The 72,089-nt window shown below is 45.0% G+C and overlaps 1 protein-coding gene across 1 annotated transcript; it reads right to left on the bottom strand.

Annotated features, from left to right (window-relative positions):
- Nucleotides 1–27,557: 27,557 nt before the first annotated feature.
- Nucleotides 27,558–64,462, bottom strand: LOC147706762 (uncharacterized). Its single transcript, XM_086925578.1, has 5 exons — nucleotides 62,112–64,462; nucleotides 45,840–46,201; nucleotides 45,109–45,201; nucleotides 43,787–43,915; nucleotides 27,558–27,811 (listed from the first exon to the last, which is right to left on the bottom strand). The coding sequence occupies exons 1-5, from the start codon at nucleotides 62,177–62,179 to the stop codon at nucleotides 27,558–27,560; spliced, it is 906 nt and encodes a 301-aa protein (XP_086781704.1). The 5' UTR covers nucleotides 62,180–64,462.
- Between the last annotated feature and the right edge of the window lie 7,627 nt (nucleotides 64,463–72,089).

The raw sequence follows: 72,089 nt of genomic DNA, 5'->3' as shown, positions 1-72,089 counted from the left end.
TTCTTCAGTCGTTCAGACATATGTTTTCTCTAACACCCGGTCAGACCGATTGGTGCACCCATGAGGTTGACACTGGTGACAGCTTGCCCGTCAAGAGTAAAATCTACAGGCAGCCTGATCACGTTAGAGACTGCATCAAGAGTGAAGTGCAGAAAATGTTGGAGCTGGGAGTCATTGAACCCTCGGATAGCCCTTGGGCTAGTCCCGTAGTTCTAGTGCCGAAACCTCACACCCAGGGTGGTAAGAGAGAGATGAGGTTTTGCGTAGACTACAGGGGTCTCAATGCAGTCACTAAGACTGACGCCCACCCAATACCAAGGGCAGACGAGCTTATCGATAGATTGGCTTCGGCCAACTACTTAAGTACGTTTGACCTGACAGCTGGGTATTGGCAAATCAGGTTAGCTGAGGACGCCAAGCCTAAAACCGCATTTTCAACCCCTGGTGGGCATTATCAGTTCGTGGTGATGCCCTTTGGTCTGAAAAATGCACCTGCCACCTTCCAACGGTTGGTGAATCAAGTCCTTACTGGGCTGGATGACTTCTGTGCGGCGTATCTTGACGATATTGCTGTCTTTAGCTCCACCTGGGAGGATCACCTGGTCCACCTGCGGAAGACGTTAGAGGCACTGCAAGCAGCAGGTCTCACTATCAAGGCCACCAAGTGCCAGATAGGGCAGACACAGGTTGTATACCTGGGCCACCTTGTAGGCGGAGGTCAGGTTCAGCCACTGGAGAGCAAGATACAGTCAATCAGGGACTGGGCTCCTCCAACCACCCAGACTCAGGTTCGAGCTTTCTTGGGCCTGACTGGTTACTATAGGAAGTTTGTTAGGAACTATGGTTCAATTGTGACACCATTAAACGAGCTGACAAGTAAGAAAATGCCAAAAAAAGTTCAGTGGACAGCGAGCTGTCAAAAAGCATTCGATGACCTAAAGCAGGCCATGTGCACGGCGCCTATCCTCAAGAGTCCGGACTACTCCAAACCATTCATTGTCCAAACAGATGCTTCTGAGTTGGGTGTGGGAGCTGTTCTTTCTCAACTGAATTTTGATGGTCAAGACCAGCCCATTGCTTTTATAAGCAGAAGGCTGACCCCTAGAGAGAAGAATTGGTCAGCTATTGAGAGGGAGGCCTTTGCTGTGGTTTGGGCCCTGAAGAAGCTGAGGCCATACTTGTTTGGCACTCACTTCAAAATTCAGACCGACCATAAGCCCCTCTTGTGGCTAAATCAGATGAAGGGTGAAAACCCCAAACTGCTTAGGTGGTCCATTTCCCTACAGGGGATGGACTTTACAGTGGAACATAGACCTGGTACTGATCATGGCAATGCCGATGGGCTCTCCAGATATTTCCACTTAGAACAAGAAGACTCACCTGGTCAAGGTTAGCTTATTGTTCCGACGTTTGGGGGGGGGGTCATGTAGGAGAGTAGGGTCTGCAATCCTATGATCACCCAGATTTTTTGCTTTTGTTTCACTGGTTTACGACTTTCTCTGGCTGTGGGCCTGCTAATCAGACCCACAGCCTGGCTGTTCTCTTTCTAAATTACGATATGTACCCTAGGTGCATTTACCAATTGGTACTGGGCCACCTTATCAGACCCCGTAACGCAGGGCATAGGTGTACCCAGGGCCGCCAGGGGCTGCAGCATGTATTATGCCACCCCTGGCTGGCCTCCTAAATTTGACACAACTGGCTGCATGACAGCTGGGGCGAAGTCGTGTAATCACACTTTGCTTTAGGTATAGTAGCTCTATATCTAACCGTACAATGGACACCCGAGTTCCTATCAGTCACTCCTATGGCAGGCCTTAACAATCCTGAAGGCAGAGTGCGTGGGCTCGTGTGAGCTAGGTTCAGGCCCGAGCCGAGCCCGGTTGCAGCTTGCGGAATCAAGACCCAATAGCTGTTCCATGATAACGCGTACCATATCGGTAACTCCGGTGTCGCGCTATCAAGGCATGTCGAGTAAGGTGTCATACGAATCGGGGTGCTCCCCTCTCACCAATTCTGGCGATGAGGTTAGCATCCCACCCTTCTAGAGGGACACGACATGTACGTAACTGTGAACCCCGGTTAAAGTTAACTGAAGCCTCAGCTCCACAAAATGGATGCTGCCACCACAGACACGAGTCTGACCTCCTGCTGCTGGGAGTCCTTCCAGCGAGGAGCACTTGGACAAAGGGTTTCCTGTCGAGGGCGGTGTTCGCACCGTCCCAGACAGGGTTTGTGTATTCTGGGTAGGTAGGGCTTTGGCGAGAAGGTGACTGCGGAGTGGCACCCCGGTTCTCACTGCGCATCTGCCGGTTAGAACCAGTTCCAGGGGCGACAGCCCTGGCCTGGGGAAAGCCCGGCAGGGGAGAGGGGTGTAACTACCCCCGTTCCTGGTCCCACCCTTAGGGCAGGACCTAGTCATGTACCCACCCCTTTTTTTAGAATAAAGACCGGAGCGGGGACCCTTCCAAATTAGATCATCTTTGATTCAAGAACTACTTTCTACGAAAGGACATTCAAGACTCTTCTCAAGATTTCTCCCTTGTGACTAAGGAGTAGTCACCCTGCATCAGCGGGCACCAACTAAGAACTCTGCGGTTTGCTGTAAGTCCTTCCTCAAGGAATCCGACGGCCCAGCTCGACGAGAACCGGCTTCCCTGGCACCTCTGACCTCTACCCACGTCATCAGCTCAGCTGTGATCTGTGGGTGCGACGAGACCTCGAGGGACCGGCCATCATCAGAACCTGCACGCTCTTAAAAACCAGCACGACCATCGAGGTAACTCTCTGGTGAGTGCTCTGGGGTCCGAGAAGCCCCGACCCTGAGCCGCTCCAGCACCGAAGTGCAGTCTCCCAGCATCTCCACGATCTGCGTGGGGCCCTTCTGCTCGCTGCTCAGCCTGTTGTCCGGTCACTAGCCGCTGGCTTGTGCCCTTCTGTGACGACATCCGAGAATCATCACTGCTGGTCTGGTTGCTCCAGACTGGCCCTTGCTTCCATCTTTGCGAGAAGCACCCCGGACCCTCCTGGTCCACTCAAGACGCCATCTTAGGCCCACCACGTGGCCCTGAGATCTGCCAAGGCTTGTTGCCCCATCCTGGGCCCAGCGACGCCGACAGCATCATCCTTCGTGGGACAGCTCGCACCTCCACCGTGGTCGCCGACAACGCCTCCTGGTCCGTGAGACTGCAGAGCCTAGCGTCGCCCACTCACCTGGTCGAGGTGACGGCCAACCGGTGCCTTCCTGGTACCCTCTGACTACTGGCTAGTAGTACGAACTTGGTCCCCTCTGCTTTCAGGTTTCATCAATCTCCGATCCAGGCTTGGATCTCTACGAACTATTCAGCACTGGTCGCCGGCCAGCAACTCCTTTCTTCCGGCTCCTGGCTCGTCAGCGAAGACCCCGACGCCTGTAAGACTTGTGCAGCCGCAGCCCTCGTGGCTAGGTAACTCGGCATTTCGGTGCCTGCATAGCCTCCTTACTCTAGGGTCCCGAGTCCCTCGCTTCCGACTTGCCTTATCGGGTCCGCCCGAGACCTTAACCTTTCCGTGTCCTCGGACACTTGTTTTTATTGTGCACTTGAAGTATTTGCTAAAGAGATTTGGTTTGTGCTTAGTACCCTGTCCTCATAAAGAGTACAGGGCTGTTGTGATTCTTAATAAATACTGTTTATTTTCATAACACTTGTGTGGTGTCCTTTCACTGGGTGTTCAAGGGGTACATGTGTGGTAAACAGCTGGCTTAACGCGCCCTCTCGAGTCTTTAGCCTTAGACTGCTCGTATCCACGCTACTAGGATAGCTGGTCTATAGGTTGACTTACAACCAAACACCATAAGGGACGTTGGAACGATACATAGCGGTCGCTAGAATAGCGAACGTTGCATATCGGGCCAACTTCTCACACAGTCCTCTCTATGCCACTCGACTCTACAACACTCTACTCAACTCTTTGTCATTCCACTCTCCTAAACTACTCCACTCTATGCCACTTCACTCTATGTCAATCTACTCCGCTCTATGCCACTCCACTCTCCTAAACTACTCCACTCTATGCCACTCCACTCTATGTCAATCTACTCCGCTCTATGCCACTCCACTCTATGTCAATCTACTCCGCTCTATGCCATTCCACTCTATGTCAATCTACTCCGCTCTATGCCACTCCACTCTATGTCAATCTACTCCTCTCTATGCCACTCCACTCTATGTCAATCTACTCCGCTCTATGCCACTCCACTCTATGTCAATCTACTCCGCTCTATGCCATTCCACTCTATGTCAATCTACTCCGCTCTATGCCACTCCACTCTATGTCAATCTACTCCGCTCTATGCCACTCCACTCTATGTCAATCTACTCCGCTCTATGCCACTCCACTCTATGTCAATCTACTCCGCTCTATGCCACTCCACTCTATGTCAATCTACTCCGCTCTATGCCACTCCACTCTATGTCAATCTACTCCGCTCTATGCCACTCCACTCTATGTCAATCTACTCCGCTCTATGCCACTCCACTCTATGTCAATCTACTCCGCTCTATGCCACTCCACTCTATGTCAATCTACTCCGCTCTATGCCACTCCCTTCTATGTCAATCTACTCCGTTCTATGCCACTCCACTCTATGTCAATCTACTCCGCTCTATGCCATTCCACTCTATGTCAATCTACTCCGCTCTATGCCACTCCCTTCTATGTCAATCTACTCCGCTCTATGCCACTCCACTCTATGTCAATCTACTCCGCTCTATGCCACTCCACTCTATGTCAATCTACTCCGCTCTATGCCACTCCACTCTATGTCAATCTACTCCGCTCTATGCCACTCCACTCTATGTCAATCTACTCCGCTCTATGCCACTTTACAACACTCTATTCCACTCTACGCAACACCCTCTACGCTACTCCACTCTGTTCTACACCACTTCACAACACTCTGTCAGTCCACTCTACGAATCTACTCCACTCTGACACTCTGTTCCACTCAACGCCACTCAACTCTTCTCCACTCTATGCCCTTCCACTCTGCGACATTCTACTCCCTCCCGTGACACTCCACAAAAATCTACACCACTCCACTCCCCTCCACTCCACTATATGCCACCCCACCCCACTCCATGACTCTTCGCGCCACGCCATAACACTGAACTCTACTCCACTTTAGGCCACTCCATGTCACTCTCCTTTACCCCACTAACTTTTAACCATGCTGCATAGCAGCCACTCTGGTGTACAACATGGTTAAAACTTATTGGCAAAGCCAATAGCTCTTGCGTAGGTTATTCCTATTGGAATGCTTGTTTATAGTGTTACTGCATTTAAAAAATGCCCCACCCCCTCCAGCGGCCCCCGTATGGCCTTTCCTGCACTTTCCGATCCAAAACCTGTGGCAAGAACCCACCCCACATCTGACGTAGAGGCCTCTCAAGACTCAAGCTTTAAATTAAAAGGGGAGGTCACAATCCCGCCGGCATGTGTTTATTTCCCCGCCATTGTGTGGCTGCCCGCTCTATCTCTGAGAGGATTGCATTGTATTCACTCTGTGCGCACTTTCAAATATCCCGTAATCTCCTGCGCGGGCTGCGGGCTGCAAGGAGAGCGCGGCGGAGTCAAACGACGGGCCCGGCCTGTGCACACAACAGCTCCTGCGGGGGATAAAAAGATCAAAGGAGCACATCACACACTCCATAACAAAGAAAGATAAGCGGCGTTATTGTGCCTCCCGATACTTTTATGATATATTGCCTAATGTATTCACTCTTCTTTTTAAGTGCATAATTTGCGTGTTTCTTTCCTTTGTGTGCCAGCTTGTTTCTTCTTCTCTGGTGTCAGGAGGACGGTGTGTTTGAACTAAATTATGAAGCGCCATTATCGGATCTCTAGTCAGCGGAGCATGGCGCTGCATACTATTAAAAACCTTTTTATAAATATCTTCCCTGATTCGACACATTTCCCCACAGATGCCGAGCTGAGCGGCCCTTTCTTAGCCAGTCAACGAGATACCATTTAGCAAGCTTAATTTATTGGTCTGAAATAATTTGAGTGGGAAGGTTTTTTGTGGACATTTCACAAAATCAGGTTGTACGGCAAGCACACGTTGTGCTTGTCCCACGGCGTTGCATGAACTTTATTTTGTATCATTAATCAGAGATAAACTGGCAAGTCGTTTGTTCACGAGACACACTCCATGGTTGAGTTTTTCAGATATGCAGAAGTGGTGGCAGCAGTGGTCGAAGTGGGAAAGAAAAAGTAGGGGAACTGTGGGTGGAAAATCAGGGGGCGGGAATAACCGAATATTGAATCAGTGGGCGGAGTCAGGGGTGTGGCTAGAAATAGCAAAACATACCAATTTTTTGCACGTTTAGCATTTCACTGACCAGTTACAGTTTATAACGTTATTTATTTAAAACAATGGATAAACATGTTTATTTGAGGTTTAATTTAGGAAAAGCAAACACTCATAGGGAATACAGGTTTATGTAAAGCGTGTGAAATGTAAGCAGGAACAACATGTTACCTTAATCCTTTTACTCTCATTGTTCAGAAATCCATGATTATTTTTTGTCTTATAGGGACTCTTCAGGAGAATCTAGACTCACGGAAACCCACAAAGGCTCCCTCATATTCATGTCAGCCAGCTAGCCGCTCACTCATAATATAGCAAAAAGAACAACTGGTGGACAGAATGCAGAACAATGTCATACATTCACCCCAGTACAGAGATCTGGGCCTAAATCCATTGTTATTTTGCTCACCATGCCATTCCAGTTTGGATGCAGCCATATGCAAATCAGTTTTGATCCTGCACCCAATGGGAACAGTCCAGCCTGAACTGCCAGGCCAGGTCCTCCCTGGAATAGAAACAAGCATCCTAGACCGGTTTCGGGCTTTCAGCCCTCCTCAGCCAGGATAGCTTGACTTCAGTAGCATGAAGAGCACGGGACTCATGTCTGAGCATACCTGTCTCACTCGGGGTGACAATTGCAACAAGCACTGGCGTTGCCAATAGGTCTCGCAGTAGGAAAGTTGGAGCTATTGGTTTTGTAAATGGCATTTGATATTTATATATCGTTATTTGCATTGTCAATAACAATATACAAATATCAAATGTAATTTACAAAACCAATAGCTCTAACTTTCCAAATGCGAAACCTATTGGCAACGCCAGTGCTTGTTTCATCCAATGTCTACTCCTTCGGCAGTGAATCGTAGCCCTGGTGCACTTTGTGATGCATACACACTTCTACGGTCGGGCAGGCATAAGGCCATAGATTTACATGGGGTGGTGTAAAACTGGTGATATGGGGAGTCAAGAGACAGGGAAACCCCAGGCGCATAGAAGTCTGTGGCGTTGGCTTAGTCAATTGGAAAGTCAGCCTGACAAAACAGTAATCAAAGTTGCAGCAGTTGTGTGGCAGAACACCCGCATGGCTGCCCTCCTAAAGTCCTGGCTTGCTACTGAAGTGCCTTCTGTCACTTTGGACTTTGGGGTGCATCTGCAACCTTGTGGGTCATCGGATTTATTGGAACAAGCTTCCCCAGCCGCCTGCTACATTGTTACATGCAGTAACTGCCTGACCCAGAGTAGGAATCGTCACATAGATAAGAACCAGTTTTGACTTAAGTATAAAAACAAAAAAGCTAAAACGCCATATTGAATACGTTTGCCTTCAATGGTCTTGGAGGACGTATGAGAATGAATTTGCGTTCCAGCATTTATCTGTAAGACTAGGTTCAATGAGAATTTTTCTTTTGTAGGAAGTTGTTTTGCAAGACGGAAGCCTCGGGCCTCTCCCATTCAGTGAAGGTTTGAAAAGCAAACAGACAGCACATCCCAGTGTTGTGTCTGAATGAGCCCATGAAGTATGCGTGTAGTAAAGTGGTAGCGCGCCGGACATGTTGCATCAGGAACCCCTCAGCACAACCTACGGCATTTTGTTCTTCCCAGTCATGCTTGTGTCATAATGGCGCCCCTCCCTCTCTGCCTCACCACCTGAAAGCCCTGGGCGTTTCATTGTCAGTTTGAAGGAAGCCTTGCTCCACGTTCGCAATGCACTTTATTTATTGGCATGTGATACATATTTCACTTATGTCCCTACAAACTTGCACCTTTTTTATCTGTTACTTCCGGTCACCACAGGCTGTGTTTGCGGGGAGAGAGAGGGGAGGTGCTGGTGTGGGAGGGGGGAGGTGCTGGTGTGGGAGGAGTGCTGTTAGGGCAAGGCTGTGTTTGCGGGGAGAGAGAGGGGAGGTGCTGGTGTGGGAGGGGGGAGGTGCTGGTGTGGGAGGAGTGCTCCTAGGGCAAGGCTGTGTTTGCGGTGAGAGAGAGGGGAGGTGCTGGTGTGGGAGGGGGGAGTTGCTGGTGTGGGAGGAGTGCTGCTAGGGGAGGAGAAGCCTGATGCAGGATGGGGGCGGGAGAACCTGGGAATGCGAGAGGCTGGGCTTGCATGCGATGCGCGTGCATGTACACAGGAACTGCAAGAAAACCGCGGGGCTGAAAGCCCTTGGTTTGACTTGTGTTTTGCCGACATGAATTCTCGCTCCGCTCGATGCGCTTGCGCACATCGATAGGTCGCGAGACCTAAAAAGAACAATTGATGGACAGAATGCAGAACAATGTCACACATTCACCTCAGTACAGAGATCTAGGCCTAAATCCATTGTTTTTTTGCTCACCATGCCATTCCAGTTTGGACCCAGCCATATGCAAATCAGTCTTGATGCTGCGCCCAATGGGAACAGTCCAGCCCAAACTGCCAGGCCATATGTATTTAAGAGTCCTTTCATTCGGGAAGTGAACACAAAGCATTACCCACAGAACTATGCACAGAACATATTGCTCTTTGATATGCATGGTACACGTTCTTTGCAGCAGGCATATTACCCCATTGCGCTACCTTAGATGAGTAAAACAGCCACTAGACAAAACATGCTCCCATCTCTCTCCAGCAGGTACATTGATCACCAACGTTCACTGCTCCCGCCCCGTTCACTGCTCCTGCCCCGTCACTGCTCCTGCCCCGTCACTGCTCCTGCCCCGTTCACCGCTCCTGCCCCGTTCACCGCTCCTGCCCCGTTCACCGCTCCTGACCCATTCACCGCTCTATCTCATGCCCCGTCACCTCTCCTGCCCCATCACCGCTCCTGTCCGTCACCTCCCCAGTCCCATCACCTCTCCTGCCCTGTCATCTCTCCTGCTCCGTCACTTCTCCTGCCCCGCCACTTCTCCTGCCCGGTCACCTCTCCTCCCCAGTTACCTCTCCTGCCCAGTTACCTCTCCTGCCCAGTTACCTCTCCTACCCAGTCATCTCTTTTTCATGTTGCCTCTCCTGCTCTGTCACTGCTCCTGGCCCGTCACTTTTCCTGCCTTGTCACATTTCCTACCCCATCACTTCTCCTGTCCCATCACTTCTCCTGCCCCGTTCACTGCTCTTATCCGTTCACTGCCCCTATCAGTTCACTGCTCTTGCCGGTACCGCTCCTGCCCATTCCTTATCACCGCTTCTGCCCCTTCACTTCCACTGCCCCATCACCGCTCCTGCCCCTTCTCTTCCCCTGCCCCATCACTTCTCCTGTCCCATCACCTCTCCTTTCCTGTCACCTCTCCTGTCCCGCATCTGAAGCATATGTTCCCAAGTGCTGTGCAGCCTAAAAGCTGTCTGTTCCCATTCACAATATTTATTTTGCCTCACTGTAGCGAGGATGTTATATCTGGGGATTCTTTGGAAGATTAGGATTTCGGGCCTGCATACTGTGTGTCTGATATAATTGCACGTAGATCAGAGAATAGCGCGCAGCCCTACTGAGCTGCCCATAGACCAGAGAATAGCGCGCAGCCCTACTGAGCTGCCCATAGACCAGAGAATAGCGCGCAGCCCTACTGAGCTGCCCATAGACCAGAGAATAGCGCGCAGCCCTACTGAGCTGCCCATAGACCAGAGAATAGCGCGCAGCCCTACTGAGCTGCCCATAGGCTCTTGGAAGTACCACCTTGTTTACTTATGTTTGACTCAGTTATTTAGTTGGCAGTCAGCAGATCAGTGACTCAATGCATTCATCGCAAATATGCCTCGTCAGGGCGGCAGCATTCTCGGAGCCAGCTGTTCTTGAACAGGTCACTTTGGATATTGTACCAGAGTAGTTTCATTTTACAAGGAAACCCCAGGGCTCTGCTATTGGCGGAAAAGCGGACTTTGCCATTTCACTGTAACCTCCCTGCTGATGTGTAAAGTCTCCACTGATATGTAAACTCTCCGTGCACTAATGATATCTCTGTATATGTCACTGCTTTAGAAGCACAGAACAAAGCACAGTGTAGCTTCAGGGCTCTGCCACCCTTTAACCACACTCCCCGCTGGCCCAAGGGCTTCCTAGAAAGGCATCTCCCAGGCGCATTGTCATTCGACAGGAGATAATCGACCTCAATCAGAATGACAATTGGCCTGACCTCCGTCAGTGCGAGCTCAGGGAGGGGCTGCTGCAGCCTCTGGAGCTCAACAGAGAAGTGCGAACCGCCCCTGAAAGCTGAAAGGAAAAGTTTATGTTTGCCGTCCCGGGACGATATTTTGACAGAAAGAAGTAGGGGAACGGACTGAAATATTTTTTAGAAGTAGGGGCACGCCGTGCCCTTCCGTCCCCGCCCACTTCTACCACTGGATGGCAGCCACCTTGAAGAGAGAGCATGAGATAGCGGTCTAGGTAACTTGTTGACAGGAAGACATTCTGAAATGGCGATAGGCTCGGCTGGGACTCCTGTTGGCTGATTGGAAGGGCCGAGTGATGCAGCCAACCCCACAGCTATGGTATCTTGAAGGTAGCATGAGATAGCAGTCTATTTGACAGGATGACGAGTTGAGATGAGGATATTCTATGATAGTGATAGGCTCTGTTGGGATCCCCATTGGCTGATTGGAAGGACCCACAGCCAGGACCTCTGTGCCAGTTGCACCATATTCAGCGACCAAATCTAGACAGCTCATTATGAGTTGCCTGACCTCTGGCTCAGCCTCTTCTGATGGCCACTGAGAGGCTTCCCATGGGACTTTCATAGGTGACCCCAGGGCTCTGGATGTTATTGCTCCTAAGCCCGGTGTCAGATGGTGTCAGGTTGACGTGTTTCACTCTAGGTCTGTGCTCTGCTCACCAGAGCTGTCGTCCACAAGAATCACAACTGTGAACTGCGACAAAGCTTAGGTCGTGAAGGAGCACTCGCTCCTTCAAAGAAGACCTAATAACAATACTGGTAATGAAAAAGTAGGACATGCGGCTTGGTTTTATTAGGGGGCTCTCCTTTCTTTGAGAAGTTAAGATGTCCGCCTCATGCATTTGTTGCTAAAAGTAGGCCTACTCTGCCTCTGTGGGGAGTGGTTTCGAACGCATTCAAATGTAAAATGTCACCCTGGATCAGCTTCAAAAGCTAAGAAATCATTGCAGGCCTGCATCTAGGCTTGCTTAGGAAGCTGATTGGGCATCCATCCTCCCAGCCACCGAATGTAGACCATCAGAAACCTTGTAGAGTGACTGCCACCCTTGCTCATAATGCTTAATTTGAGCCAGTGGTGGCAGTTGGAGCCCCCTGACACTATTTTTCGAGACCAGGAATAATTTTCTTCGTCAGACTTTGATCCAAAACAAGAGAGAGAAAGGTAATGATGGGTGAAAGAAGAAAGATGAGACATACAGGAAAACAGTGACAAAGAGGAGAAAGCAGAAATGAAAAAAGAACCTGACAGCAGTTCGATAAAGAGGGAGGAAGTTTAGGGTGGTGGATGAAAGAGGCATGAAGTGAAATCAAGATTAGACCGTCTTGGTTGTCGCCAACCCTGGCATCCATCTACTGCTCCAGCAGGCTTCTGGGAAAAAGTCTTGGCCCAGGCACTTATTCGTTTACAAATTAAGCACTGCCAGTGAAAAATGTCCCTTGCAGCCCGATGCTACCCTGAGCAGCAGCAATTGCAAAAAGAACAAATGAAGGACGGAATGCTGAACAATGTCAAACTTTCACCCCAGTACAGAGGCCTATACCTAAATCCATTGTGTTTTTTTGCTCCCCACGCCATTCCAGTTTGCACCCAGTCATATGTAAATCAGTCTTGACCTGCTTCCCATGGGAACAGTCCAGCCCCAACTGCCAGACCAGTTCCTGCCTGGACCGGAAACAAGAATCCTAGGACTGGTTTCGGTGCATCGCCCCATATCAGCCAGGATAGATTGACTCTGGCGGAATGCTGAGAACCGGAGCAGATGCTGTTTGCTTCTATAGGACACCTGCCTATCTGCCCTGCCACTCAGAAGCCACTGCGAAGGCAACCAACAGAAAACAACACATAGTGGAATCAAGGGAAGAGCTGTTGTTAATGCATCAGGAGTAGGTGCACCTGGGTCTAGAGGTGTGAGAGGCCCACTACACCCCAAAAGGGCCTATGTTTTACTATCCAACTAAGGGGACCATTGTGTTGGCTAGTGTTAGGGTCCATGGTACAATTGCCATGATACTGAGTAGACACTATTACAGTCCATCACCGCCTCAAACCTCAGCAGCGAAATTGAAGATTGTGCCTACAGTGACTAATGCTCCCACTAAACCTTGGTGGGGGAGCACGGGGAGGTGCTTGGGGAAACGGGGGAGGGGACGTGGGAAATAATCATTTTAAAAAAGAACTTACCTGAAGCTCCAAACACCCCCTCAATGCTTCTCTACTACAGCCTCCTCGGTGCGGCTCTGCTCCCCTCCCCACCAATATCAATAACTGCTCTCATGCATGAGATAAGTTGGATTCTTGTGGGATGTATGGACACTCTCGGGTGGGCCACCTAAGGCCGTGGGGTGTGGAATCCAGGGATGTCTTTTGGCGTCAGGGTTTCTTTAACAGCTCTGGTCGCGGTCGGGGGGACCCATTAGGCTGCATCTACAGGTGTCAATTTAAAGCTTGAGGGAGGTTGGGGATCACCAGATCCCAAGTCAGGCTCGCTGGGGAGACCTCCTTGTGGTGTTAAGCCGCTCAAACTCAGGCCTCAGTGTTGGATGCAGAGTGGTGCAGAATCATTGAGTCGCCAAAGTCCGGATTATGGTCTTGGAGTCTTTGTTGAGCAAATCCAGCGCTTACATGAGACATTCTCTACGGTGAGTGCAGGGCAGGTCCTCCGGCTCTGGGGGACTGCTGGACATGCTGGTTTCTTTGCTGTCGGCAGGTTGAAGTCAGGACAGGCTGGTAGGGCTGGGGCCAAAGCAGTAAGTGTCCTCTTCTTCCTGGGTTAGCTTGGCTCTTTTGTCCTTCTTCTTTCTTCCCCGAATCTGAGGAGGCAAGGTTCATGGTTGCCCCTAAATACCAAATTTAGGGGTGTTAAAGGGGTGTGCAGGTTGGGACCAGTGGGTCCCATTAGTCCAATCCTTGGGGTGGGTACACCCCCTTCTATGACACCCTCCAGTGGGAGAGGGCATGAGCCTCTACCTAATTGGCTTAAAGATGGAGGGGACTGAGATGTGTGCTTCACCTCGCCTCCCCCACCTGAGGGATGGGGCTGGCAAAGGTGGGCACACCTTTCTTCAGAGCTTTGTTTTCCCACTGATTCTGATGCCCAAAGTGTGGGCCAGAACCGGTGGGAGTTAGTTGCTGGAGGCAGAACAATTTAGGGACAGCTTCCAAAAGTGGTAGGCCTTTGAAGCTTCTTCTTTGTATATCTGGGCCATCCTGAGGGAGGAGGCATGACACCTCTGCCCAGGATGGGCTTTGCTTCTGGACCCAGAGAGTGGAGGCTCTCTACCCAGGGGTCCAGAAACCTGTCTGGTGGCGGCAAATGGCGGGCAGCCATTCAGGAACCACACCAGGGCTGGTCGATGTTCATGGGGCATCTCTAAGATGCCCTCTGAGTACATTTTACATAAAATCCTACATTGACATCAGTGTCAAGATGGCGGCCGCTTAGTGGCCGGTGCAGAGTTGCGGTGTGGAAGCTGCTAGGTGAAAGCCCAATGGCGGTTTAAGCACACAGCAAGGAGCGGTTAAAATCTTGCTTTTAGCTGGTGGTCGTATGCGGTAATGCTGTCGGCTCTTACCGGGTGCGGATCGGCGAGATTGCTCCTGCGGGCCGTGGTGTGGACATTGGAGAGACTTGCTCCCGGTCGAGGACGCTACTCTGAAGGAGGAGGGCGGAGCTTGATGCGGAGCTGGCGGAGTCAGCGGAGTAAGGCGAAATCGGGCGCGGAGACCGCTGGTGCTCACAGTGCTCACAGCCGGCTTGGGAGACGCCCCTGATGACACGTGTGGGGGTAGTCAGCCCCAGCCCCAGTTTAACCAACAAAAGAAGAAGCAGTAAGGCGCCCCTAAGACCCGGCTGGGTACTGCTACGATTATCGACCTGCTCACAAAAGCGGGTAAGGAGAAAGGGTCTAAGGAGCTGGGAGTCGATAACATCTCTGAGATAGCCGGTGACTTGGACTTGGTTCCTGAGCCTGTGCCTGAAATAGCAAGTCTTGGGGAAGCTGAAAGCGGTTTGGAGGCAGTAAATTCGGACGCTGTGAGTAAGGGGAACCGGGAGTCCTTTATGAGCCCCCCAGTGGTGGAGCAGCTAATAGGAGGTTCACAGTCTTTGGCTCAGAGTGCTGGGGTGGTGGTCAGTGTTGAACTAACTGGCACAGTAGAACCTCCAGGAGCTGCACTGGATGAAGTAATAGATGGGGCAACTGGAGGAACCAGCATTGAAAAAGAGAGTGTCCCTAGTGAAGCCTTCTATTCTGTCCCAGACGGGGGGCAGAGTGGTCAGAAGACGATGAGCGTACCTCTTGTGTGGAATCAGAAAGTGACCCCGAGAATGATCAGCCGGCAACAGTCTTGAAATTCCAAAACGCTGCTGGGGGTCAAGCCCATGTGCGACGAGAGTTAAGTTGGGACCACTCTTCTGCTTTACCCCTGCAAGGCAGCCCTCTGATGGAACAGACACAATTGTCCCTGCTTGAGACGATACACCAAGAGATCTTAGCACACAGAGAAGAAACGCGCCAAGGCAGCCATAAATCACAGGCTGCTATGAGGAAAATGCAGGGAGTGGTACGGAAACTCTCCAGGGCCTGTGCTACCACGGGGGATAGAGTGTCAAACTTGGAGGAGAGGGTGGTGGCTACAGAAGTTGAGGTGGCAGGAGCGGTGGCTAAGGTGGACTCACAGCATTCCCAGGTTACAGACATACAATGGAAGCTGGAGGAGATGGAAAATAGGCTTCGAAGGAACAATCTGAGAGTCCTGGGAATTCCGGAGGGGATTGAGGGGTCTTACATCAGGACATATATCATTAAGCTCTTCCAGCAAGCCTTCCCCGAGCTGTCCGAATGGGACTGGCCAAACGAATTACAAAGAGTCCACCGTACCCCTTTTAAAGTACGAAGGAATGCTAAAGAAGGGGATAAGCCCAAGGCGGTGCTGATATTTCTTGGCAATTTTATTTTACGACAGGCAATCGCAGAGAGGGCAAGACCTGATGCCAGGAGAAACTGTGATGGGGTGTCGTTTTTTTTCTGCCCGGACTTTTCCCACGTGACTGTGGAAAGTCGCTGGCATCTAAGGGGGTTGATCAAACCCTTCCAGGACAGGAAACTCCAAGCGTATTTAATCATCCCAGCGCAGTTAAAAATAATGAATGAGGGGAAAACACTGTACATTTCTTCAGAAATCAAGGCCAAGGAGTATCTAGACAGTTTGGGTAAATAGGCTTATCTATGGGGCTTATCATTAGGGTAATAGCTGTTGCTTCTGAAGATGAAGGGAAAGGTGCTCCTTGTGCTTTGCTTTTAGTGTTTCGGTTTTCCCCTTTTTCGGTATTCTTGGGCTTAATTTAGGTTTAAGAGGTGTTCATTGCTGTCCTCACCGCAAATACTAGACGTCCGTCACATGCACAGTTCAGATCTGTGCGACATACAGGATGGTAGACATTAGAATCTGTACAATGAATGTGTGTGGACTGAATGACTGGAGGAAGAGACAAAGATGGGCATACTTTGTCAAATTTAATAAGATCGATGTGCTATGTCTCCAGGAGACCCACCTTCCTTGGTTAAAGCGGAATCTGTTGTGAATAAATGAGTTTGAGTTGGTCACCTGTTCATCTCAATCTTCTACAATTAGGGGGGTCACCATATTGGTTAGGGGATCTTAGGGAGGTGTGAAAAAGACGAAGGTAGATAGTTGTGGTAGATGGGCTATCGCAGAATTAGAAATGGGCTTTACTTTGTGCGCAGTGTATGGCTCAAATGGTGATGACCCAGAGATCTTCAATTATTTGGAAATCGAATTGGCTGGTTGGCTGGCACCGTTAATAGTATGCAGGGATTTAAATATCTCTGCAAACTAGGTCAATGGGGGATACTATGCTGGGCAGAAACCTAGGGTTTTCAGGGAGATAAAAGCCCTCATGGATTCACTCGGATTAGTGGATGACTGGTGGACTAAGGAGCCCCAAAACCCTGGATTTACTTATTTTTCAAACCCAGCTCAGAAATATTCCTAATTGGATTACCTGTTTATTTCCACTCCCGAAATTAATAGAGTTACTATATCTAGGATACAGATGGTACTTTCGGACCAAAACCCTCTAGTAATTACATATCAAAGAGGGGCCTGCGAAAGGGTAAGGTCCTCTTGGTCCTTCGAGAGGAGGCTATTGGAAGATACTAGATATGTAGCCCACATTAAGAGTTGGACGGATGACTTTTTTGCTGCCAACAGATATAGTTCATCTCGTAATGTAGTGTGGGAGTCCTTTAAAGCGGCTTTTAGAGGCGAAACAATCAGCTTCGCACGCAAGATGAGGAAAGAAGATAGGATTGAGGAAACACATTTATTGGAGAGGTTAGCAACCGTAGAAGAAGAGCACATTAAGGTTATCACTTCGGGTGGTGATGGTAGTAACAGTCATAATGTTTTATCGGCGATTAAGGCAGAACTTCAGAAATTGGTTACTCAAAAGGCGATAGGGGAATATCAGGCCACCAGAACTAAGAGGTATGAAACGGGAGAACATGCAGGTAGAGCCCTAGCCTTTCATTTAAGGCAAGAGAAGTCAAAAAATGTCATTTTCAAAAATAGTGGAGAGCGGTAGGGAGTTTACAGAGGCTAAAGAGATCCTAGCGGTGTTTAGAAACTTTTACCAGAAATTGTATGGTGGGGAGGTTATGGACGGGAGGCATGTGGATGACGTTACAGATATAGGACCACGCCTGGACAAGTCACTTCAGGAAGAGCTGGATAGGGATATTACGGAAATAGAGATCAAGGCCGCCTAACAGGAGTTAGCGTCAGGGAAGGCTGCCGGCCCCGACGGCATCCCATTGGAGGTGTATAACCGTATTGAACTAGAAATCACACCGCTACTATTAGATCTTTTTAATGGGATTGTTTGCACCGGGCTGATCCCGGATTCGTGGAGAGAAACCGATATTATTATATTCCACAAAAAAGGGAAGCCTAGTGAGACCCCGGGGCTTATCGACCAATGTCATTGATCAACGCCGATACGAAGTTGTATTCAAAGATCTGGGCTTTGAGGTTGGGCAGGATCATTGGCGGTCTCGTTTCCCCTTGGCAGCATGGGTTTGTCCCCGGGCGTGGCACTACGGATCATACTAGTAGGGCAATAGCCCTATTTGACGCCCATGCTGCCACGGGAGGGGAGATGGCCATGATCCTGCTCGACGCAGAGAAAGCTTTCGACCATGTGGTCTAGAGCTTTCTCTGGGGTATCTTGGCAGGAAGAGGGTTCAGGCAGAAAACCATCAGAGCACCTAGAGCCATGTATTCAGAGCCTATGGCCAGAGTCACAGTTATGGGTGAGAAATCTGACCTGGTTTCTATATAGAGGGGAACGCGTCAGGGGTGCCCGTGCTCCCCGATCCTTTTTTCTCTTTATATTGACCCCCTCATCCAGGCTATCTTGGATTGCCCTAGGTTAAGACCAGTTGTTTTCAATGGATTTGAAAATAAAATACTAGCGTACGCGGGTGATCTCGCGGTTTTCTCAACTGACCCCCAGCAGGCAATGGCGGTCCTGTTCGAGCTTACCAAACATTTTGGTGCTCGTTCTGGTTACCTATTAAACGAAGGAAAGACCCAGATTATTTGTACGAAAAATATAGTAAAAACCGATTCCAGATTTGTTGATGCAGCAATTTACTTAGGAGTGAAAATTAATGCCTCAGTAGATAAAATAGTTGAAGAGAATTATACACTGCTTATTAAATCCATTGAGACCGATCTGAGAAGGATGGAAGGGTTACACCTTTCATTGATAGGGAGGGTGAACGCAGTCAAGATGACAATGTTCCCTAAGCTGCTATATCTCTTTCGGGCTATACCGCTATTCCTGGAAGAGAAAATAATTACAAATTTAGAAACTGTCTTTATAAAGTTCATGCAATTTGGGAAAGTAAGGTGGTCAACAAATTTAATGTCACTTCCAAGAGAAAGGGGTGGGCTGACCATGCCTAATTTAAGATTGTACCATTGGACCTGTCTCTTGTCACAAATGTCGGTAATTTTTCAGACAGAGGCATGCGCTAATGATGTAAACCCTGAAGATCAGCAGCCCCCCTCTATATATGAGCTATTGTTAGGTAGGAAGGGTATACACCTGTTACAACGCATTTGTTACAACGCACTACCGTTACAACGCGACTTTTACAACGCATACCATTACAACGCATTGCGCTGGGGGGCGCTCTAGGATAGGGAATAAGTATAATTTACTATCCAACACCTTCCCTAGGGTCCACGGGGACTGGAGTTAGAATAGTAAATTATACTTACCACTATCCAGCACCTCAAAGCGCTATGCGTTGTAATGGTATGCGTTGTAATGGTCGCGTTGTAACAGTAGGTAGTTGTAATAGTATGCGTTGTAACATGGTACATCCGGTAGGAAGTCGCTGGGTTTAATGCTATGTGAAGTGGACCGCAGATTTGATAAGAAAGCCAGGTATAAGGTTGTGGACAGTATCTGGCGGGTGTGGAAGGCCTGTCAAAAGCAGTGTAACATTCCCAAGGTTAATCCATACCTACAGATTTACAACTCGAGTCTCTTCTCAGGGATGGGGGCCAATAGGACATTTAAAACTTGGAGGGGGATGGGTATTAAGACCCTGGGAGAAGTAATGAATGGAGACGCAGTTGTAAGCTTTTTGGCCCTACAAAATAGATTTGGAATCCCCTGTAATCATTGGTTTGTTTATGGACAACTGCTACGATCCCTGAAGGCACTTAGACCAAAACCGCCACCTCTGGATAATTGCCCGCTTTTGGAGGCACTGACTAAAGGATGTAAAAAAATTAAGACTCTTTATAACATACTTCTCTTAGAAATTCAAGATGATGTTGATAAGGTGGAAGTAGCCTGGTCTAGGAAACTGGGGAATCCAGAGGTAGATCTCGACCTGGCTTTACTATTGAATAAAAAGATCTTCAGAGCCTCAAATCTGCGGGCCCAGCACTACAAAACTGTGTTTAATCTGTACTACACTCCCGCTAAATTGTTTTCCTGGGGGGTGAGGGATGACGATACCTGTCCAAGGTGTGAGGCTGGGCAAGCAGATATATTGCATATGTTTTGTAATTATAGTCTCTTGACCCCCGTGAAGAATGAGATTGAGAAATTCTGGGAGGGGCTGCTAGGTAAAAAGATCGACCTATCCCCTACCCTGATGATTATGGGCATTGATTTTAATCAAAAATTGGGGAAAGAGGAAGAAGCCCTGGTTTTTATCTCTGTGGCCGTGCTCAGGATCTTAATCTCAGCAGGATGGAAGGATGTTGTGGCCCCGTCCTTTCAAATGTGGCTTTCTAGGTTTCTGGGAATCGTGTTTTTATGAACAAAAGGGGGTGAAGTCAAGAGATTTTAGAAGAAAAATCTGGGCCCCGGTTACTAATTGGAGGCAGACCAAGTTGTAATCGCCTGAGCTACAATTGTGTTTTATCTGTTTTTATCATCCTGTTTTAGAGGACTAGACAATATGTACTGTAGGATAAGATGTACTGTGCTATTTCTTATCTATGGATTCTATTTATGAACTGTTGCTGATGCCCAATACCTGTTTCTTTTTATGACTGGATTAATTCATAATTGCTTTTTCAATTTTTATGATGCACTGTAAAATCCCCCCCCCCAAAAAAAAAAATCAGTGTGTATTTAATGTGCTGAGAAGTTTGCTACAAAACCTCCCAGTTTTTAGTAAAACCATTATGGAGCTGTGGAGTTCATAATGACCAACTTCCAGACCATATACTCTATATGGCTCTACTACACCTACAATGTCTAAGAATGTACTTAGACACTGTAGGGGTACAGGGCTCATGCCACTGTACCCTCATCTGAGGGATAGTGCATCCTGCTAGAGGGGTGACTTACATAGGCCCCAGGCAGTGGGATGCAGGCATGGCACACAGTGATGTGTGCCATATTGACTCAATTTTTCTCTGCACCAAAACACGCGGCCTGTAATGGTAGGGTATGACAGGGTGTGGGTGTTAGGTATAGGGCCTCTAAGGGTGACACAAAATGTGCTGCAGTTCTCAGAGGCCATATCTGGTCATAGTGCCCTTAGTACCCATGGTACCTTTTAGAAGGGGGTTACCTGTGGCCAGAGATGTGCCAATTGTGAGTACAAAGGTACAGTTTTGGGAAAGAGCACAGACCCTGGGATCCTGATTGGCAGGAACTCAGGGCATATCAAGTCAGGTTGCATCAAATACCAGGCAAAAAGTTGGGTGTAACCATACAAAAAGGGGCACTTTCCTTCATAGTGAGCCTGTGCCTTTTCTCCCACCCGACTATGCAAGACAGCTGGGTTGGAGAAATTTAAGTGCGCATGTCAGTTTGGCCATCCTAAGATGGTCGACCAAACCGACATGCACACTTATAGTGCACTTACCACTCCTTCTCCTTGGGCCTGGCTGCTGGACACAGAGCATGGCCCTGCCCCTCCCTAGACTCAGCAGACTCGGCCTAACAAGTGACAATACAATGATAGTAAATGGTATTATTATCATTTTATTTTTCATTTGCTGCCTTTCAACAGTGGGGCGACACTCCTCCACCATAATGGAAGAGCAGCACCTGTGTGCCTGTCACCATTGCCAGACAGATGGCTAGGGAATGGGTGGCTCTAATAGATCCTTCACTAGGGAAGAACGATTTTAAAATGTCTTTTATGACTATGTCATGGTGCTCTTTCTCAAATGCAAGGGCTGTGACGACAGAGGTCGCAAGGAGGTAATGTACTGTGCACACATAACCAAATAGTTTTAAACAAAATGCACATGTAGTTTATGTAACAATTGACAGAGTCAGCACAATCAGTAAGGTGCATAAATTATGACCGGTGTGGTTTACAGCCTTTGCAGAGTGTATTACAAATGAATCAAGTGTAGAATTTGAAAACTAAGAAAGTGCATGGAGCATTTCTTCCTCGATTTCTCGCTGCATGACTTGAAATTATTCTTTTTGTAATGAGTGGCTAGCTAGTGTAAGCAGAGTAAATGGACCCCCTCACTAGGGTGACATCTCAGTCTGTCAGCTGTGACCTACACTCCTCAACCTCCTTTGACCGATCCTGCATCATCCATGTCAAAACTCACTACCTTACTCATACACACTATTTCCATTCCCTGCACTGCATGTTGGCAAGTCATAGCCATAACCCTAAAAAGCCTCTCCAAAGCCAGTGGATTAGTCCGTTGTAAGGTCAATGCTAACAAAGACATAACATGCAGGGACCTCACACTCACACTACTGCCCTCACATAGGCACATCCCTCACACTTCACTCACACAGATATATTCCTCACTCTGTACTCACACAGGCATGACTTTCAAACTGTAGACCACTTACAGGATTAACATTGTCTTGTCTGCACTCACAAAAGACAATGGTAATCCTGCATTCACACATTCACATCCCTCACAATACGCTCACAAAACATGGTTGCTATCCTGCACTCACACAAGCACACTGCTCACACAGAGGTACACCGCTCACTAGGAAGGAGGAGAATTTGGACAGATGGTGGCATACGAGACACAGGTTGAGTATCTGGTGCATCGGTCCACTAGTGTCATTCAAAGCTCTTGAAGTAAACTACATTGAAGCCCTAATGTCAACTGAGGTTATCCAATATCCCATAGGCTGCTCTTGGACCAGAGCTGCAAACAATTTGTTATTTGTGGACATTTGCGGGAAAGAGTTCTGGAATAAAATAAAAGTCCCAATTGCCGTAGTGCAAGCACATGCTAAAACAGAGGAAGAAGGAAATAAGGAAAACAAAAGAAAAGATATGCCAAGTAAATGTGGAGGGCATGCACTTCAATTTAAACTGTTAAAAGTAAAGCTCTACATTGTTCTGCCATTTTGGAAAACTAAACAATTATACAGTATGCAGAATACCATTCAAGATGGGGCAAGTTTTTGAAGTTTGCAGCAGAGATGCCTGATGCTCTGCTTAAGAAAGTTGTGATCCAGTACCAATGGCAGCAGAGCAGCTGGTAATCTGATTACTCAATTAGAACTTGTCTGTAGTTGTAGGTGGGCTGCAGGGGGATGAACTAAAGGAAATATCTCCTTAGGTCAGAATCTCTGGATGCATAGTAACACAGTGTAAGCAGATGGTTGTCTTCTAGGCACAGCTAAACATTGGCCACAAACCCATTAGATGAAGAGGACTGATCCACAGCCCAGTTGTATGTATGCTGTTCTGAATAACTGAATTAATATGTGAATGACGCTAAAGCCCATTTTCTCTAAGCAAGATTATGTATTATGTTGGAGAAAACATGAGGCTAGTGAGACAGCTAAAACAATCTTTTGATCAGGTCTAAAAGACACAGAAATAGATAAAGAGCAGGGAGCAGGTGTGCAGGGGGTTCTTGGCTCACACTCAAAAGGCATACATCACTGGTCAATGGCATCACAATCTTCCCTGATTCGACATGAAACAATTGTGTTACTGCAGGACCACTGCTAGTTTCGTTTAAAGAGATGGAACAAGTCTGGTACTGGATTGCAAGCTTCCTTCAAAGACATGGGACAAGTATGCTACTGCAGGACCAGTCAGTGCAAGCTTCCTTCAAAGATATGGAACACTGTAAGGCAACTGCAAGCTTCATTCAAAGATATGGAACACTGCAGGATCAGTGTAAACTTCATTGAAAGACATAGAACAAGTGTGGTATTGCAGGCCCGGCCAGTTCAAGCGTCCTTCAAATCCATGGTGCAATTGTCAATGTAGTCGCATCCTCCTGCTTCCACACACTACGCTTGCCCTGCTGAATCTTCAAATGGATCCCAGCCAACACCAGAAAGACCGTCACTCAGGTACTCATCACCAGATGTCCCAACTACGACAACGCCCTCTACGCCAGCAACTACAGCTAGCTCCTTAGAAGTCTCCAGACCAGACAGAATTCTGCAGCCAGACTTATCCTGGACCTACCCAAATAAACCCACATCATCCCTCAGAGGTGGCGACTCCTCCTCCTGTATCGCTGCCATGACCTAGAACGTCCTTCCCCTCCTGCTCCGTACAGCCCCCTCGCTGGCAGACTTCAGAAAGAGACTCAAGACCTGGCTCTTCAATGGAGACACAGCACTCAGATACCCTTAGGGTGACAGTGCTGCGCTCTCCAAATGCTGTTTTTTGATTGATTGATTGAAATTGCAAGGCCACTGCAAGCTAACTTCAAAGACCTGGAACAGGTGTGGCACTGGGCAGCATCACTTAACACCTTCCTTAGATACAGCGAACAAGCAGCCTTTCACATTTGGTACATATGTAATATTGCACTGAGGTGTATCAATGCCAACCCGACTCACAAGCACAGCAAGATTTCCGCACACAAACCAGCGAAACCACCAGGCAGGAGTACATGCTTCTCTCATACACACAGAACACATACCAATAAGTTCATAAACAATGCAAAATTCCTTCGCATGCACTGGACATGGACAGAATATACAGCAGCATTCCAAGCCTGTGTGTAAACACACACAATGTGCAGCAGTTGCCAGCTGTGTAAGGACTCCTCACACACTGCAGTTAAAAGATAGTCATCAGCAGTGCAAGCCAAGATATCCTCACATACAAAACAGGTATCACACTGGCAGCAGCCTCTAAGCTTATGTCAGGCAGATAATACCAAAAGTAAGGTATAGAGGTGGATGATCCACTAAAGGCTCAAGAAGCTCTGATTCAGTTTGAGGTCCTCTTGAGGCATCACGCCCAAAATGAGCTGAGCTTCCTTGTGACTTCTGCCTGCTATGCATGCTCTAACCTCGTTCACCAAGAATGAAAGACAAACCATTAAACTCTAATATCAGACTGAAGCGAGAAAGGGATGCCAATGAAGTGGCTGAATCACACAATGTGAGACCAGAAACCGGGGATCAATTCTGGCCACTGGAACAAACTGTGTTATCTTAGGCAATTATTTTATCAATCCTCCTGTTTCTTTTTTTTATTATTGCGTATGAGAAAAACTTGAAATACGTGAAGTTGTGTGCTGTACAAAAAGCACTTTTTTTTACTGTACTATAATGTTGCTCCATGTAAAATAAGAGTACAACCCACATATAGGGTGCACAAAGTAACTGTCTTGCATCTTAGGCATAGATGCATCAAGCGAATTTGCGATCGCAATAGCTGCGAAACAGCATTTGCGATTGCAAAATCTCCTTCCGCAATACTTGAAGTGGAAACGCAATATTTTGCGAATTCGCAAAACAAAGAATCGCTAAACCAATAGAAACCCCCACTGCGATTCCTTAATACCTGTTCGCCACATAATCTGCGAATCTTATTGCGATTTTGCAAACAAATCGCTATCGGCATGCATCTAAAATCGCAAATAGCCAAAACACAATTTTTCGCTCTTTAAGAGTCGCAATTTAAGGAGAAGCTAAACCAGGTGGTAACCATGAAGTCAAAGTGCCCAAAAAAATATATATATATGAAATCACAAACAGGTGTTGGCTAAATCAAACACACTTAAGGAGACTCATGAGGAGCATGAGGAAAGTCACAATGGCAGGTCTCTGCATTGTGGCAAGACGGCTGAGGCTCCAGGCTGCAAAGAGCGGTACAAAAGGGGGTGGTGATGGACGGAGCATCTGAATCAATCAAACACTCACACCCAGTCAAAAGATCTGGGTTTAATCCATCACCATTCTTTAGCCCACTCTGCCACCCCAGTTCAGACATGGCTATATGCAAATCAATCTGACCCTGTGCCTCATGGGAACAGTCCAGCCTGAACTGCCAAGCCATGTCTTCCCTGGACCGGAAACAAGCTTCCGAGGACCGGTTTCTGGCATTCCAGCCGTCTTCAGCCCGGCTTGCTTGAATCCAGTGGCAAAGTGAGCAAGGGACTCACGTCTGAGCATACCCTGCCACACTTGTGGTGGCCAAAAGCGGTACAAAAGGGGGTGGTGATGGACGGAGCATCTGAATCAATCAAACACTCACACCCAGTCAAAAGATCTGGGTTTAATCCATCACCGTTCTTTAGCCCACTCTGCCACCCCAGTTCAGACATGGCTATATGCAAATCAGTCTGACCCTGTGCCTCATGGGAACAGTCCAGCCCGAACTGCCAGGCTCCAGGCTGCAGCACAGAACAGACGCAGGATCCAGTAACGCATCTTCCGGCTGCGGATTACACTACTGGGCCAGACTGAAGATGAGATCTTCTCCAAATACAGGCTCAATGGGGCTAAGATCCTGAAGCTCATCAGAGACCTTTAGCCCCTGATGCAGTACTCAACACGGAGGACCAATGCCATGCCCACCCATGTCCAGGTCCTGTGCTGCCTGCACCTCCTGTCCTCCAGAAGCAGTTGCAGGGGGAGTATCCCAGAGTACACTTTCACGCTGCCTACAGAGTTTCCTGGACGCCATGCTGAGCCAGATCGAACACCACATCACCTTCCCAACAACCCAACAGGACTTAATGCAAACTAAACAGGACTTCTATCAAACCGCCCATTTCCCCCATGTAATTGGCTGCATTGACTGCACCCACATACACATCTGTCCACCTGCAGAGATCGAATACATGTACCGGAACCGCAAGTCATATTACTCCCTCAACATTCAGGTGGTCTGCAATTCGAAAACCATCATCACAGACATTGTGGCACAATACCCAGGGAGCACGCATGATTCATTTATCTTCAGGCACAGCGGCGTACACACCCGCTTGGTCAGGGGTGAATTTGGCGAGGGACATCTCCTAGGTAAGTACACATGCCCACATACAGTATGTTAAGACCATGTTGCCGCGCATAACAGGCACTGACCCTCTGCTCCTTCCTTCAGGTGACAGCGCCTACGCCCTCTGTGAATACCTCCTCACCCTATACCTCAACCCAGCAACACCACAGGAACAAAAGGTACAATGGTGCGCATATACACACCAGAAATGTGATAGAGTGAACATTTGGCATGTTAAAGAGTAGATTCCACATCCTCTACAAGACTGGCGGGGCCCTCAAATACCGGCCTGAGATCTGCTGCTGCATCGTTGCTGTGTGCTCCATGCTGCACAATATTGCCACCAAGCGGAGGATACCTGTTGAGGTGTCTGGTAGTGAGTCGGAGAGGGACGACCTGCCACCTGCACATGTGCATCATGCACACGGGAAGAATCCTGCTGAAGGTCACAGGCGCCGCACGTACATCACACAGAACTATTTCTAGTGCATCCATACCCCTCACACAACACTGCACTCATGCAAGCCACATCAATGATTGGCATGAGGAAGATTTGTGTTCGAAAAATAAAGATTTTGTTTAATTCACAAGCTCTCGATGTGCTTTCATCAGCAAAAAATTGGGGTACTGTTTTCAGACATCCAAGCTCATGTAACCTGAGCTGGCGTGCATGGTTACCTCACCACGGCACTGCCGGAAATGTAAAGTAACTAGCGCCTCCTGCCAGATGCACCCTGTCGCCTCTCACCCTCCACATTAGGCTGGTTATGTCACGATGCAGTGTTGGCCCGGGCACTGCGCCGCATTCCTGTTTGCACCGGCACAGACAGGCTGCTGAGGCTAGATGTCCCTTCGCTGGCATCATTCCCCCTCCTTGCATTGCTATGGTCTGCCGCCTGTTGGTGCTCCACAGCGTTGGTGACCTGCTCCAGGGTCCTTGCAACGTCAGCACAGCATTGGACTATCTGGATTTGCATGGCCAATGATCTCCATGAGAGCTGGGAAGTGGTGTTCCCAATCAGGTGATTGGAACGTGTGTAGGCTGACAGCCGTGTGAGCAGCTGCCTGTGGCGTCTGCGGGTGATGTCCTGCTGTGCTACCATCAGTTGGTTTCTCTCCTTCACCGGCGTGGTCAGTTCCTGCACACTCTCTGTGAGGAGACTAATGTTGCGTGCAGTTATATATAGCTGCATTGCTGCCATGTGCTCCGCCTGTTTACGGTGCACAGCAAGCATCTGAGCCTCAATGCCCAGGCCCACGTGGTGTGCGTGTTGCTCCATGTCTGCTGTGGTGGGCACGGAGCGCTGCTGCCTTAACCTGCTGCTGGCGTGGGCCCGCACACTTGCTGTGCGTCATGTCTGCCTCCTGGGTGGGGGTGGGTCTGCTCCACTGCCATACGTGCCGAGATGTGTGGTTGTACTCCACCTGTAGCTGCACGGGTGGCCCTGGGTCTCGGTGCAGGTGCTGGTGCAGGTGCAGGTGCAGGCTGGCTCTCCCTCTCCGTCTCTTCAGGTATCTCAGCAATGTGGAAAATCTCACTGTCAGACGTGTCAGCATCCGCAGCACCTGTGATGTGGATGAGTGCATGATTAATGATATGATTCAGGCACCTGGGATGTAGCAACATGCATGCAGGCTCGCTATTGCTTGATGTCTGCATTCCCTGACTGGCTTTAGGGGTCTGTGTTACTTTACTATTCTGGCTGTTTGTGGCTATTAGGGCACATTTACACACTACAGGTTCCACGCATTTGGGCGTTTGGGAAGAGCAGAGACTGGAATACTGTGGTTACAAATATGGATTGCACTGGTGGCATGGGCATTGTTAGGGTACGGGGTCGCAGTAGCATGGCTCTTACCTTGAGATTGGTGTGTGGCGCGGGAGGTGTCCAGTTGAGTAACGCCCACGCAGGCTTCAGGGTGGATGGTGTCCTCCACTAGGTCCTCCATGGGTGTGTTTGATGGACCGGTGCGTGACTCCCACCGCGTTCAATTTTGCCTTGATGCGCACCCATATGCGCCTCTTGGTAGCCTCGGGCACCTTCCGGGACAGCTTCCCGAACAGTTGGTCGTGGTCCCTGCTCGCTCCTTCTATCAGGTACTCAAGTTCTTTTTTCGCAAAATTTTATTTTGCGCTACCTGGGTTTTTCACTTGGGGCCATATGTATGAAGCAAATTTGCATTGGCAAAGGCCGAAATTCGCAGAATTTCGGCCTTTGCGAATGCGAATTAGCAAAATGATATGCATGAAGTAAAATTTGGTGCAAAATAAGGAATCTCAAAATTTGCGAGTCCTTATTTTGCAATTGCATTTAAGGAATCGCAAATTTTGCGATTCCTTAAATGCAATGTATGAAGCCAAAAAAAATTCCAAAATGCCCTTAAGGAATCGCAAATTACCACCAACTTCTAGTTGGTTGTAAGTTGAGATTCCCATGAAAAATGCACATTTCAGCATTTTTCAAAGTGCCATGTGACGCGCATACATGCCCTTAAGGCATGTATGTGCGCCACATGTGCGCCCATGCAAATTTCAGGGGTGCAACAGGGTGTCCTGTGGACATCCCTGCACCCTTGAAATTATTCTCAATTTGCGATTTTCAAATTGCGAATCGCAAAATTGAGAATACCTTTCCATTCATTCCTATGGGCCTCCTGGCCCATAGATATGAATGGGAAAGTATTCCTTAATTGCGATTCGCAATTTGCGAATCGCAATTCAAGGAATACCAAGAATTTGCTAAAAAAAGCGAACTTGTTCATACATACCAATTTGCGATTCTGAAATAGCGATTTCTTAAAAATCGCTATTTCAGAATCACAAATCGGTACCTTCATACATATGGCCCTTGGTCCTGCAGCTTCCTGGGACATTGAATTTTTTTTTTCAATTCTGTATTGGCACTGCAGGGTGTGTCTCTTGGAGCTCAGTGCTCTGCCTCCTCCTGTATCCAGCTCTGTGATCCAAATGATGCATGGAGCAGGCTACCCTGGTAGTGATGTCATCATTGTGCTCAAGATGCAACTTCACGTTTTTGCGATCTCGCAATCTGCAAGATCGCTATTTGCAAAATCATTAATTGCGGAATCGTAATTAGGGGGTTGGAAACAGCTGACTCTGTGACTTTGTAGGGATTTTCACGGATTCGCATTTGTCGATTGCGGGCGGTTGCGAATCGCAGATATTTCGCAATTTGGATGATGCATCCCATTCTGAGATTTCTAAATAGTGATTCGTTATTTTTCGCTATTTGGGATTCGCAGAATGGATGCTTGATGCATCTATATTTTAGTTCACTAATGATTTTGTCATCTGAGCGGGAAGGGTATGGAAATGAATGTTTCCAAATACATGTTTAAAAACAATCACTTAAAATCTATCAGCTTTGAACAACTGCCTCTCAGTGCAGTGGTATAATCTGATGTACTACGATCAGTGCCACTGAATTATGTGACAGGGGAGGGTCAAATTATGCAGCAGAGTTGAGTAAATATTGCGGCAAGAAAATGCAAATTATGCGGTTAATGAAGCACATTTTGTGATAGTATTACTTCATTACTTTGTCATTTCAACACTTGTTAACACCGTTTGGACATTGGTTGTACTGTATTTTAACACCCACATATAGCAAAAAGCAACCAATTAACTTGTTCAAACTACCTTCCACTGCACCATAACACGTGTCGCTGCGTTTTTAATAACTTTTAAAACGTTTGAGATAGAAACAAAATGTTTTTTTGTTAAAATCTGTAGATGATAGATTATTAGCAAATGCAGCTAATCTAGGATTACACAAAAATCGCTGCTGACGCACAATTGCATAATTCCAGTTTTTTTATATTAAATAAAAATGTTTGCACGAAATCCATGCTAAATATATTTCCATATCTCAGCTTGTGCTTTGGGATCTTAGAGCAAAGACAGACTCTTAACTCGGCTCCCCCTGTTAATTTGTTGGCTCATCCACCTCTGCTAGAGAACTGTTTATAACAGCTATTCAAATTCCCCATCTATCAGTACCTCACTCTGGGGAGCAACATCTTGTTTTCTGTGATTCTGAATGGTTTCAATGGGTCTCAGAAGGATAACTAATCCTACTTCTGGTTTTAATAAATACGAATTGTGCATTACTGACAGCAAGAAGCTGTTTGAAGTAACCTATACTATTTTTTGCATAAAATGAAACAAACAAACAACACTCAAATCATCAGTTCCAGCTCTATATCCTAATTAAGTATATGTTCCTTTACTAACTGCCATCATCTTCCCTCTACCCGTCAGGCTGAACGGAGTAATAACTGTGACAGTCTTGTCTTCAGAAGTCACCCAGCAACATGGGCATAACCTCTTCTATGACTTCTGCTGATGTCAGGCAGTCAGGGGCAGCTACAGAAGTGAGAGTGCACACTGCTCAGCCTAGCAGGCTATGGTGCTGGAACAATGAACACTTTCGGACTGGGATGCTTCCATCAATGTTACATCAAGGAACTCAGAGAGAGTCTGAAAATTCCAAGTCTCACACAAAGAACAGGTATCACCAATGAGCCACGCCCATTCAGCAGGACAGTGGTAAGGGTATTGGATGGAGCTGGTGTTGCATTTAGGATCACCCTGTCACAAATATATTACTACAGCATGGTTTGATAGGCATTGTCATTTACAGACAACACATTTTACTGATCAAACTATATAGGGGACAAACGATAATGTTTAGAAATTGCCTTTAATTGAATATTTGCCATTTGCGCATCACCAAGTAAAGTGTCTTGATTTGTTTTGTCTCCATCACACTTCAGAATTCGAAAAGCATGCTTCATTTGTGATTTTTTAATTTATCTGTTTTGGAATGTTTGTACAGTTAATTTATAGGTATTTAAATGTTCTTTATTTTATAAGAGAACACATTCTACAGACTTTCCTTTCACACCAGCAAGCTTTTCACATAGTTCTCTTTACAAAATCATCAGACTTAGTTGTAAGTGAGAGAAAAGTAAATATGTGTTAAAAGAAGACACAGAGGACTAGACTGACATTTGACCTCAGTCTCTGAAAGCACAGCAAGTGTGACAAGAGAAAACAACATTTAAAGTTGTCTTTAATGCTGGTTGCCCTCTAAGGGCTCAAGAAGCCGTTGTAATTGAGCCCCCGGTGCACTGCACAGGCTGCACTACGAGTAGCTATGCCCCTGTTTGTAATAAATTGCATAATATAGTCTTTGCTAGACTTGTACAAATAAAGCAAAAACATGGGATTCTTATTAAATTATCCACACATGCTGGCAAATATATGTTGAATTTCTGTGCAAGTCTTGTTCACGGTAGCTGTTGATGTCTATAATATTCAAACGACACCAGATCAGGCAGATGAAAGGTGTGATTTGTTTTGATAGTGAAATCTTGTTGTTTTTACAACGAAAGGTATTTCCTGGCAATTGATATTTCTGCAATAAACAAGTAGGCAGGTGATTTATTATCCAGAAGATAAGTTCCGCTGGGTCTTGGAATGTACAACCACTTCCTGGCCAGACACACTGCATACAAATTGCTCACAATCAGAAGATCTCTGCCAGGCCTGATTTTATTAGACAATCCTTCAAAACATGTACAGGACAGGAAAGCAAATATGCATTATGTACTAGTGTTATTATCATGATGTAGTTTTCTTACCTGCACGGCAAGAGGATCTACAGTCGCTGCTACTTTGCAAACAAGACAAGGAAGCCAAAGTTGTGCATTGTTCTCCCTCTTTTTCTATAGATTTGCAAGTTGACATATGGCTCGGTGCGGGGATTTTGAATTTTGTGTGTGCAGCATTCCCTGTAAACTTATAACAGGTTATTTTTAAGGCCTTTTGCATTAAGTTGGAATCACCACTAGGTTGCGTTGTGTTGCTGCTGCTTGACCGTGCCTTATGGGGACGCTAGCTCTTTTCTCGTGATTTTGATGTAGCGGTTCGGAGGAATTCAGATATCGTAATGCGGAACCACCATGTTGAGTGACCATCAGATATAGTAATGAGGAACCACCATATTGACAGGGACGGATTGGTACTACGGGCTCTCGGGCATTGGCCATAGGGCCGGTGTCTCAGTGCCCTCTGTAGGCCGTTTTTTCCCCCTTTTCCAGTCCACAGAGAGCAGTGGAGAGGGAGAGAAAAGCAGCCTAGCTGTGCGGCCATTCAGAGATGATCAGCTGTGGCCCCTCCTTGACCCCTTGCCCTGCCAAACAATCACGCTGATGGTGGGCTGGGGAGGAGTGATTGTGTGCCAGTATCTGCCTCCTTGGGGGCCAGGTGTTGTTCAGGCCTTTGAGCAATTTTCACCCATGCCCTCCTGTGGCCCACGCAGCCCTAAAACCGTGTTTGCATTAACACCACACCCACAGCCCTTCTCATTCAGGGCATAGTGGGCGAGGAAGAATGGGTCTCGCTGTGGAGGCCAGGTAATGTTGGGAACTGGCACCACCTTCACCTTAGTCTCCCCCCACACCCATGGATGGCCCAGCAGCTGTGCTATTTGCTTTATCCCCTCTCCTGCAAGGCCATTGCCCGGAGGAAGTGAAGGACTGGGGAGGGCTGAGTAATTTACAAATAGCTGCTTTTCAGGTGCTCCTGTCCTGGGTGGCTAGGGAATAATTTTGTAATAGAAAGGGGCCTTGCTGCTTTTCAGGTACTCCTGCCCTGAAGGGATGGGGAATCATTTTGTAATAGGAAGGGGCCTCGTTGCTTTTCAGGTACTCCTGCTCTGAAGGGCTGCGGAATCATTTTGTAATAGGAAGGGGCCTCGCTGCTTTTCAGGTGCTCCTACCCTGGAGGGCTGGGGAATCATCTTGTAATAGGAAGGGGCCTCCCTGCTTTTCAGGTGCTCCTGCCCTGAAGGGCTGGGGAATCATTTTGTAATAGGAAGGGGCCTCGCTGCTTTTCAGGTACTCCTGCTCTGAAGGGCTGCGGAATCATTTTGTAATAGGAAGGGGCCTCGCTGCTTTTCAGGTGCTCCTACCCTGGAGGGCTGGGGAATCATTTTGTAATAGGAAGGGGCCTCGCTGCTTTTCAGGTGGTCCTGCCTTGAAGGGCTGGGGAATCATGTTGTAATAGGAAGGGGCCTCGCTGCTTTTCAGGTGGTCCTGCCCTGAAGGGCTGGGGAATCATTTTGTAATAGGAAGGGGCCTCGCTGCTTTTCAGGTGCTCCTACCCTGGAGGGCTGGGGAATAATTTTGTAATAGAAAGGGGCCTTGCTGCTTTTCAGGTGCTCCTGCCCTGAAGGGCTGGGGAATAATTTTGCAATAGGAAGGGGCCTCGCTGCTTTTCAGGTGCTCCTGCCCTGAAGGGCTGGGGAATAATTTTGTAATAGAAAGGGGCCTCGCTGCTTTTCAGGTGCTCCTGCCCTGAAGGGCTGCGGAATAATTTTGTTGTAGAAAGGGGCCTCGCTGCTTTTCAGGTGCTCCTGCCCTGAAGGGCTGGGGAATAATTTTGTAATAGGAAGGGGCCTTGCTGCTTTTCAGGTGCTCCTGCCCTGAAGGGCTGGGGAATAATTTTGTAATAGGAAGGGGCCTCGCTGCTTTTCAGGTGCTCCTACCCTGGAGGGCTGGGGAATAATTTTGTAATAGGAAGGAGCCTCGCTGCTTTTCAGGTGCTCCTAGCCTGGAGGGCTGGGGAATAATTTTGTTGTAGAAAGGGGCCTCGCTGCTTTTTAGGTGCTCTTGCCCTGGAGGGCTGGGGAATAATTTTGTCATAGAAAGGGGCCTCGCTGCTTTTCAGGTGCTCCTGCCTGGAGGGCTGGGGAATAAGTTTGTAATAGAAAGGGGTCTCGCTGTTTTTCAGTTGCTCAGCTTGTAGGACATTGTCACCTTGGCCATGTGTGCTTCCCAAAAAGAATGTCCTCCCACTTACATCCCTTGTGGATTTGATGAATGGCACGCCTCGCGAATGTGGGCCACCTTTTTTCGTCAGTGCCTGGGCCAAATTGTGATCCCAATCCGACCCTGCATATTGAGTGACCATCTGATATTGTAAAGCGGAACTACCATATTGAGTGACCATCAGATATAGTAATGCGGAACCACCATATTGAGTGACCATTAGATATCGTAATGCAGAACCACCATATTGAGTGATCATCAGAAATGGTAAAGCAGAAACACCATGTTGTGTGTCCATCAGAAATCGTAAAGCGGAACCACCATGTTGAGTGACCATGTCTGTGGTATTTAGACAGGGAAGTGTACCATTGTGAACTCTTTTTCCACTGTGTTCCAGCTTGATAGCATTTTCCTTCCCAGTCCACTCCCTGTGTTACCTCCCTATCCAACTTCCTGCGGCTTCTCCCCTGCCAGTGCTTAACCCTTTAAGTGCTGCCGTCGGCCAACGATCGTCACGAGCACTACCTTGCCAGTGCTGCACACGACCGTTGGCTGACGGGTCAGCGTTCGTTATTCGAACGTTCAGCACTGGGCACTGAACGTTAGACGCTCGGAAGGTGTTAAACTTATGAATGGGTGTGTATATGGTTCAATCTAGCAAAGAAGCATCGGGGCTCTCCACATCAATGTGTAGAGGCGATGATTAAAGATTGCCTACATGAAATAAATGAGGTTCTACATCACACTTTGTTTTACTTTGCTCTATTATATTGCTAATATCTACAATTGGAGGCAATCTGCTTAAAATCACAATGATCTCTGTGCATGTCTCAGTAATGGTGTAGTGGTGCATAACAAGTCAGGATAGAGTTGCATTTGGTAAGCCTGTGAATTGTCAGTGGTGGCATAGCAGTAGATGGCATGGTGGGGTAGAGGTGCATTGTGAGAGCTGTTGGGTTGCTTTCAAACATGGACAACAGTGCAAGGTGCAGATCAGGCTGGAAGGCTTTGTAAAAACTCAGCCAGATTACAATAATGATGTAGGAGCTTCAATTATTGTTCCGTCATACACACAGCCGTGGCTTGAGAGATATCTCTACGCCAGGTAGGTCATTTAACGGGAATTCTACAGACCTCAAGAAGCAAGTGACCAGTTATCATGTTGCAGGCATGCAGTTTCACATCCTACCATGGCATGCTGAGAAGCAAGAAGATATGAGTTGTTACATTAGAAATAATGTACCTTACCTGGGACAAAAGATATCTTGGAAGTAATATTATGTTGTCAAGAATATTGTGGCCTTAGACAGATTATTGGACGGCCGTCTTGAAAAAAAAGCGACATCTCTAATCTATCGCAAGCTCATGAACAATTCTCCAGATCCCTCGCTCACCCTCCGTGCCCGCTGGGAACAAGACCTAGGACAGATGGAGGGCGAGGACTGGATGGAGGCCTTAACTTCACCCAAGGTGGTAGCAATCCGATCACGGTTTAGGCTGGTAAAATTAAAAATACTCCACAGATTATATATTGCCCGTACAACCCTATTAAAAATGGGGGGACTTGACTTCCCAAACTGTATCCGGGGGAGTGGACAGGAGGCACCTTCCTCCACAAAATATGGCATTGTCCAGATATACAGACATATTGGAACGGAGTTATTTCCTGCATGTGAGAGGTTCACTCCATTGCGACACAGATGTCGGCACAATGGTGTCTCCTGATATTTTGAGAGAAACTGACCTCACAAGCAAAAAGCGTCTCTCTGGGGGACACTGGGGTTTATAGTGGCAAAACATAACATTGCTAGATTATGGAGTGCCCCGATGGCTGAATAATGGAAAAGTGACATGGATCGAATGAAAAAGTGACATGTATTGGTGAATGGTGGGGGAAAAAACATATATGAGAGCAGAGGCTGCCCAGACAAATGGACAAACGTTTGGGGGAGGTGGAATGAATATTGAGGAATGATATGTGCACCAATGCCACCATCAAGGCAAAGAAATCAGTTAGTAACGGCCTGAAGAATGGGGGGGCTTGAGGATGTGACCAAGGATGTCCTGAAAATGTATGATCCTGCTAACATGAACACTATAGCTTGGTTCTACTTTGGCAGCATGTAACATGATACTGCATGTGCACTGATTCACCGGCTGTCTGTTTGTTTTTATTGTTCAAATAAAAAGATGTTGTGGACTTTAACAGCATAGGTAAGAAAATCATCTTTTAAATTGTATTTATTATCATTATTAATATTATTGTGGTTTAAATTATCACGGTATATAGTATCATTGTTTTATGCTATTTCTTTGATTTAATTATAAATAATACATCTAATTTTAATTAGTGTACATTTTTACTAGCTAGATGGGGAAACAGGATGGGTATTATTTTTTTCATTATGTTTTTTAAATGTATGTTGTTTGTTACAGTTTTGTATTACATATTTTAATTTGTAATTAAATGTTAATATGATTTCATATTTTTAGTATAATGTCTGTTTTGATTAAATGTTTTACAGATGGGTTGAATGGTGTTTTGGGGAGTTGGGTGTGGACATTTTAATATTGTTTGGTATTTAATACATGCTTTTTTGTTCTTCGAAATTAACATTTTTCTTAGAATGTTTTTAATTTTTATTATTCATTTTATTTTAAAATGTATTTGAAATTTCATTTTTAATTAAATATTTATCTTTGTTTCATTTCAACATTTTATATGTTTATTTATTGGTCGATTTTGCACACATTTCGTTTTTTTGATTTGCTATATATGTTCTCATTTCGTAATATCTGCAAGAAAATGGCAATTATGGATTTTTATTAAGGTAAGATGAAAAATACCTTAGTATTATTTGTGACTTTTACATTTTTGATGTATTAGTTTTATACGTTTTTTTATCAATTACATTTTTAGTAAAATGTTGTGAGAGGGATGGGCAGAAAATGAATCTCGGAGGCTTTAAGCGGGGCTCAATTGTGGCGTTTTTATTAAAGTTCTAAAGCTTTCAACAACACAATATATAGTCAGGTCAGGAGGAACCTCTGCTTGTGGGGAATCTTGCTTGCTTCTCTTCTCCCACGTCTCCGCAGCGGGACGTCCCCCGGGCACCGGAAATAAAGGAAGAAGAAGATGGCGGTAAGTATGCAGTTTTCCAACACTTTGAGAGGGAAAGGAAAGTCACCACCATTCCTGGGAGTGCAGGAGGAAATAAGGACAGACCGGTGAGATAAAAAAAACATAAGAGCTTCTGGGGATGTAGGCGAATTATCTATAGCTGGCCTCTCAATCGACCACTTAACTTCAAGGGCCGTGGTCTTGGCTCACATAAGGGTGCCAGTATCTGCTTTACCGGACGGATGCATGCGCAGCTCTTGCAAGCACTGCGCCTCACTTCGGTTCACAGAATTGCAGGTTGGTATGGAGATAAGGCAAGTGCTCGTGAAAGAAGAACAAAGGAAAACAGGTGTCACAATGCAAGTGATTCGGGTATTTCTTTGCCCAATGCCGTTTTCATGCAGAAAACTAACAAAACAAAAAAAAGAAAAGAACAGCATCCCCCGGCCCACACTTTACTCCCTCCCCCGACTGGATTATGTACCGCTGGGGCCGCAACACTCCTGAAGTAGCGGCAGCGTGTGCGCGTCCTCCGGGGGCATCCACCAGTCTTCGGACCAGCACTCGGGGTTTTCATCTCTTCTGCTTCTTCCCTCCTGGGTTTGTTCTCTTCCAGTCTTGGGCGGTCTCGACCCGCTTTCTCCTTGGCATTGCTCCTCAGCGTCCCTCCCGTGTCAGGGCTCTGTCGCACTTCCTCTCTTCTGGCATCTTCCGAACTTTCCTTACATGGAGAGTGCTCCGCCCTTCGCTGGACCAACTGTCTCTCCCATTGTCTGATGTTCTCCCGGGACCGGTCTGTTTACTGTGTATGAAGGATGCCCAGGATAGTTAACTCCTTCTTTCCTGGTTCGGACATGTTGAGACTGGGGTAACGTGAAAACAGGCTTGTCATGGGGGTTAAAGAAGGATTACGGGCCAGGTCGTTCTCACATCCCCCTACCCTAACTTTTTTGCCAGCAAGAAATGAGTTGATTGGGTGTCTGGATAAATAGTCGGCATTAGTCTGCTCTTTCCCTTTTCGGTGACATGTGGAGAACCTATAAGGTTGAACAGCGAGGAACCACCGTAGGATCCTACTGTTGTGTCCTTTATTCCTTGCTAACAATTCCAGAGGGGCATGATCTGTATAAAGCGTGAATTCTCTTCCCTCTAAATAATATCTAAGGGACTCAATGGCCCATTTGGTGGCTAGGGCTTCTTTCTCTATTACCGCGTAATTTTTTTCACGTGGAAATAACTTCCTACTTAAGTAGAGAATGGGTCTAACTTGGCCTCGATAGTCTGTTTGGGATAATACTGCGCTTAGGCCATTGTCAGAAGCGTCTGTTTGTAATATGAAGGGTCAGGAGTAGTATGGGGCTGAGAAGGACGGGTTTCGAAGTGATTGCCTGTTTCAATCGGTAGAAGGCCTGTCTGTGGAGGGAAGTGGGTTGTTTCAATACCTGTTATGTCCCGGCCTCTTTCTGGAGGAGATCAATCAAGGGTGCGGCTAGTTGGGAAAAGTCAGGTATACATCTATGGTAATATCCTAGGACTCCAAGAAAGGCTCTTAGTTCTTTCTTTGTTTGAGGAAAGGGGATATTAGTGATGGCTGCTACTTTTCCTTCTTGGGGTTTTATGAGTCCCTCTCCCAAAAGGTATCCTGGATATTTGACTGACCTAGCTGTCAATTTGCTTTTAGTAGGGTTTATTGTTAGGCCACTATCCTTTAAGGATTGTATGACTTTGGTTAAGTGCTGAAGGTGTTCTTCCCATGACGTGCTATGAATGACAATGTCATCGATATACACAGAGGCAAAAGCAGCATAGGGTTTAAGCACTGTGTTCATCAATCGTTGAAAAGTGGCAAGGGCCCCATGAAGCCCAAAGGGGAGCACTGTGAAGTGGTATAGGCCGCTGGGTGTCGAGAAGGCAGTTTTCTCCCTGCCCTGAGTTTGTAGGGGTACCTGCCAGTAATCTTTACACAGGTTCAGTGCTAATATAGCAAGCTGTACCTAACCTTTCTACCATTTCATCGACCCAGGGAGGAGGATAGGAATCGAACTGTGAGATCTTATTTACTTCCCGGAAAACAATGCAAAAGCGAATGGACCCGTCGGGTTTGGGTACCAGGACTATGGTGAATTCCATTCACTGGCCGAGGGCTCTATCATTTCCATCTGTAGCATTTGTTGTACCTCCTTTTCAATGGCCAGCCTGCGAGATTCAAAGATGTGATAGGGCCGCAATTTCAACTCGTCTGCCTGGCTGGGTGCTAATAGCGTGTTCGATTAGGGTGGTTATCCCAGGGCTTAAGGAGAACACCTCTTGGAGAGGTTGTAACTGTGCATCTAATGCTTGTCTTTGAACCTCAGGTAATTTGTTATCAATACTTTGGTGATATAATGGAATGGGGCGTTTAGTTGTACTGGCACGGTCCCTTCCCATTTTTTTAGCAGGTTTATATGAAAGACCTGGGATTTAGCTGTTTTGTTCGGGTCCATTTCCAGGCTATATGTCACTGGAGTAACCTACTCTATGACCCGGAACGGACCCTGCCACTGTCCTAAAAGTTTATGATCGTAGGTAGACATCATTAAGAGTACATAGTCATCAACCTTTAGCATGCGCTCTTTCGTTTTCTTATCGTATTGTGCTTTTTGCGAGATTTGGGGTTGCTCCATAGGGTTCTTTACAATACTGCGGATCTGATCCAAGTGAGTTTTCAGATTGAAAACATATTTGGGATGGGCTTTACCCTCTCTGGCTCTTCCTCCCATTCCTCTTTTAACATATCAAATAATGTACGAGGTTGTCGCCGTATAGCAACTCAAAGGGTGAGTATCTCTTGCTCGTTTGCGTCTGACAGCGAATGGCAAAGAGAGCCAGAGGCAGCATGTTCTCCCACTTACGCATTTCTAGATTTAATAGCTTTTTTAGGGTGGTTTTTAGGGTGACGTTATATCTTACAACCATATGAAGGGGTACCCTGATCTGTGATGATCTCTCGAGGGAACCCTACCCTAGAAAAAATGCTGATCATTGCTTTGGCTATCTGTGTGGCATTATTGGGTTGGCATAGTGCCGTGGCTTCTGGGAAGCGGGTAGCGTAATCTATGAGCACTAATACCTATCTACATCCACTAGGAGAAGGTAGTAAAGGCCTGATTATGTCCATCCCTACTCTAGAAAAGGGTTCCTTAATGAGAGGTAGGGGATGTAGGGGGACCCTCCTGGGCATGGTCCTACTATTTTTTTGACATATGGGGCATTCTTTACAGTATTTACGGACCTGCTGGTAGATGCCTGGCCAATAGAATTTTTCTAGGATTGCTTTTTCTGTTTTCTCTTCACCAACATGTCCTCCTAGCAGATGACTATGAGCAAGAAACAACACTTTCTCCCTATACTGTTGCAGGACTAGTAACTGGTGAGGCAGGTCCCTCCCCCCCTTTTCTATATATCAGTCCTTTCTTGATGATGAATTGGGGACCTACTTGTTCTGGATCGTCGGTTTCAGTAGCCTTATTCCACGCTTCTCGTAAGGTGGGATCCTCTCTATGGGCTACATAAAGCCCTTGGGCGTAAAATCCGTTTCGCGGGCGAATTTGCGGATTATTGACGATTTCGCGATTCGCGAATTTACCCAATAATCCCCATATTCGCAAGCTGCGAATTATTTTGCTTGGTCGCGCTTGAAAAATACATATCGTGCGCGCGGCGTTGACTCTGAGCCTGCCATGTTGTTTTTCTCCCTGTTTTGCGTGTGCTGCGCCATTTTCGTTCTTGCTGCATGATTGCGCGAGAGTTTTTCGAACGCAATTACGTCATCGCGGCTTGCCATCATGCAAGGCAGGAGTTTGACAACGCGAGTACATCATAAAGACCCGCGACGGCGCACAGCTGACTTCCGGCGGGAGGTTTGAACAGATTGCATTCCCGAAATTGCAAAAATTGCAATTCTGCACAAGAAATCAACCGCAGGAAGCATAAACCTTGTGAAAATTATGATTTTGATCAGAATAACTCCTGAGATTGACATTTGGCTTAACATTTTGGTGCAGGAGTCCATTTTTTGTTGGGGGGGGTGGGAGGAAGGAAGTGCCCCAGAGTCTCCAACTTCCTGTTCCTGTCCAGCAGGCTCCTCCCAGTGTTTTGTCCATGCCCTGGTACCTTTTCATTTGGATCTGCAGCTGAAAGGATTACTCTTTGTGGCTGCTGCTGGATATTTGTATTTGAGGACTTTTTGAACTTTGGAGTTTGGATCACTTTTGGACTTGAGATTTTACAAGTAAGTTGCTGTTGTTTATTTGGGGCATTGCAGTTGAGGCAACTCCAGTAGGCTTAACCTGCCGCTCACACGGATACTCCTATGGTGTGCTGCATCTTTGGTATTAACCATCACACGGACGGCTGAGACGAACCTCCACAGTACCCGGTAGCCGGGTCTGAATTAGAAGCGGCTAAGACCACATAGCCATTGTGGCAATAGCTTTGGAACCGCTGACCGCGGGTGCCCTGATGAAGTCGCGGGCCACTAGCCCTGACAAAACACGTTTTGGCTGGGCGTGGTGGATAAAATCTGAATTGAAGAAAAACTTCTATCAAGACTACTTCCACATTGTTTGTCTATTGGTTGTGTTGTTTGATTACCTACAGCATTTACTCTGTAAAAGGCGACGTGTGCACAGATACCTGTTGCAACAGTATAACATTTTGACATGTATCTTTCTGCCGTCTTTGTAAGCCTGTGACATTACTGGGAGTTTCAGGAATTCCACTAGCAGCACTATGAGTGGACTCACTACTACATACATAGTCAGAGAGTACTAAAAAAAGGCCTTTTTTACTTTTTTTCTCTTGGGTTGCAAAAGAAATTACTGGTACGTGAACTTGTGGTAGCCGCATAATGGCAGCTCACTCAGCTTTCACCCAAGAAATACAGACACAGGCCATGATGATGCAGTCTCGCAGTACTTTAAGCAGTACATGCAAGTGGGGATCTGAATGTCTTACTTTTCTATAGGGGTGGCACTGCCACTGGCCATACTTCATCCACTCGATTCAGAAAAGGGGGTGGTGATGAACAGAGTGTCTGAATTAAGCAGACCACTCTTACCCAGTCCAAAGATCAGGGCTTGATCCTTCACCGTTATTTAGCTCACTGCACCATCCCAGCTCAGAACCTGGCTATATGCAAATTAGTCTGTCCCTGGCCCAGTGCATCATAGGAACAGGGCAGACCAAACTACCAAGCCAATTCTTCACCGGAAAGGAGACAAGCTTCCGGGGACCGGTTTCTGGCATTTCAGCCGTCGTCGGCCCGGCTTGCTTGAATCCTGATGGTGCAGTGAGCAAGGGACTCATGTCTGAGTATACCCTGCCACACCTATAGTGGCCAAAAACGATTCAGAAAAGGGGGTGGTGATGAACAGAGTGTCTGAATTAAGCAGACCACTCTTACCCAGTCCAAAGATCAGGGCTTGATCCATCACCGTTATTTAGCTCACTGCACCATCCCAGCTCAGAACCTGGCTATATGCAAATTAGTCTGTCCCTGGCCCAGTGCATCATGGGAACAGGGCAGACCAAACTACCAAGCCAATTCTTCACCGGAAAGGAGACAATCTTCCGGGGACCGGTTTCTGGCATTTCAGCCGTCGTCGGCCCGGCTTGCTTGAATCCTGATGGTGCAGTGAGCAAGGGACTCATGTCTGAGTATACCCTGCCACACCTATAGTGGCCAAAAACGATTCAGAAAAGGGGGTGGTGATGAACAGAGTGTCTGAATTAAGCAGACCACTCTTACCCAGTCCAAAGATCAGGGCTTGATCCATCACCGTTATTTAGCTCACTGCACCATCCGAGCTCAGAACCTGGCTATATGCAAATTAGTCTGTCCCTGGCCCAGTGCATCATGGGAACAGGGTGGACCAAACTACCAAGCCAATTCTTATACTGGAAGTGGTCTGCTTAATTCAGACACTCTGTCCATCACCACCCCCTTTTCTGAATACTTCATCCACTCAGCGTCTGCTCTTCTAAATCATACACCTCTGCTATCGACGACGAGGATAAAAAAGATAACATCCAGGCTTCCAAAGTATGACTATGATTCTTCTTAATGTCTCAAATGTAGCAAAATTTCTTTTTGTTAAAAACCAACTAACACCCTTTTCATTTTATTTTGGAAACCGCCGTCTTCTTATGTTGAATTGCATTCAACAAAACCATTCTTTACAGTTATAAATATTAAGACTCGCTCGTCCTTTCTTTCTTTCGTTCTTCACATCCCTAAACTTCATCTGATATGACTTGGCTTCACAATAAAAAGTTGCCAGCTGATTTGAAGTGAAATAGAGGGGGCCATTGGTTACCATAGAAGTACCGCCGCTAATGCTATTAAAAGACTAGGTTGACCGTCTTCTCCGTGGTAGCCCAAAAAGTCGTTCTAAATTAGTAAATGTTCTTGACAGTACAGTGTACTTATACTAGTGCACTGTGTACTACTGTACAGTACATCATACACTCCTTTGCGAGCCTACTCAAAAAAAATTCAATAAGTAAGGAGTATAATAACTTACCACCGTCCACCGCCGCTGAGTCTTTCCTCCCAGCTCCTCCTGTTGGCACCGCTGCATCCAGAGTGGACCCCTCCGCACTGCTGGCCCCGGCAATGGTGGTCATCTGTGCCGCATCAGATGTTGTGACGTCTAGGAAAAACATGTCATTTTTTCAGATGCCATACACAACCCCCTATTTTGTCTCGTAATGGAAGAAAATGTTACGTAACAAATGGGATTGAAAAAAAGTAACGGTTTTGGGGAGGGTGTTAACCTTTTATATGCTTATTCCATTAAATGCTACACTTCTTCTTATGACAACTGATGAATGCTTGCTTAACGGGCTCCATTTTTCTCATTACAGAAAGAAGATTCCATTGCCCTTCTGCCAGACGATTCACCAACTACTACTAAGTCATCACCAGCAGTACTTTAAGTACTTTAAGGAAGGTGGGGGCTCCCGCACAGTTATTCTAATAATTTCATGTGTCTGTTAACTATTATTAAGTTTGAGTCATACTAATTTCATTCATGGGAATGTTGTTTAAACTTTAACGTTATCTTCATCCATCAGAATACTACGCTATTAAAAATAAAGAAATAATGTTTTCATTTCTTAATTGAAAATAGAGCTTTAAAACTAACAAACACTGTGTGTTTTTTGTTTACGAGTGAGTGAGCGGAAAGGTTTGAACTACTGCACTTGGCAGTCATGTTTCAGTGACTCAGATAGGCTGGTACTTGGAGGTAGTCTTCTTCTGATCTTCTGGGTCGTAAAATCATTGGTCAGACATTCTAGATAGTCGGTCAGGGGATTGGGGGTTCAACTCCTGTTCGGACTGAGGTATGACGAAAGTCGAACTGCACCTATCATCTTGTCCATACTTCTTTGTGTGCAGAATAGTCCCTGAAACACTAGCGGTATGGGATGTGCTCCTCTCAATTCAAAAAGGCAACTGCTACCTTTTACTTGGTGTAAACAATAACATTTTGTTGTTGGAAATTGTCAAAGCACTTACATTAAGAAGACTGGAATAGACAGCAAGGGCAACCCAGAGGACTGCACTCAGTGCCTAGAGCTATTGCAGTATCAGAGTTTTGTTTCACACCGTTTGCCGAATGGGCAAGCTTAGCTACCTAAATAGACCGACTCATAAATGTAAATAGTAGTAGCACAGAGAGCGATGGTAGAGGCAGGATAAGAATGTAGAAAGTAGTCTACATTAGAAGAAGATCAAAGACTATTTTGTAAAACATAGAATTATTAGGAACCAGTTTGTAATGAATAGGAGCTGTAAAAGTTAGGGAAGTATAAGTATTAATATAACAATAGAACAACTTACTGGGGACAGCAGAAGAGCCTGCAAGGGACTGCACCTGTCCACCTTCTGCCACCGGAGTCTCTGTCGCCGCCGGCGCCTTGCCCCTGGGAGGTCCTGGTGATCATGAAATAAAGAAACACAACATGGATGATTGTTTTTTGGGAAATATTTGATTTCTTTGTATTCTATCTAAAATTATGTCGGGGAAACAAATTAACTTCAATTGCATCTGATCTGGTCACCTAGGAGGATAGTAGTAAAGTATTGCAGGATTCGCAGACCGTCTAATAGGAAAGTTATGTAATTCACTAACTACATCAACAACAAAAAGGTTCTACTACGACTGCCATCACTCAGCAGCATGAAACGTCGCATGACAGACACAGTCCGTCATCATGATTGCAGACCACTAACAAATGTCCTATAACAAGTAATAAATAATATACTCAACATATCAATCCACCACTACCTCTTCAAAGTGGCAGCAGCAGGAGTACAAAGAAGGACTAGACTTGAGTGTACTGTCTCTAGCATTACGCAGTAATGCTCTAAAATGACTAAAAAGTTGCAAACAAGTAAGCATAGTAGCAATGCCAATAACCAGGCGAGCACCTGCAATGACAGAAGCTATTTAAACATTAATTTACCTCCAATGTAATCGAATCAGCAGAATTCGTACTCTTCAGGAAAAAAATAGATTAGCAATATAACAGAGCAGAAGGAAAAAAAGTAGGTATTAAATAGCTACTTACCAAGGCCAGTGATCTCCACACCGAGCAGGTCGAGCATGTCATGCTCCCGGTCCAAGATGTCACTCCACCGGTACGTCATTTGCTGGTCAGTGCGCCGGACCCCAGACTCCTTATACATGCGCCGGCACACCTTCTCCCACAGCTGGCGACGCTCCCGGAGGCCGTAACCGGAAGAAATCCGCCCACCTGCTGCCACTGTCTTAGGGAGGTGGACTTGTACAAAAACTATCAAGGCGGCCACCTCCACCGCAGAAAAGAACTCCCTGGGCTGCACTTCCTCCCCCCTCCAACGCCCGCAAGGGAGCCGGGTACGGGGTGCTGGGCCCTTCCCCCTGCCCTTGTTGCCTCCCTTAGCCATGGTCCTGGGCACAAGAAGAAAGAAAGAAGAATAGGTGTGAAAAAAATAAGAGAGAGAGCGAAAGAAATAAAGTAGGTAATAAAGTAACAAAAAGTTTTTAAAAAAACACAAAATATAGATGTAGGAAATTGAAGAGAGAGATAATAAGCAAAAGAAAAAAAGTTCAGAAAAACATAGGATTACAAAGATGTAAGATGGATAGAAAGGTATAATACTCCTTAGCACACGTAAGTTGCAATGATGTTATATATACAAGTGTTTCCACATTCTGATACAATCATGAGAAGTAGTTGTTATTGGTTCTTCAATTTCTGTTTTATTCTTGTTCACTGGAAATTTTCAACACAGCCGACACATGTTTCGTCGTATCTGGGAATGTAACCCTACGACTTTTTCAAGGCTATTTCCAGATCTGTTCTTTTTCATCAGTATGCGGTGATACTTCCAACCCGCATGGGGGTTCTACGGGGGTCCTCAGCTGTATATTTTTCTATGATTGCAGTCCAATTATCTCCAAATTTTAGTTGTTGCTGGATGGCTTTCGCCCGATATATCGCAGCCTGAGAAGTGTTCCCCGTTTATGATCAGCGTGTCAATTTATTTTTTATGGTTTCATGTTTATTTAATTTTGTATACAGTAGGTTCATTATTAAATATTAACATTAATATATGTTTATTTTTTGTTATACCTGTTTTATTGCAGTGGAAATAGTTTGTGATTATTTTATTTATTTAGGGTTGTTTACGGTTGTTGAAGTGGTTCGTTTTTTTTCTGTTAGGATAACATCATTTTGGTCATCAATATTTTATTTATATTTATTATGTTTTATCGGGTGGTGATATTTGCTTTTTCTCTATTATTATTTACAGCATTTGGGTATTTTAGATATTTTTGATGATGATACATTAGTAGTCTGTTGTGAAATGGGTCCCACCCATTTAATCTGCCCAGATGTTGTGCTTTTCACTGTGGGTAAGTCTCACCACAATGTATCTCACCCATGGTAATCACATGGCAAATGGACTGCGGGTGTTTACAGCCAGGGTCTGCCTTTCAAGATAAGGCCGCAGTGACACAGCTAGGACAAGAGGCACTTGGCTGGTTACATGTGAACATGCATGAGCACGCATGTGCGGGCTGCTCGTGTGAGACTACTGTGGTGTGCAGCCCAGTAACTGCACACAGGTGCAGTGGGGACTCTGCAAGGATAGATATTGATCTGTGATATACCTTATATTGTTAGTAGGCCCTCACCAGGAAAGTTGGTATGATTTACTGTTTTGTCTGCTGTGACACTTTATTATACATAGGGGGAAATCTGTCTTAGAGTGCCATTTCGCCTCCCTTAGGCCTATAAAGTACCATGAGGTATGTAACTAGGGTGAAAAAGGTGGGCCCATTTTATATTTGTAGGTCCCATACATGTACATCTTATTTGTCATCCAGACTTGTCATATTTCTCTGCCTCAGCTCAGGATCAGAGCCCAGGTATTTTGTCATCTTGCTGTGCCAAGTTAAATACATTTCTCCCCAGCACATGGACCAAAGACTGCCCCACACAGAAAGAGTAATTAATGGTGCTTCACTCAGCTCCTGAAGACAAAGGGGTTGGGATAAAAATCTGCATCTGTTATGTTAATTACCTGTCTCACTGTACTAAAGCTGGGAATAGCCCAGACCTACTGAACAAAGGAGAAATTGAAGCAAACATATGAGGGGTCTCCTCTTTGAGGTTTTGGTGGAAAAGGTCCTGGTAGTGATGTCAGTGAGGGGCCCAGCTGGGACCCAAGAGCATATGTGACCTATGATTCATGGATGACATCATCTTAAACTATCCCAGCACGATGTGCAGGAGGGTTGGAACAGGGGTGGAGAGGTGATGTATTTATTTATTGAGCTTGTAGAGCGCGACAGCTACCCACAACGTGTTTCCTGGTGCTGGACGGTCAGAGAACTGGTAACCTAGGTACTACAGATAGAGTTATTGGTTGAATAGCCAGGTCTTAAGGGCTCTGAGAAAGCGTATGTAGATGGTGTCTCTGCGGATGTCAGGGGGGAGAGAATTCCACAGTGTGGGGCCAAGGCAAGAGAAAGAACTGCCACCCATCCTGGCGAGTTTAATTCTGGGTACAGTAAAGTTTCCGTGCGATGTAGATCGGAGGAGGCGAGAGGGAGTGTAGGGACGTACAAGGGATTGTAGGTATTGTGGAGCTGTGCCCATTTTGATTTTGAAAATATAGCTCAGGGTTTTGAACTTGATATGACTCTCTACCCTGAGCCAATGTAGGTCGCGAAGATGTCCGGAGATGTGGGCAGTTTTGGGAATTTTGCACAGTAGTCTTGCGGCAGAGTTTTGCACCAGTTGAAGTCGTCTAGTCACTGCCTTGTTAGCGCCCAAGTAAAGGACATTGCTGTAGTCCACCTGGGATGTAATAAAGGCATGGACTACAGATTTTTGGGTATCACTAGGCAGCATCCAGATGATTTTCCTGAGCCAACGCAAGATTGTAAAGCAGACTGCAGAGACCTTGACTACCTGTTGGTGCATAGTCAAGGCATCATCAATCGTAATTCCCAAATTACGGACGTGTCTGGAGGGCAGCGGGAGGGGACCCATCTCAGCAGGCCAGTGAGACAGGGTCCATAGCTCTTTCTTTTTCCCGAGAATTAAGGCCTCAGTCTTACCGCCATTTAGTTTTAGGAGGTTGTCATTCGTCCAAGTAGCGAGTTTTCCTAGACCTGATTGATGAAGGAAGGTGGAACCGGGATCACTATTAGAAAGGGAGCAGGTGATCTGGGAGTCATCTGCGTAAGTGAATAGGGTTGGACCGGCTTGTTCAGCAATGTAAGCTACAGGCCTGATGTACAAGTTAAAAAGCAAAGGACTGAGCACTGAGCCCTGGGGTACCCCATATGGTGAAGAGTGAAATTTGGAATTGGATGTGGTTGAGAAAATTTGAAAGGTACGGTGGGCAAGGAATGAGGAAATCTATTTCAGTGTTCGGCCATGAATGCCCAGTGAGTTTAGTGTATTGATGAGTATAGTGTGTGAGATTGTATCGAAAGCTCCGCTGAGGTCGAGCAGTATTAGCGCTACCATGTCTCCTCTATCAAGATGTTGGCGCAGGTTCTCTGTTACTCCCAGTAATGTAGTTTCAGTGGATAATCCAGTTCTAAAGCCAGACCGAGAGGAATGAAGAATTGGATTGGATTCAATATACTGGGAGAGGTGTAAGTGAATGTGTCTCTCAAGAATCTTGGAGAAAGCTGGTAGAAGAGAGATTGGGCGATAGTTGGACAAATCGCTAGGGTCAGCTGAAGGCTTTTTCAGGAGAGGTGTCACCATGGCGTGCTTCTAATGAGCCGGGACTGTGGATTCAAGCAAGGAAGTGATAAGGGTGTTTAGTATCAGGGATAAATGGGGGTTGTCAAGTTGTTTTAGTATACGGATGGGAAGAGGGTCCTTGGGCGAGCCAGATTTTAATTTCCCTAGAATGTTTTTCAGAGAGTTCAGATTGAGAAGTGGCCAGGAGTCCATGTGGGGGTAAGTGTGAGGAGAGTCGGTAGTAGATGGGCAGGTAGTGGCGAGGGATGTGGAAGAGTGTGGTTGTAGGGTCCGATCGTAGTGTGATTTGGCTATGTCCAGGTAGATAGTTTCAATTTTTTCGTGAAGAACTGTGCAAGCTCTTTGCACTGGTTGCTGTTCAGGGGCGGTGGTTTAGCAGTGGTCTCGGAGCCAGCCAACTCTTTGACCAGTCCGAAGAGCGTTTTGGAACAATTTGTCGCATCAGAAATAGTTTTAGAGACAAAGCTGGCCCTAGCAGTAGCACATAGATTGTGATAGGATTTTTTTGCAATCTTGTAGGCCTCTTTGGAGTCAGGGGAATAGTCTTTCATCCATTTCCGTTCTAGGCGCTTGCATTTGGATTTCTCTGTTTTTACGGATTTGCTGAACCAAGGAGCCGGATTACGATGGTTCTTAGGCTGTTTCTGAGTGAGGGGGAGGCAGGTATTTATGGCGCTATAGAGCCATTTGTCAACATCTCCTGATAGTGTTTCAGATGTGGCCCCTAAGGATTGGCCAGGGGTACCTGGCTTCTAGAACCACCCACCCCCTTTTAACAACTCTATTACAAGGTGGCGAATGGGTGGTTGGTGCTGTTTGTGCTTTTTGATGCTGGACCCTGGGCCTGAGACAGCCATGGGCAACTGGAAGGACAAACCCCTGATGCTGAAAATGACTAAGGATTCTGCCCCAACCGACCCCAGGACCAGTGGGTCTCTCCAAGTGCCAGTAAGACTTGCCCCCTTGTGCCCTCTAAGGACCAGCTGGGGGAATATATGGACTTCTGTGCCCAGAGACAAAGACCAGCAATACAATCGTGCAGGGAGCCAGCGGCTCCAGGTCCCTGCAAAGTACACTGGCTTAGAGGTGATAAAACTGCTCCTAGAGATTGCTACCAGGAATAAAATGAGCTAAGGATTGGCTCAAACAGCCCACGGTGGCCCAAGGTATGGCCTTTTTAAGGACAGTGAATGTTGACCTTTTTTTCTGAGCGATTGAGCAAGTGGGGCTCTGCTTCATTTTCTAAAAATACCCCCCGGGGAGGGCAAGGGCCTGGGTGTCAGCGCATGGGCTGGTTAATAATTAGTAAGCTCTGGGAGGGGGCGTGCATAGGGCCCCACCCCTACAGCTCTAGGATCACAACCCCTGGACCCTGCAAGCTGACAGAACTGAGAAAGTTCTATCACAAATCCCCCTCCCCCAGGTAGCCAACAACTCTGGGCCCTTGAAAGAGAATGGAAGAGTGGAGGGGGGCACTGCTGCACTCCCCCAGCATGGTGGGTATGTCCCCTCACTCCCCGTTGGGGGGGGAGTGGGGCAGCCACCAAAGAAGTAAACTCCCAACTGGCAGGACCAGGTAGGATATTAGAGCTGACGGCTCCTGCGGCAGCAGAGGAGGTGCTGCGCTCACAGGGAGCCTGTCGGAGCAGCCAATGGCAGGCTCTCGGCTGCCCCAAACAAATTGAGGGAGGTGCACTCCCAATAAAACAAAAAACAGAAACAAAAGGAGGCACAAGGCCATGAACCATAAGAAAGATGAAAGCGGCTCTCCCTGGCACAGCACGAGAGGCGCTTATAAACTATCCACTGCTCCACTGGTAGTGCCCATTAATGCCCTGCAGGGCTTTACAATTTGAATAACTTGCTTCGCTGTGGCAGCCCCAAATCAGGCAGGTGTTCCAATGACTGAAAGAGAGACTTGGGTGGGGGCTGCAGGAGTGCAGCAGCTTTCCCACCAAAATAAGTTTAAACACTGACCCATTTTTCTGTGGTCCAAAGACGACTCTTGGACTTTTATCATTTATTTAGCATTCCCAAAGTTGAAGCTTTTGCTCTACAGCTAGGAGTGCAATTCTTCTAACGGATGGTTCTCTGGATGCTTTTTAATGTGGCCTAAAACTGTATAAGAAGGACACAAACTCATGGACTACTATGCTGTCTAGTGTCTGTTTTTTATAATTGTCTTTGTGGCCCAAATGTGTATGCACAGAACTAATGTGCATGCTATGTTTGTGATATAATGTTTTAATAATATAATAATGTTGACAGCAGGCACGGTGGCACAGGTAAGAGCGGTGGGGGGGGAGTAGCTCAATAACTACTGTCAACCAGCGACGGCTGGCAGTGGTAAGAGCGGTGAGCGGGAGTCAACAGATGACAGGATAGGTCAAATAAAAATAAAAAATTAAGCCACTTATCTTACATACAAGGTAAGTGATTTTCTTTATTTAATTTTTCCTATCCCGTCATCCGTTGACTTCCACCCCTCTGCTCTTAACTGTGCCGGCCGCGCCTGGTTGACAGTGGTTTGTGACCAAGGTCGATTATGCTTTATTGAAATTAATAATCGCCTTTACACCTGGCTAATATTGTTTATTGCATTTACACACAAAATGATGGTGTTTTTAAAATGTACTTTTTGTTTCTTGTGATATGGTGAACTCTGGATAATGTCAATAGGCCTGTTGTATGTAAAGTGATACCCTCCTCATATTGTGATGTGTTGTCTGGTATTCGTGAGGGAGCGGGGGGGGGGGCACTGAAACTTGGAGTGTCATAATCCTTTGAGGTCAAATATGGGTTCATAAAGCAATCCAAGGTATTTTGCATAGTATTTAGTAGTGTCTGTGTAATAAATGCGCTTTTCCTTTTCTCAAGAAAAAGTACTGACTGGACAATCATTTATTGAGTGTTATTATAGCATGCCAGCAAATGTTGATTACTAGCCCACACCATCTTGGACCTGTGAGTCACCTTTCACATTTTATCCACCAGTCGGGATAGAAAGTCTCATGTTTTAACTTAATGACAGCGATTGTTCAGTGATTTCCTAAGCACGTCAATATAGATGATTGTGCATGGGCCACAGTTTGAAACTGATTGTAAGCACCGTTTCAAAATCAGCCACACTCCCAAGGGATGCAAAGAGGTTGAGGAAATCCAAGAAGGCACCATTCCCATCCCTAGTTGTCCGCAGTAGAAGGTGACTCGCTTCTATTTCTGGTCTAAAACCTGACTTCGCTAGAAGTACCGCAACGAGTGAGCATCTAACAAGATGCAGTGGTTACATCACAACTGTATATTGTGAAAGCACAAAGGTACTTTGCACAATACCACCAGTGACATCACAAACTTCACATGCATCCAAACATATGCCTCGTCAGCTCTCCCTGCCCCCAACACTTCAACTGTCATTGCTCACATATCCTTTTGCCACCCCCCACCCACTCAAATGTGGTGATTACATGTGACTAAAACAAAGGCTCCCTGTTGACTGTGCATTGGGCACTTTAGTCTGTTAGCACACCTGTCTGCATCTGCAGACCTCTCTGCCTGTGACTGACAGCTAAAGTGAAAGGCCAGAAGTACACAGATTTAAAACATATTGAGAAGTCATGAAAGCCTTCAGAATTCCAGGGTTCTGCTTTTCTTATGTTCTCTCTAGAGACAGCATGACCAAGGATGGAGATGAACTCTCTCCTAAAATACTTTTATTTTATCAATATTTAACTATTCTTATAAATGTTCCATTGGGAAGTAGATCCTGCAAATAAAATAATTCAAACAATAAAATCTAATATCTGAAGAAATATGGTCCTTCCTACTTTCGGATGATTGTAATGAGCATTGTTTTTCGAGAGTGGAAAATAAATATGGTACTTTGTTTGAAGAGGAGAGCTCATCGAGAGTGCCTCCATCCTCTTTTTATAGCATGATTGTTAAAGGTAAAGCAAATTGTAATGTGATCATTAATTTTATGTCTAAACTATATGAGCGGTAAGAATTAATTTCAAGAGAATTTAGATGCATATGAAAGTTTTAATTTAACTGCACAGTAAACACACCTTTAAAAGACAAAGTGCAAGAAATAAAAATATCTGTGCATGAATAATTCATTTTTTGAGCAGTGTCCTTAAAAATTAAAAGGATTGAATCTTTCTGAGATTTACTGAGTCTGTTCCAAAGACGGGATATCCACATTTTCAACCTTCCTTCCATGAATGTCTTTTTATCATGAAGTAATGGTAATTCCGTCAAAACTAGACCAGAGTTAGGAGTCAAAACTATGTGATGGAAGACCTTACAGGTGTTAGATACGAGTCCGACATGAGCATGAATTTGTTCTTGTATTGGTAGCCGTTTCAGTGACCATTACGCATCATAGATAAGGCTCCCTATCTTATTTTATTCAGACTTTCGTCTGTATTTATCCTTATTTATTTATTGCTAATTTTATCTGCATTTGTCCACATTTATTTTAGATTTTATGAACAAAATGAAGCCGAAACTGGTACAGTTCCTCATTTAGTTAACCGATAAATAAGCCCTCATGCTTGAATGCCTGCTGGGTTTCAGTGATCTGAACATCTGCAGAAGAAAATCAGTGCACTTATATGAAAATATGCACATTTCAGTATCAACCTTGTGCATATCTTCTGCTGTTTAAGCTTTTACTAAACTTCCTTTCCCTTTTTTAACCCCCTTACTTATCAATCCGTGCAGCTATTGGCCTGGCAGTCATGGCAGTGAGTATTTAGAATCACTCAAAAAGAAACCCAATTTCCATTTTTATCCACATTTAAAAATAAATACAGACAAGGAAATAAATGTTTTTCTCCCTGTATTTATTTGTAAAAATCTGTGTAACAGAAAACAGCGAGATTTAATCATAGATAATCAAATATACTTAGACCCAGCACAGATATTAAGACTTGTTCTGAATCAGCTGAAATTTTAGAGGGGTACTTACATAACATGGTATATATGTTTCTAAAACAGAGCTTTGCGGGACTCGCTACCTCTTGTGCTTAGCAGGCAGAGGTAGGTTGTCCAATCTTTGAGATGACACATACATTTTGTTGTGTTCCACTACAGAGCACTGATTCCTGGCATTTCACGTAAAGTTTTTTTCTTATGGTCGGCACAGGTGAGAAGACCAGACTCTGCGAGGGAAGCTTCACTGTTGAACTTCTCACAGCCCAAAGGCCAGGACTCAGGTTCTCAGGTTCAGAGTTAGCTGCCCTGTATCCAGCTCTGTAGTTTGCCCGGGATAGTCACTCTCACCTGTTGGTCGTCATACTCGCCGCAGATCTGTGAATCTTTGGCACATGGTTGATTACACAGATCTCACTGGTTCACCACTAGGCCTGGGCGGTAAATTCCATTCCTCTTGCGTAATTTGCATAATTTGGGTAATTATGCGTTCTGCAGAGAACGTGAAATTGCCAAAAATTCTGCTATCCGGGCTTTGGGGAATTTTTTGCTTGTTCACGCTTTCAAAATGTGTGTTTGCAAGATATTTCTCCCCGAGCATGCAAACAGCGTTCGCAAACAGGAAAAAAGCATCGCGAACGGGCGGAACAAGCAATTCCGCATGTTCGTAGAACTTTTGCGTGCTCACAGAGATTTTTTACTGTTTCGCGGAACTTTGCGTAGCACGACTATGCAAATTCCGCCCACCAGTATTCACCACATTAGTCTTGGGGCACACAAGAACCAGTTTGGGCAGTCCTTACAGAACATCACAGTCAAGTTAGAAGGTTGCAGAGGATCATGAGACATATTTTCGATGCCATCTGATCTTCAAGTGGACTGAAATAAGGGATGAAACACTTCGCTAAATTTGTCGATTGTGGTTGAGAGAACTCAGAAGAATGTTGTCACTGACAAATCCAAGAGGAACAAGGCTGCTGGTCTGTCTCCATCCCTCAATTGCTGACGGTGTTCCTTCACATTTAATACCTCTGTCTCTGGACTTCATTGCATACAAAACTCTGAAGATCCTCCTGAAACAAGTCACTCAGAGTGACAACCGCAACCTCACAATCTTACCACATAAATAGCATTGGAAGAATCCTATATCTAATTTGTTTTTTGAAGGAAGGAACTACTGAATCTTTCCACTCAACCAATACTTGTGCCACAAAGCAGGAAAGTAATAATCTTCCTGAGGTAACCAGAGTAAGGACACTGGTGTCTTGCTTACAGATGCTGTCTGAGTAGGAATTATCTGGGGAACAGAAAGCTCTCATGCTTTTAACTTTCTCAACAATGTCATCGAAAATAGCATAATAACCCTCAGCTGCTCAATGCTAGCTCATTATAAAGAATTAAGCTGATCCTAGAATTAAAGGCATCATCTGGCCACAACATATATGTGCAGTAAGTGACAGAGGTTTTGAGTCTGAACTTTTGCTTGTGTTTCTCCAGGGTTTGCAGATAACTCCTTGTGGGGGGCTATAGATAACTTGTTATTGAGCCGGGTATCACCGATAACTCTTTATAAGCATCTATGATCACTTGTCTTAGGCTCATAGATAACTCTTAATAGGGATCCTGGATAACTTTGCATAGGGACGTTTGGCGAATCTCAATGGATCTCAATACACATAATAAATGACTCTTCCTAGGGATCAGGGGTGTTGCTGTCACTACAGGGGCTCCATGGCAAGAGGGTATCAGGGACACACTGCACCCTATTATGGGTGTTTTTTTTTTAAAGTTTGAGTTTATTAAAAATTAAAGAGAAAACACATTACAAAAGCATAAAACATAAAAGAAGAAACAGATAAAATAATAAATGAATGAGGTAAACAATGTGAAGAAGATTATGATGTTACAAATTACAAAGAGAAAAATACCAAATGCAATCAAGGAAAATATATGCAAATAGGAAACAACATAAGCATATCAATAATTGAAGAACCAACAAAACCATGCAATATATCACAAACACTATTAAGAAAAACATTCAATGAATAATAATAAGGAGGAAAAAGGCAACGGTAAATCACAATGGTTTTTGTACTTCAACTGATCTGACATTGGAAGTAATGGTAGAGGGGGCAGATGAAGACAGGTAATTCACCAAAGGGAGCCAGGGAAGGTCTCTTTTAATCGCTAGAGAGATGGGGGTAACATAGTTGGTATCGAGACGATGATGAAAGCAAACCGCATTCCACCATACACAAAAAGTAACATTAGTAGCTTGTTTCCAATCAGTGGTGATTAGGTGAACTGCAATTGCTAGTAAAAGATCTATGAGCAAATGATGGTGAGAAGATTGGGGGAGAGTAGGAGATAATGAACCCAGAAAAATGTGTATAGGTGAGAAGGGGATTTGGAAATGAAAGATTTTTTGGAGTTGGAGCCAGACCACTCTCCAAAATTGGAGTATAGGGGGACATTCGAATAACATATGTTTCAAATCAGCAGATGGACAAGGGCAAGACCAACTTGTAGAAGGAGTGTCTGAGGAGAAAGTGGAGAGAGTTATCGGGGTAAATAAAGTTCGATCATAAATGAAATAGAGAGTTTGAGTAGTGTTAGCAGCTCTAGAGGTTTAATGAAGTTTAGACCAAATCTTATCCCAAACAGGGACCGACCATTCTTGTTGAAAATCACGTTCCCAAGCTAGCTCAGTCTTAGACTTAGGTCTATCTAATGAGAGGAAGAAAGACTTATAAAAGAAAGAGCAGAAGGAGAAGAAGAATCTAATGCAGAAGAAATAGAACGATGAGCAAGAGGGATATGACTAGAATTTGGTAAGGATTGTAGATATTGAGTAACAACAGGTAGTAGCAAATTGTATTGAGTACGAGAACTAGATGGTAAGGAGAATTGAGATTGAAGTTCTGAAAAGGAAAGGGGATGATCATGTGAAAGGAGTTGAGAGATCCATCGTATACCACGGGAGCGCCAAGTTTTCCAGAAAAAGGAGCAATTTCGAAGTTTGAGAAGTTTATTATACCAAATAGGTTGAAGATGGGTTGAAGAAAGAGAAGGATAAGAAGATAATAGGAAAGGAAGAAGGAGTTTACGAGAGTGACAAAGAATGGGATTACGGAAACAAGTAAAAGTAGACGTAAAGGACAGGATTTCGAGGAAATCAAAGGGAGAAGTAAAAAAGGATTCAATTTGCAGCCAAAGTGGAGGATAAAAAGGGAGATCGATAGAGAGCCAACAAGATGTTTGTTTCAAGGAAAAAGCATGATGGTAGGCCCTGAAATCCGGGAAGCGAACTCCAGCATGGGATTTATCCTTACGTAAAGAAGCAAGAGCAATGCGAGAAAGCTTGCCGTTCCATAGGAACTTTAGCAGAAGGGAATCAATTTTTTGGAAATAGTAATCAGGAATATGAATGGGAATCATAGAGATGGTATAAAGTATAAGTGGTGATAACATAATTTTTATTGAATTGAGTCGCCCCACCATGACAAGAAGAGAGGGTTCCAACGGGTGATGGCAGCATCCAAAATCTTTGAAATACAGTAAAAGTTTATTCTAAGAGTGTTAGACAGGAGGAGGGCAAACCAAACGCCTAGATATTTAATCTTGGATGGTTGCCACGAAAAACCAGATTGGTCAAAGAGATGTTTTTGACAGAGAGGATTAAGGAGCAAGATTTCACACTTGTCAGCATTAACACGATAACCAGATACAGCGGAAAAAGAGGAAACCCGATGAAAAAAAGCAGGAAGCGAAGAAAGAGGATCTGAACAATAGAAAATAATATCATCAGCGTAAACCGAAAGTTTAACTTGTTGGGAGCCATATAGAAAACAAGAAATAGAATTGTCTTGACGAATTTTGGTCAGAAAAGGTTCCAGGGCTATAACAAACAATAGAGGAGATAATGGACATCCTTGACAAACGCCCCGCTGGAGATCAAAATAATCTGAAATCGTTCCATTAACCAAAATTGAAGCTTGAGGGCCAGAATAAAGTAAGGAAATAATTGATATAAATATGGGTGGAAATCCCGCCCATTTAAGAGCATGGAACATGAAATCCCAACTAATCCTGTCAAAAGCTTTTTCAGCGTCTAAAGAGATAGCAGCTAAAGGAACATCTAGGGAAGAAGCCTAAGAATGTCAAAAATGACATGTGAGGTGTCAGAAGAAAGGCGACCTTTAACGAAACCCGACTGTTCAGGACCGATTAAGTCGGGTAAGAAGGGATCCATTCTGAGTTTGAGTTTGAGTTTAAGTATTTTGTAAAGCGGGCATACACCTAGCGGTTTCTTGGCGCTGTGTGGCTACTGCTACTCAGGGGGCAGAAAAGTTGAGGGATACGGCCATTTAAGAGGGGAAGGCTTGGGTGAAAAGAAAGGTTTTGAGGCCTTTACGGAACAGGGGGTACTGGGAGCAAGATCTCAAATGGAGTGGGAGAGAATTCCAAAATGCGGGAGCCGTGGTAGAGAATTTGGAACCTCCCCACTTTTTCCGTTTGAAGCGGGGGACCACAAGGAGATGATGGGTAGCAGATCGAAGTTCTCTCGGTGGAGTGTAGTCTTGAATGGCTGTATTAATGAAAGATGGGGCAGAGCCAGTCCGGGCTTTAAAGATGGTAAAGCCAAGTTTGAACAGGGCACGCTGCCGGACAGGGAGCCAGTGAAGGGAAATGAGAAGGGGTGTGACGTGCTGTGATTTAGGTAGGTTAAAGACCAGCCGAGCTGCTTGGTTTTGAACCAATTGGAGACGCCTCACGAGGTACGCAGGCATGCCGTGATAAAGGGCATTGCCATAGTCCAGGCGAGACGTTACCATGGCCAGAAGTATTAGTTTGAGGGCAGCTGAAGAGAACAATCGTGAGACTTTACGTATTGTCCTGAGGGAGAGGAAGGCTGAGGATACGACGGCACTGACTTGAGAGTGGAGGGAAAGTTGATTATTAATTTTGAACCCAAGAGTCTTGATGGAGGAGACTGGAGTGGGTGGGGAACCTAAGGAAGGGGGCCAAAAAGAAGAGGATCAGGGACTGGAGCAACCACCTGTCAACACCAATTCCGTTTTGTCCGGATTGAGTTTCAGGTGGTTGAAGTTCATCCAGTCCTGGATAAAAGTCATGATGGACTGAAAATTAGATATTGACTCGGAGGAGGAAGATAGAGAAAAGATAAGCTGGAGATCGTCTGCGTAGTTGTACACAGAGACCTCCAGCTGCTCTAAAGCAAAGATAAGGGGGGCAATGTAAAGGTTGAATAAGAGAGGGGACAAAGAGGATCCTTGGGGGACCCCGCACTGGATAGGCCGAAAGTCAGCTGAATACTCACCCAGGCGAACCGCCTGGGTGCGACCACTCAAGAAGGAGGATAGCCATAACAGGGCTGTCCCTCCGATTCCCGCCGCCTCGACACGTGAAAGTAAGATGGTATGGTCCACCGTGTCGAATGCGGCAGAAAGATCAAGGAGGACCAGGGCCTGGGGCTGACTAGTATCCATCCCCTCTCGGAGTTTATCCAGAACAGATATAATTACCGACTCAGTTGAATGTGCAGGGCGGAATCCAGCCTGCCTGGGAGACAAGACACTATTTCTTTCCACAAACGCACTCAAGGTTCTGACAACATGACGTTCCAGTACCTTTGCCAGGAAGGGCAGAAGAGAGATGGGGCGGTAGTTGGCTGGATCTGAAGGATCCGCCCCAGGTTTTTTTTAAATAGGAAATCTGAGAGCCAAGATCTTGGCCAAAATTTTGTAATCGGTGTTGACCAAGGAAATGGGCCGATAATTCTTACATTAAGAGTGGTCTTTATCTTCTTTAGGGATCAAACAAATTAAAGCTTGTTGAAATGAGCCGCTAGACAAACCCGCATAAAGAAAAGATTAAAATAGAAGTGAAAGTTTTGGTAGAAGAAGAGAAGCAAAATGATTGTAGAATTCAATGGTGAAGCCATCGGGACCATGGGCCTTACATTGATGTAGCTTTGAAACATCGTGGGAAATTTCTGTAAGAGAGACATCGTGTTCTAAAGATTGAAAATTAATATGGGTAGAAGGAGGAGGAGGAATAGAATGAAAATAGGAAAGAAGATCTTCTGAGGTAGGGATGGTTTCAGGCGTGTAAAGGGTTTTATAAAATGTGACAAATTCGCTTAGAATGTCTTTGTCTTTGAAGAGAGACTCCCCGGAGGAAGAGCGGATAGATTCAATCTTAGTACGTTCTTTCCGAACCTTCAGGTAGTTGGCAAGCAATTTCCCCATTTTGTTCTGACCACCATAATAACGTGAATTACATTTTAATGAGAGATTGGAGGTGGCGTCAGTAGTAAATTTATTGAATGAGATTTTAGCATCGATAAGGTCTTTGAGGGAGGATTCTGAGTTAGAGGAATGGTAAAGAAGTTCCAATTGTTTAATTTTTGTGAGAATTTTAGCAGATTTGGCTTCCATTATTTTTTTCTTTTGTGAGACAAAATTTATGATGAAACCTCTAGAAGCTGCTTTGAAAGAGTCCCATACTGTGACATAAGGGATATCAGGAGTTTGGTTTAGAGAAAAGAATTCAGTAGTAAAAGAAGTAAGGAATTATTGAATCTCCATCTGCCAGAGTGAGGGGAAAAGGGAATGAGATCAATATCTACAAGGACAGGAGCATGAACTGAAATTAAAATTGAGCCAATATCAGAGTGTATGGCATGCTGAGCGAGAGATTTGCTAAGGAAAATATAGTCAATGCGAGATTGTGAATGGTGGGATGGGGAATAGAAACTATATTCTCTAAGATCCTGATTACATCGTCTCCAGATATCAACCAATGCATTATGATGAATGGCGTTGGTGCACTGGGAGTGCATCTTAGACGGGGAACATTTTGCTTTGGAATTCCTGTCAAGAATGGGGTCATAGATTTGATTGCAGTCACCACCCAATATAATATAAACTTCATTAAGTGTGGTTAATTTGTCAGCGATGGAAGGCCAAAATTATTTATCTATACCAGTAGGGGCATAAACAATGAAAATAACAATAGGAATTTTATCAACAAGCAGATTAACAATTACCCAGCTCTCATTGGCATCACAATCATGAGAAACCATGGAAGCATTTAACTTTTTATGAAACAAAATCACAACTCCATTTTTCTTGCCCACAGCAGGAGAATGAAAGACATGTCCCACCCAACAACGTTTAAGCTTTGAGGCTTCTGCATCTTAGAGATGAGATTCTTGAAGAAGGGCGACATCAGTTTTAAGCCTGGCAGGGTGGGTTAATACTCATTGCCTTTTAATCAGGTTAGTTAAACCCTTAACATTCCAAATAGTAACCCAGAAGGTAATTCAGTGAAAAAGTATACAACAATGATATGCTTGTTCAAAATTGAAAAGGAAAAATGTACAACAAGAAGAAAGAATAAAAGAAGAGATAGTAGGAAAGAGAGCAAATAAATAAAGAGGACAGAAAAAAGAGGAATAAAGAAAGGACGAAAATGAAAATGAAGATGAAGATGATGAGAATGAAGAGACAAGGAAGGGAAAAGCAATAGCATAGGAAGAAAAGAAGAGAAAGATGTAAAGAGCAAGAAGACAGTACAGGTCCAAAACAGACGACTGTAGAGCATACTTACGAAAACAAGCGAACAATGGGGAAGTGACGGGGTCGAGAGACGGCGACGACAACAGCGAGAACGAACATCAACCCCCGCCATAGGAACTTCAAGTATTTCACAAAGACAGTGCGACACAATCAGAATAGAGAAAAGGGGGGAGAGGTTATCTGAAAGATAAAAAAAGGGAGAAAACGTTATACGAAAGGGAAAAATATGAGGTCAGGACAATATTTTTTAGGGGAGAATGCGGAAGCATAAGAGATAAACAACAACGCCTAGGAACAAGACAACAAAAGTCAACAAAAATGAACAGCGACAGCAAGGTCACATTGGTACGGAGAACAATCCATTAAACAATTCTGGAAGTGTCCATGACGTCTGCTCCATGATGGCGAAGAAATTCCTGCAGCATTGCAGGGTCGTCAAAAGTGGTAGTCTTTTCCTTGTAAGTAACTTTGAAAAGTCATGGGTGCTCTCAGTTGAGGACGCATATCCAGAAATTTCTTCCAACTATCTGCGGTTACTTTAGCTACATCTTGTGATAGAAAGAGACGGTGACCTTCCCATAAAATGTGTTTTTTGGCTTTTGCAGCTGAAAGAACCTGAAGGATATCCGTATATTGAAGAAATAGCATTATAACACCTAGAGGCTTGGAGGAAGTCTTGGGGCCAAGGCGATGAGCTCTTTGAATATTGATGGAAGAAAGAGCAGGGTACAAAATTTTGGGGAGAAAAGATTGGAAGAAAGCTGTGGGATTGGACCCCTCCGAAATTTCAGGAAGGCCGTACAAGTGTAGGTTGTTCCTACAATTTCTATTTTCCAATTCCTCCGCCTGTCTTTTAAGTTGAAGTATATCAGCTTGCATGGATGGAATACAGGAACAGAAAGTTTGGAGAGACTCAGTTGACTGCTCTATGATTAGGACTCGAGATTCTAGGGAGGACCATTTGTCCTGCATAGTTTGGAGGGCCTTGGTGGTGAGATCCATGAATGGTTTAATTGCTCGCATCTCCTCTAAAATAAGATCCATTGACGAGGAGGAGGAGGTTTCACTTGGTGAGGGAGGATCTTTCTTCAGGCGTTTAGTTGAGGTTGAGTTAGTGGGAAGTTTACCACCATTATGTGATTTAGGGATTGTCCCAGTTGCCATATCAGGTTTGGACTTAGTAACATCCTCCATGTCGTGTAAGGTCGAGTCAGAATCTGAGCAGGTAGGTACTTTTGTAGGTGTTGAGAGTTTCAAAGAGCGAAGTCTCCCCATAAGAAATCAAAGAAATATAAATGAACCAAGGCAAAAGCCACCAAGCGTCAGTCCATGAGGGAGCATATGTTCAATAGTCGGCAAAGAAAACAGAAAAATAACCAAAATGGCGGCAGTTCAGTTAGGGGAAGGTATTTGAAAAAAGAAGCTGGTGGAAAAGACCATGTGTTGCTTTCAGAAGAGAAGGCGAAGCAGAATTTGAGTACCGAAAAAAGGAAGAAATCCAGCATCTGCACCTCAAAAATTGAGAGACTGCGTAGAGTTGAATTCAAAATGGCGGCCAGAACCATGAGGTGTAAGAATTACAGCAAAAATAAGGGAAAGAAAAGCCACCAAAGGGATAGAACCAGAGAACACTGAAATTATTTCATCTCAGGGAGCACAGGAATTCAATCTCCTGGAAAAACGACTTCGAGGAATGACAATTATGTGTGAGAGGTGGTAGAAGGCACAAAATGGCGGCCGGGAGCAGGAGGACGAATTTGCGGCAAAAATATGAAGCAAAAAGCCGCTAAAATAACGAAACAAGAGTCGCGCGAGCGCGTCGACAAGATGGCCGCCACCACCGGAGCTCCGTAATTTCCTCAGCCAAATGAGCTAATTAACGACGATTCTCCGTCAAGGTTTGCTCTTTACTTGCAGCGCTTGCGTTCTGTACTGGCCCCCTACCTTATCTGTAAATTCGGGCCGTTTTCGCCGTAAGGGGGTCCCTCTGTCTGCTTCCTGGCTCCTCTCCCCAGCCTCTGCTCCTGTTATGCCGATTACCTCAGCACAGGGGGCGGTGCATTTCTGAGGAAAGGGCCTGGCTTGGGCCTAGCCACTCCCACGGCTCGCCTTAACTCTTCAACTGCCTATTCCTCAACCACTTTTGAAGCTTTTAATACCCTTTTCCCTCATATTTATTAAAATTCTGAGGTGAATTTGTTTTTTACATTTTTTCTGACGCAAAAAGTTATTTTTTCACCTCAAAATGGATAACAAAAATTCAGTTAACAACAAAAGGACGCAGCAGGTGTCTCCTCCCCCAAATAAATCTAAGCTTGTTGAAACTTCGGAACCTTCACTTAATCTGATATTGGAGGAAATTAAAGCGCTGCGCATGAATACTGACACTATTGCTAACGAAGTAAAAAATATTCGCAAAGATATGGCGTCTATGTCCATGAAAGTTTCTGACAATTCTATTAAAATTCAGGACAATAAAACCAAACTCGGCGCTTTTACACCTTTGGTGGCTCAGATAGTACCAATGCATAGCCAACTGTTGGAATTGGAAAACCGTAATAGACAATATAATCTCCGCATTTTCAATTTGCCGGAAGAAGTTGAGGGTTCTGATTGACGCCTGTACCTGGAATCTTTGCTGCCTGGTCTTCTAAATGTCAAATTTCCGGAAAAATTTGAGGTGGACAAAGCGCATAGAATTCCCTCACACAGGAATCCACGCCATACAAAATCCAGGCAAATGATTTTCAAGGTCTTGTGTCATCACCACTTGGTCCTCATAAGAAAAGCAGCCAGAGACATTCCTTCGCTTCTGGTAAATGGCTCCAAAATATTTATCCATCAGGACTTTGCTAAGGAAACGGTTGCTATTCGCAAGGAATTTTCATCTTTGCGTCCACAATTGAAAAGCCTTGGTTTTAAATATGGTCTATTTGATCCGTCAACAATGCGAGTTTGGAAGGACTCCTTCTCAAAATCTTTTCATCGTCCTGAAGACTTAAGACTTTTTCTGGACCAACAAGCTTCGTCATCAATGGAAACACAAGCTTCTGTTACCTGAACGCATTCAGTTTGAGCATTCCTGGTGATTCTTCTTTCTTCATGGGCTCCAACGGTCTTTGGCCATGCTTGTGGAACGGGTGTGCGTCTCTGTGTCCTTATTTATGTACCCTGTTTGTAGCTTTTTCTTCCTTTTCTGTTTCTTCCTTTCGTGTCCTTCCTTGCCTTTTATAGCTTTCTACGTAGAGTTACTTTTCTTCCATGGCTGTTCTCTCTCTTCTCATCCTTTACTTTCTCTCTTCATCCTCTTTTTACTTCTTTATGGCTGATACACATAATGTTAAAATTGTTTCGCTTAATGTTAAAGGTCTGCGACATCCAGTTAAAAGAACAAAAATTTTGGACTACTTGGGTGCTTCTAAAGCAGATATATGTTTTCTTCAAGAAACACATGTTGATGATACTATTTTACAATATATGAAGAAAAAGTGGGTGGACAATATTGTCTCCTCACCTGCTCTTGGTAAGAAGAATGGGGTTGCGATTTTCTTTGCTAAGAGATTGCACTGTCATATTATTAGTAAATTTACGGATACAGAAGGTAGATTTATTGTTGTTAAAGTTAAAATCCATGATTCCACCTTCTTTTTGCTTAATATATATGGCCCCACGGCTGACGACCCATCGTTTTGGTCTAACTTATCTACAGAAGTTCTAAAGTTGGGACAAGTTCCTTTGATTGTTGGAGGGGATTTTAATGTAATCATTGATCCGCTGCTTGATAGACTTTCTACTACCAAGTTTAGACTTCCTAAAGTTTTTCATGCTTTCAAAGCTTTCCTTAGTACTACCAAACTGGAGGATGTTTGGAGACTACACTTTCCCACTGAAAAATGGTTTTCTTTTTTCTCTAATCCCCATAATTCTCATTCAAGGATTGATTACTTTTTGATTTCACCTTCCCTACTTCAGTCAACTACAAATCCTGTTATAGGCAATATAGACATTTCAGACCATGCTTTAATCTCATTTGTCTTAAATATCTCCTCTACGTTTACTAAACAAAATAGATGGCGTAAGAACTCGAGCATTGTCCTTAATGATAAGCATAAACCTAAACTATTACAAGCCATACAAGACTATTTTTTGTTCAACCCTGAGGATTCCACATCAATTGTCACCAGATGGGATGCATTTAAGGCTTATATCAGAGGTACCACTATTTCTGTTATGGCTCATGAGAACAAACAATTTAACGCTAATATTAAGCATTTGGAAAAGCAAATTGCTAAATTCGAGCGTTTGTTTATCTCTTCTAATGACCCCCAGTACAAACTTACACTTCAAAAGCTCCGATATGAATTCAATGCCATCCTTAGTCAAAGCACAGGAGTTAAACTTTCAAAGTCCAATGCTAAATTTCGTTTTAATATCAATAAATCGGGAAAACTCCTTGCTAATTACTTACGAATTAAAAGAGATAAGACTCAGATTACCTCCATACGAGGATCCCAAGGCAAAGTGGCTATTTCTCATAATGATATTGTGCAAGAATTTTTACGTTTTTATTCTACCCTTTATAGTAAACCTGACACTTGCCCTGAATCTTTAATTGATTCTTTTTTAAATAAGTGCAATTTACCCTATATTTCCTTATCAGATAGGACAGGTCTGGATTCACCAATTACACCTGAAGAAATTTTGCTTGCCATCAAGTCACTTCCCAAGAATAAATCCCCAGGTCCGGATGGTATCCCAGCAGAATTTTACAAAGAATTTCAATCTCATCTCCTCCCTTATTTGGATACCCTTTTCTCTCATTTTGGCTCCTCTGGTACTATCTCAGGCTCTTTTACAGACGCCTTAATCATTGTTTTACCCAAGCCTGATAAAGATCCTACCTTAGTCTCTAATTATCGCCCCATTTCCCTAATAAACCAAGATTGTAAGCTTTATGCGAAAATCCTTGCTACTAGATTAGCTCCTGTACTACATTCCATTATTCACCCAGATCAATCTGGTTTCATGAAAAATAGATATTCTGCTAATAATACTAGGAATCTATTACACATTATTGAACAAAGTTCTCACCTGACCTCTCCTGCGGGAGTGATGGCCTTAGATGCTGAAAAAGCATTTGATAAGATTCACTGGCAATTTTTATTTAAAACTCTATTGTCCTTTGATTTTGGTACCCCTTTTATTCGTATGATTTCTGCTTTATATTTTGCCCCTACTGCTCGTTTGTTCATTAATGGTCAAATTTCTAGTCAATTTCCTCTTTTTAGAGGAACTAGGCAAGGTTGCCCCCTTTCTCCACTGTTATTTCTTTTAGGCATTGAACCTTTTCTTAATTATATTCGCCTTTGTGATGACATTCAGGGTATTACGATCAATGATGTAACTGTTAAAACCTTAGCCTATGCAGACGATGTTTTATTATTTATTAATAACCCTCTTTCTTCTGTTCCTTCCCTATTAGATATTATTGCTCAATACTCTTTGGTTTCAGGTTACAAATTGAATGTCAACAAGACTGAGTTTTTTCCTTTAAACATGTTTTGTACCTCAGAGATGCTCCCGAATAATGATATTCTTTGGCAACCTACCAAAATTAAATATTTGGGTATTCAATTTGCTTCATCACTGCCTGCTACATTAAAACTTAATTCTGAGTTCATAATTAATTACATTAAAAACAAAACGTCCAAGTGGTCTGCCCTCCATCTTACTTAGAAGGGGAGAATGGAGTCTATAAAAATGAATATAGCGCCTAAAGTTTTTTACTCTTTAACTATGATTCCCGCCCAATTTCCTCTCAGTTTTTATAAAACTGTTGATACACTCTTATCTAAATTCCTTTTGTCTAACAAAGTCCCTCGTATTGCTTACAAAAAGTTAAAAATACCCAAGACCCAGGCTGGTTTTTCCCTGCCAGACTTTCGCCTTTATCATAAAGCGTTTATCTTAAAACAGAGTGCCCTTTGGTTTCATACTTCACATATGGTAAAACCTCCAATTTGGTTGGATATTGAAGCATCCATTGTACGGCCCTTTTCTTTACCTTCCTTGCTGACAATGTCCTCCACGGCGAAGGTTGTTCATCTTTCTTCTATTATTAAGTCCTCCAGATTGATAATTAATGATTTAGATTCTAATTTTGAACTACCCCTACTTTCCACAGTCCACTTGTCTTTATGGCACAGTGCACTACTTAAATTGAACAAAAACATTTCCTTCTGGTCCTCTTGGATTTCAAAAGGAATTTTATATCTTAAAGATGTCTTTAATGGTTCTGCTTTTATTCCTTTTGAACAGTTACAGTTAAAGTTTGGTATCCCAGCTACTGACCTTTTAAAATATCAATTTTTGTGTAACTCTATTTTGGATTCCTTCCCCAATGGTATTCCCTCTTCCGCCACAAATGACATATTAATTTACCTCACAGCTGTAACATCGTCCCCTAAAGCTGCCTCTTTTTTTTATAAAAAACTTTCCACCTCACACGGCTCTAATGTTCAGATTATTTCATCGTTCTGGAACAATGAGCTTGCCATCTCCCTATCAGATGACACATGGGCTTCTATATGGTTGGACAGTATCTATGGCTGGCTCCCGGTGTCCCTTTATCAAACCAATGCTTATATTTTATTTAACACTTTATGGACTCCATCCCGCCTATTTCGTGCAAAGCTGTTACTGTCTGATGTTTGTTGGCACTGCAATGCTAGCCCTGGTTCACTTCGCCATATGCTATTTGAGTGCCCAGTTATTACTAAATTTTGGTTGGAAGTATGGAATGTAATTTTGAAAATTTTACCTTTACAAGATGATATTTCCTTTACTTTATTAATTTGTAAATCGACTGTCTTAACTCATCCCCTTTCTGAATCAGAGGCAAAATTATTTAATTTTTTAATAACAGCTGCCTTAAAATCCATTACTTTCTGTTGGAAAGATGCTTCTTCTCTGTCAGTCCATGATTGGTGGTCATGGATCACCTTTACGAGAAGAGGTGCGCAGCTATCTCTTAAAGGCGTTACTCATAATCCACACTCATTTCAGTTGTTTTGGTCTCCTATTGATTCATATGTTTTGCAATGATATTGTTATATATTAGCATATGTTCTATTTTTACATTACATTTCAATTGTAACTCTGTAGTTTATGAATTTATGATCCTATGACATGTTATTTCCCTTACCTTTTCCTCCCTTTCCTCCTTACCCTTTCTCTTTAATTGCGATTCTCTTTTATTATTATATGGTAATATTGTGTATTTTAGTTTACTGCATTTCAGGTTGATTTTTGATCATTTACACTTGTAAATTCCTTCCTCCTTTTTGTATTGTATTTATTCTTTTCATTGTGTCTTAAAACTTAATAAAATCTTCCTGAACTTAAAAAAAATAACGAAACAAGAGGGCGCTCAGCTCACCTCAGCATTGGGAAACAGGAATTCAATCTCCTGGGGCATCCCTCCTTGAAGAGCCATGAGTGTTGCCAAAAATCGCGGAGATCCGCTGCGAGGCACAAAATGGCGGTCGGAACCGGGAAGGTCCGAGTCACAGTGAAATTGGGGATTAAGAACCCACTTTGAAGAAAATACATGAGGGCGCTGGGCTCACCTCATGTTTAGACGCTGAAAAACGGCAATTTCCGAATCGAAATGCCGGTCGCGTCGCTCCGAGGTCAGGAAAGGCGAGGGTGAGTCACGGAGCTTCACCGCAGCGCCGCCATCTCAGGCGCTGTGTAGCCACGCCCCCCTGGGTGTTTTTTTTTTTAATTAATAAACCAGAGGGTCTTTGCTCGCGATAGGGCTAATGGTACCCTTGATAAGACTCTGATAATAATCATAGCTAACTCTCTATAGGGAATGTGGATAACTTTTATGGATGCAACATCCTATTTATGTATTAAACTAGGCAGATCATAGCAGTGATGCAAATTTGCCAAAATACCTGGGGCAGTGGAAGTGCCATCATGATCCATTAGACCCTTATAATGGGTTCACAAGACACAACATTGCATTCCCATTTCTTCCCAGTGGTGCCATGCTTCAAAGGTCCTTGTGACTAAGGGTTTCTAGGCCTAAATCCAGCATTTGGCTTTCATGCAAACATCAGAAAAAACAGGTGCTTGGCCTTGCTACATACCTACCATCTCACACCGTACCACCACGTGACAAACAATATCGGCTCCCATCACACTTCTCCTGATTAGGAGCCAATATCACACATTGGCAGGGAAAGCAGGCTGAAACCACTGTCAATCGCGGTTTTCCAGCTTACTTTCCCAGGCTTTGAACTTTCGACATCCATTAAGGGGTGTAAAAAAATATTTTTGGGAGGAGAGTAGGGGGCAGGGTGGGGTTCGAAAATGCCTAGTAGGTACTTCTTGGCCCCTCCTCACACGGTGAGATTGTTCTTCAAGTTGGCAGGTGTGCTGCTAGGTTTGTCCAACAGTGTGTATGGGTGTTCAGATATGAATGAGCAATGGCTCAGATGCAATACATAGAAACCGCTCTTCTGTGCACATCTGGATTGGCCAAGATACTTCTGCTAAAAATTGTGCCAAGCGCTCGGTTGCTTCTCGAAGCTAGTACCACCCAAAATCAAATACTTCTTAAAGATATAGTGCACAGGAGAGGCAAAGGGAGACAGCAAAGAAGGACTTCTGGACTTTAAGGCAAAGGAGGCTGGCTGGAAGCATTCTCATTACGCCAGGTGGGGGAGATAGGCAGAGCAGAGAGTATGAAGGAATAGACACAGGAAGAGATGGAGGAAGAAGAAAGTGACAAAGTGAAGTAGGAAAGGAGACGATGGAGTGTGAAAAAACAAAGACTAAGAAACAGACAGAAAGAATAAGAATGAGAAAGAAACAGGAGGCAGATGAAGGAAATGAGCGCAAGAGAGAATGTATTTGCAGGATATTTGATCGGTTTTGTTTTTTGAGCCAAGCTTGGCCCCTGGCTCAGCCCTATCCTACCCACGAAGTCTCCGTCTTGGCCAATACACTTTTTCCAGACGGGCGTCACTTGAATCCCTATTTCCATGGCTTTGTGTATCAAGGGGGGCCATCATGACGCCGTTTGGAACTCGCTGCGCAGAACAGCAGGTGCAAGTTACATCTGTTTTGAAGCAAATAAGAGCGAATAGCGCCTAGAAACGGCATTTGCGCTTCGTTTGTGCTCGTTATGTCCCTCACTTCAGGCGTGCAGCCCTGCCCGCCCAGTCCTGGGGGGCTCCCAGCACTAATACTGTATATTAAAAGCTCAAGTGTACTCTGATGAGCGGTAATGTTTCCTGCCTACGCACACACTATCACCTTAACGTCTCCTCCAGCTTCGGCTTTCAGAGAACCCTTGACCAATCTAATACCACCCCACTGCCCCCAAGCCCCCCCCCCCCCTTTCCCCAACACACTCCAGAGACGTGTTAAGGCATGGGAAAGTGGGCTCTGGCCCAGGGCCCCAGCCTTTCAAGGGCCCCCGATAGAGCCAGCTCTGTTCTGTAGTGTCATGCCCTGATGACCTTGAATACTTTAACAGATTCTTGTACATATTATTTATTTTTAATGTGTGACATTTGCAGGCAAAATGTGTTTATGTTTCATGCAACATCCATATAAAAAGTTTCATTTAGATCAATACAGGACCTCGCATATGTGAAATGGGAACGCATCACGGAGATTATTTGCAGTAATATTAGTGGGCTACTGAAAACACACATCACTATCCCTGTGACCAAAGAGGGCACGAAAGAGCTGAAACTGGACCATAAAATCAAATCTGTTCCCAACAGGGGCCCCAAAAATACATTTGGCCCAGGGCCCCCATAATCCTTAAAAAGTCCCTGAACACACACACACCCACCCCTTCCAGGCCTTCTCCAGAAATGAACGCTAATGTCATCCCAGGGAGCCCTTCAAGGTTGCGGGAGGCGCCTTTTACTTTAACGAACGGTGACTCCATTTGCTTAACGTCCCTCTCATGTGTCTGGAACTGATA

The sequence above is a fragment of the Lissotriton vulgaris genome, chromosome 6, assembly GCF_964263255.1.
Source record: "Lissotriton vulgaris chromosome 6, aLisVul1.2, whole genome shotgun sequence".
Classification (NCBI taxonomy): domain Eukaryota; kingdom Metazoa; phylum Chordata; class Amphibia; order Caudata; family Salamandridae; genus Lissotriton; species Lissotriton vulgaris.
Note: the sequence above shows the minus strand (reverse complement) of the source record. Positions and strands in the feature narration are given on the sequence as shown.

Bases quoted from the DNA above. Each gene is read 5' to 3' on its own strand.
- LOC147706762 (XM_086925578.1), bottom strand. From the start codon at position 62,179: ATGTTCGTTCTCGCTGTTGTCGTCGCCGTCTCTCGACCCCGTCACTTC. The intron at 43,916-45,108 runs GTAAGTTGTTCT...TGTTTTTCCTAG, and splicing joins AGGCTCTTCTGCTGTCCCCA to ACGTCACAACATCTGATGCG. The intron at 27,812-43,786 runs GTAAGTTATTAT...TCCACATCACAG, and splicing joins CTCAGCGGCGGTGGACGGTG to GTGCTGCGGATGCTGACACG.